This window comes from Prorops nasuta, unplaced genomic scaffold, assembly GCF_024137725.1.
Source record: "Prorops nasuta isolate Cenicafe-Biocafe unplaced genomic scaffold, Cenicafe_Pnas_1.2 PNAS00002, whole genome shotgun sequence".
In the NCBI taxonomy this organism is placed as follows: domain Eukaryota; kingdom Metazoa; phylum Arthropoda; class Insecta; order Hymenoptera; family Bethylidae; genus Prorops; species Prorops nasuta.
The window spans coordinates 13,636,775-13,708,863 of NW_027116799.1; the positions used below are offsets into that span (position 1 = coordinate 13,636,775).

The 72,089-nt window shown below is 39.6% G+C and overlaps 3 protein-coding genes across 3 annotated transcripts; all 3 read right to left on the reverse strand.

Annotated features, from left to right (window-relative positions):
• Positions 1-28,652: 28,652 nt before the first annotated feature.
• Positions 28,653-30,632, reverse strand: LOC136781309 (uncharacterized). Its single transcript, XM_066740161.1, has 3 exons — positions 30,338-30,632; positions 29,798-30,247; positions 28,653-29,743 (listed from the first exon to the last, which is right to left on the reverse strand). Exons 1-3 carry the CDS (start codon positions 30,630-30,632, stop codon positions 28,653-28,655), a joined length of 1,836 nt encoding a protein of 611 aa, XP_066596258.1.
• A 27-nt stretch (positions 30,633-30,659) lies between these two features.
• Positions 30,660-33,674, reverse strand: LOC136781315 (uncharacterized). The gene is made up of 2 exons (XM_066740170.1): positions 31,467-33,674; positions 30,660-31,400 (listed from the first exon to the last, which is right to left on the reverse strand). Exons 1-2 carry the CDS (start codon positions 33,672-33,674, stop codon positions 30,660-30,662), a joined length of 2,949 nt encoding a protein of 982 aa, XP_066596267.1.
• A 4,065-nt stretch (positions 33,675-37,739) lies between these two features.
• LOC136781324 (uncharacterized) lies at positions 37,740-39,521 on the reverse strand. The gene is made up of 2 exons (XM_066740179.1): positions 37,902-39,521; positions 37,740-37,826 (listed from the first exon to the last, which is right to left on the reverse strand). The coding sequence occupies exons 1-2, from the start codon at positions 39,519-39,521 to the stop codon at positions 37,740-37,742; spliced, it is 1,707 nt and encodes a 568-aa protein (XP_066596276.1).
• Positions 39,522-72,089: the final 32,568 nt, after the last annotated feature.

Genomic DNA, 72,089 nt, shown 5'->3' on the forward strand with positions numbered 1-72,089 from the left:
GTGAATGATAGTATGTATAAACATACGTTGGAACAGCAGTTTTGACACAAAACTGTGTATTTTCAGGTATTACAATTATACTTACAGTAAACGCTAATAATGCTGGATCAGTATTCGCAGGATTATTTACTATTTGTCACAACTATTGGAGGGACTAGACTCTCCGATGGTTGTGGATTTCTCGCACTTAATTAATTATGATCAGTTCGTAGTAGGTGTACTTGTCTTCCAGAACGGTACGTGTTAGGCACGACTGAAAGAGGTACACTCGCGACAATTTCTACACGACTTGTTTCGGATTGAATTATACTAGACTTAATTACCAGTACACGGCGACTGGGCAAGAGATTGGTTAGAATACGGTGGAGTACTCTGCTCCCGTGGAACGAACACTAGAGTTACGACCTTGGAACGTGGATGATGCGGCAGCGGCTAAGCTTGCACAGAATAAGACGACTTGAGGGTCGCGGAACTCGCATATATGTAGGAGGCTTAATAGATCATGTGTCGTCAGTAGCGCCATGATCTTTCGACACATGACAACCAAAAAGTCTCCACATCCACGGCCGACGCCCAAGGTTTGACGCATTTCCGGAAAAGAAGTCCGGGTATCAGCAATGTGCAATATTACCGGTATTGCAGACGGACGCGTGCGATCTACTTTGGTTCGGCGAGGTGGCTGACCCCTACGTTACAACTCCCCCCTTAGATGAAACATTATCCTGTGGAGGTCAATATTTCCAGGGCAAGAAGTATGGGGTAGGCCAACTGCCGAAAATTTTTAGAGGAATTTGGTGCTTATTAACTAAAAGGTAGCGAGTCCCGTAGCATTGATATTGGTTCCAGGTAGGGCATACTTTGCGCGTGGCGAATAGGTTGCTGAAATGGCATGCTGACGGTGCGTACAGGAAGCATAGGCATGCTCTCGGCTGCTATCGTTGGAGTGCTTTGAACTCTGATGGAGGTGGTTGACGTCGGGCTGGCACGCGCAGGTGTCGGATTTCGTTTAAACCACAGGGCCGCAGCAATTAATATAATGAATATAAAAAGAGATCCGGATGAAGCATATGAGACGATAGATTCTCTAAGGGTGGTAGAATCTTGACTCTGCAGGTACTTTGCTTCTCGGGGTATGTCCTTGAGGGCTACGCTGTTTTTGGTTAGATTCCAGTCCGCTAATGGTTTAGTTTTAATGGGCTGTATCTTTATCAGTTTCTGTAGAGCTGGTAGGTGACCTTCGGGTAGAAGTTCGGGGAGAGGCATCGGCTCTAGGGCTTCGAAGTGGGTCACATCGGACACCATCAGGGTTTGCAGAGATCGTAGCTGAGTAGATGTAGTGTCCGCGAAGCATCTAGCTTCTAACTGTATCAAGAGACACGGTAGTGTCTCGACGGCAAGTACATAAAAGTAGGTATAGACGTATCTATACCGCCGTCGAGGCACTACCGTATCTTATACAGCAAGTTTTGTCGTCTCAATTATTAAATCGATTTTTCTCCGTGAATGATACACTGTCATGATTCAAGTAAAGCTTTTCTTAAAATAGTTTTGAACAAGCTTTCATTTGAGCCCATGAACATCAAAATCGATTCACGCAATCCAGAGATATCATACTCGGTTAGCTATATATATATCGAAAATTAAGATCCTTCTTCGTCATCTTCTCCAGCCAGAATGTATGTCTCGGGCTGAAGTTGGCCGTTAAGAGGAAAATGACGTCATTTTTTCTCAGCGTTGCCAACCGGTTAAACTCAACGACAAAACCAGTGTTATGAACTATCAAATAAAATCGATGTAATCGATATAATTAATCCGGCGACTACTATTAACTGTCAATTGTAATGTGAGGTTATTTATATTTAATACAGTGAGGTTAATCATTGCTATGTTAGTGAATGTGTTAAATTTTCAAAATAACAAATGAATTCGAATAATAATGACATAAGGTGTCGACAAATATTAGATAAGTATAACATTACATTTTACAATACTAGATGTTAATATACTTTGTGGTACTTTGTGAAATTTCTTTTTCAGATAAATTGAGATAGAACATTTCTATTTTCATTGCTGAGGATAGTAGAGCTGACTGGATGAAATAAGATTAATATTTACTTATTTTCAACACTGAGCCAAGGAGAAGTATACTTTCAAAATTTATATGTATCGGTGATTATCAGGAGCATATTAATTAAATTAAATTTTTAAGATATTTGATAAACATATGCTAAGCATCCAGGTATGGAAATCATTAACAAAATTCATGTTTAACTTTCTCTTTTCTTTAAACTCATATGGATTTCAACTGCCCGATAGGTTATATCATATATATGAGCAATTTTCCAGGAGATAATAAAGTTTCTGTTTACTACAATTAGATAAAAATGAATTTTACAATATAATATGTCATATATTGTTTGATATTTGTGAAATCGCTTATTCAGATTAAATTGAGACAGAACATTTCCATTGCCAATTTCATTGCTGATGATAGAGCTGACCGGATGAAGCAAGATTAATATTTACTTATTATCAACACTCTGCCAAAGAGAAGTATACGTTCAACATTTATGTGCATCGATGATTATCAGGAACATATAAATTAAAAGAAATTGTTAAGATATTTGATAAACATATGCTAAACATCTAGGTATGGAAATCATCAACAAAATTCATGTTTAACTTTTTCTTTTCTTTAAATTCATATGGATTTCAACTGCCTGATAGGTTATATCACATATAAGAATAATTTTCTATGAGACAAGAAGAGTTTCTGCTTATTATATATACAAACAATTTTCCAGGAGATAATAAAACTTTCTTATTACTACGATTAATGAAAAGTAGATGAATATTTTCTAATCGTTATTTAATATTCAATTATAATATAAAAAAGTATTATAACAAAATATTTATCTACGCTTCCCTAATCAGAATAGAAACAAATTACTATTATCTCCAAAATAATTATTCAAATGTAATTTTTTATAAAAATAACATTAAATTTTATAATATAATATAGAATACATTTTTTGGTACTTAGTGAGATTTTATTTCAGATTGAATTACAATAACGTGTTTATTGTGTCTGTGTGCAGGGTTGAGCTGTAATATTTAATAGATGAAGTCAGAAATTATACCAGTTTACCATAGAAAGAGCCATAATGAAAAGTTAATATTGAGAGTTAAACGTAAGGTAAAGGTGGAGAAATTACAAAATTTGGAAACCAATTTTTAATAGTGAATAGCTTGCAGTTGATTCTTGGCATAATAAACTCTTTGGAATATATAAGTTAATTAAATAATAAATATAATGATAACATCATCTAGAAATGAGACCATCACAAGAAGTCATCATTTTAATATTTTCCATGCAATAGAATATACAGTGAAAAATTTTGCGACACTGAAAGCAGTATATCCACAAAAGAGAGGCTTCCATTGCATTAATTCATGTATTTTCTAGTTTATATTACTGAAAAGAAAATACAAATGGCACTATATAGTTTGCTTGAAAAAGAACCCTGATTCATAGTTGATATTGGGAGTAATAGATAAGAAAAAGGTGGATTTAGAGGTAAATTTAGAAGCATATTCTTGAAAGCTAAAGGCTTTAAGGTGATTTTGGGTATAAGATGTTGAAAATATAATTCAACAGTCATTGAATCCTAGGTTAAATGCCTCTAAAAGTGTAATTATGATAAGAGCTCATCATTGTAATATATTGTATTTTATTTAATATATTAATAAATAAATATCTCGAATTGGAGCTTTACATTATGGAACGATGAGAACATTGGAAAATGTTTTGTTAGATTGAATTAGTTAAAATAATTTTTAATTTTAATTCCTATATTCTTACAAAACGTTCTAAGATCCCACAAAAAACAAGCTTCGCTTGTAAAAAAAGGACGGCAAGTACATAAGTCGTAACTAGCATGATTAAAATATAGTAATATAAAATATTTTAATTTAAAAAAAATAGTGAAATCCAAATGTTAGGCAAGTATAAATTTTTACCATGGCGAAAATTGAAATTTGGAAAAAAGTAAATAGTAATACAAAAATTACTTGCCGGGCCCGTTGTATGCAATCGTATTGAATAGCCACATTTTTAACTTACGAGAAGCAGCGCTTATATAGCAAAGATAGTGACTTACACATGGATATTACAGGCCCGGCAAGTAATTTTTTATTACTATTTACTTTTTCCAAAATTCAATTTTCGCCATGGTAAAAATTTATACTTGCCTAACATTTGGATTTCACTATATTTTTTAATTAAAATATTTTATATTACTATATTTTAATCATGCTAGTTACGACTTATGTACTTGCCGTCCTTTTTTACAAGCGAAGATTGTTTTTTGTGGGATGATTCCATCTCCAAGGATGGTTTCAGTCCCTCTTACGTTTCCTTGGCAAATGAGGGTGATTTGTTTAGGTTTTGGTAGAGAGTATAACCAGGTTCGGGGTTGGACTAAGGGTGTCCAGAAGGGACCGCTGAAAGAGGCGACCCTGATGTCGCAACCAGTCCATTGGGTGGTGTCATGGTGCTGGAGGATGGATAACTCGCATTCCTGGTTATACGAGATCTTATGAAGAGGTGCTCCGGGAGCGCAGTAGTATGTTTTCAGGTGATGGAGGCAATGGGAGAGGGATTCGGAAGGAATGGGGGTGTAGAAGCGTTGGGAAGAGGAGACTGCCAGATAGGGATCGGCAAGTTGAATAAAGGTGGCGATAGTTTGGTTATCGGGACGATTATGGTAGGTTGGGTAAGGATAGGTTTTGTACAGATGGTATTCTTCCTTGTTGAGGAGAGGAATTTCGATGACGACCACCAGTTGTCCTTTGTAATGATTAGCATGTAGGTGAGAGAGTTCTTGGATGTCCTCCATCATTAGTTCTTCTTCATCGAAGGTCAGGGAAAATCCGGTCTTGAGGGTGGCTTCCTGCAAAGCCTGTTGTAACTGGGTAGGTGTAAGTATCATGGGTTGCAAAATTCCACGACGAGCGAAGAGAAAAGCATCCACAAGGAATAAAATACTGGTCCTATATTGGTCTGTGTACATTTCCATTTGTCGGTCGTAATCTCGATGTACCCTCGCGTGTTTTTCCTGTTCAAGGGCATCATCGGTGAGAGCAATAGCGCCGGCCAAGGCCTTGGTTTGTTCTTGAAGCTCTTGGGTATGGTTATTTAAGTTAGTGATAGAAAGATGCAAGGCGGAGAATTCCGACTGTACCACATGCGTCTGTTTTTCTAACAAATGAGCGGTGTGTGCTCCTTTCTCATGTAGCTTTAATATTTCGCTGGTGTAGTATTCGCCATCTTCTTCGGTCAAGGTACCAAATAGGGTTTTAGAGAGTCCTCCTACGAATCCTAGTGGAGCGCTTCTACGGTTCCGATTAAGGTCCGTAGGATGTAATCCTCGGCGAAGTATTGAAGCAAAAAATTCAGTGTCAACAATTTTGCGTCCGATCTCTTCGAGTTTACTGTCATTGATGCAGGAGATGTTGCCCTTGCACACATAGAAGAGAGTGTCGTAGAATTTTCCGAGATTAGGGGCTTGACTAGTCAAATTGGCGATGTCAATGGTTTTGGCGACCTTCCATAGCACAGGGTAGTACTGTAGGGTTGCGATTTTTTCAAAGAAGATACAGGGGTTGTTTTTCAGGTGAGTGATATTGTATGCGTGGGTCCAAGAGATCTGCGTGAAGCTTAGAATCATTATAAATAATATATTTATAATGGTAGTCATGGTGATATCGGTTGTGTAGTACAGTGAATTTTGTGCGTTACGAAGTTGGTGTTGCAATCGCGAGCGGAGTGGGAAATTTGGTATAAAAGTGAAGTTTTGGTGAGGATGGGTCACTTAATTGCTTGATTAATAAAGTGACGCTACTGTGAGTGAAACATGAGGGGACCAATATTGTATAGAGGAAGAAAGAACTGGAGGAGTGTGGTGGTGCGATCGCGAGGTGGTAAATGAAATTTAGAGTCTTGTCCAGAGAGAAGTAGAAGAAACTAATGTGGAATTCCTCCCCCCTTATTTTTAGCGTTGCTGTTGGACTTAGGGGAGATGAGGGCGGTCAGGACAGAGAGGAGAGATTTGAGGGAGAACAACAACTGGTGGCTGGACCAGCTAGGCGAGGAGTGGTCGTTTAACGAGGACTTCGACTTCCTGGGGGTCCGGTGGCTGCAGGATTCCAGATGGTTGCGGCCGAATCCTCAGGTGGAAGACAGGTGGTCCAATGATGAGCCGGAGTTAACAGAAGAGGAGGTCCTCGGCATCCACGGGTTTTAGATTTTAAGGATAAATTTATAATGATAGATTTAAGACCAGAGGAGAGGAGAAAAAGGAAAAATGTAACAATATATAGATTTTAGGATTAATTCTGTGTAGTTGAGTTTCCTATCCCATCCATTCTTATAATGTTCCTGTTGGTGGAGGAAAAAAAAGAGAGGGGGGGGGGGGGTCAGGGGTTTTTTTTTTTATTAAGAAACCGAAGGGTAAGGTAGTACATCTGTAGGGAAGCGTGTTCTGCGTATGGGGTTTCTTTGGCCTGGAAGGTTCTTGGTAGATCAGGGAGGAGAACAAATCTTTAATTGGAGGATCCTTGGGTAACGGCGGGCCAGATTCGATGGAGCAGGAAGTGCTTGGGTGACACCGGTTAGCGTAAAATAACGAATAGGTATAGGGCAGGTTATGAGAAATCTAGAAGGTAACAAAATTTCCCTTGAAATGATTGCAAGCGTTTTTCTTTGGGTAACCCAAGATTCCTAAGCCGTTCACTTTCGTTGTTGCTTGGCCGTGCCGTCCTAAAAGGCTTCACTTGGTACGAGTAATTTGGAAGCTAATTATCATGAAGAATTGCTAGTAAATGATAATTATGCTGCAAGAGTTGCTCTATAAAAAGAAAGTCGTACATGCATTAGATTTCGTGGTTAGTAGAGGTGGGTGTAGGGAAGGGGGGTGTGGAAGCAGGTTTTAATTTGTCCAGATGTTTAGTGATGGGAATTCCAGAGTCAGTAAGGAGGATAGCGTTATACCAGTCGTTGATGGAATCAATGACGTATGGTCCTATATACTGGGAGTCTGGTTTATGCTTCCTAGGTTCTCGTAGGACATAGACAAAATCTCCAGGTGAATAGGAGACGACAGCGGCGTCTCGATCGTAGTATTCCTTGGATTTTTCTTTAGCTTGGATTCCGCGTTCTCTTGCTAAAGTGTGAAGCCGGGTTAACTGCTGAGCCAGCTCTTGGGCATATGCGTCGTAGGTTAATAACTCCTCGATCGCATAGGCGGAGACGGGGGACTGTGCTTTGCGTCCATACACTAATTCATATGGCGTAAACCCTGTAGCTTCGTGCACAGAGGTGTTATAGGAGAACATGGCGAAGGGGATGAATAAATCCCAGTCCGAGTAGTGGTTGATGTTATGTTTTAGGTATTCAGTGAGTACCAGATGACTTCCTTCTAGGGATCCATTGATCTGGGGTCGATAACCGGAGGTAGTCAAATGCTTGATTTTAAAAAGAGAGGTTACGCCCTTGAGTAATTTTCCTAAAAAGCTGGTGCCTCGATCCGTGAGAATGGCACGCGGAAGTACGAACTGCGCAACAAATTGTCTTGAAAATGCGTCAGCAATGGTAGAGGCGCGAATATTGGGTATTGCGACAGCAATTCAAAATTTAGTCAAATTACACTGCATGGTTAAAACATGTAAATTTTCGGAGGGTGTAATAGGAAAAGGGCCTACGGTGTCTAAGGCTACCTTATCAAGGGAGGCACAGGGTATGTCCGTTATTAGCATTGGTAGTTTGGGTTTCACACGAACAAGTTTCTGCCGTTGAGAGCTATCGCAGGATCGTACAATGCTCTAAACGTCCTTATGGAGACCGGGCCAATTATAATATTCCCTAATCCTATGATATGTCTTGGTCACTCCCTTATGACCTCCAACTAAGCCTACATGATACTCCAGAATGATGTGTCTTCTTATCTGAACTGGAGGAGTCACAACTTCACCAGTGCAGATATGATTTCAACATCGTCATCGTGGAACGCACGGGAAAAGACGGAGCTCAAATAACGCGCCGTCAGCCGGGTGGCACCGAGTTTATACGGACCGATGCTGAATTTTGTTATATTATTCTCGCGAACAAAATCTTTAAGCTTTTTCAGAGAATTATGAACTTCTTCGTCGCTGGCGGGGATTAATTCGCGGAGATGGGTAATGACCAGGATGATCTTGGTGGTTTTGTAGGGAAAGTCTTGAACGGACCCAAGAGGAAAAGGATGATTTTTTACGGTTTTCAGGTCGATTCTTCCGGTTTCTATTAGCATTTGGCTAATGGGGTCTTGAAAGGAGCAGTCAGATGCGATCAGATGGACGATGTTGCTGGGCCGGTGACACAGAACATAAGCGGAGGTTTCTATGTTACATCTCCTAGGGTTAGGGGAAGAGCTAGAGGGGAATTTCTCTGAGATAGGACTGGGCTCAATACGGCTGAGATCAGGATCTAGGGATGGATCATATGGACGGGGTGGCATGGTTTTGTTTTGGGTGTGGCATCTAATACGGTGATATCCGACTCGGCGTCGGAGCCAGAGAGTTCCTCTTCGGGTTTTTCAAAATCACTGGGTATCCAAGTGGAGCGTCCTATGGGTTTTATTTTAGCAGGCGAGGGGAGAGTAAAGTTCAGGGGTTCAGATGTTGCGGTAGGTGTTAAACACGAGTCCGCATCGGTTTCCTCTTCGGATTCAGTCTCTTCGTCCGATGACTGTTCGTTGTGGAGGGACGTCAAAAGTTTATGGAGTTCTTCTTGGCTAGTGCTCAATTCGGTAAGAATGGAGCATTGTTCAGGGGTCAGTGGGGTACACTCGGCCTCGAATGAATCTCCTAGAACACTGGGTTCCTCAGAGACGTCTTCCAGAGGATTTTCCGAGTTGGTGTCGTCAAGGAGAGTCGTTTCTTCCATAAGAGTGGGTAACATGCTGGTAGGGGGCCTGGAGTCGATATTGGATAAGGTAGTAGTCTGGTAAATCGACCGGTTTTGCATGGTATTTTTCGGGAATTTTTTTGACTACCTAAATGAAATGCAAAAAATCTGAAAATCTTATATGTTGTTAATACTATATTGAATTATACAAAAATTTTTTTTTAATTTTTACGATATTTTATTTAAATTATATGGGGTCAAAGTAGGTGAAAAATAAAAAACATGTGCTGCTAGCCCGTGAGGTATCTCCAGTTTGGGTAATCGGAAACAAAAAAATGCAACGGATTATTGTTCAGTAGGATTGTCATTCTGGCAGGTGCTAGAAAAAATTAATTTGGTTGAAAAATAATAAAATGGTGGAATTCGAAATAAAAAGATACAATTTTTTAGTGTAATTTGGGCTGTAAATTGAAAAGTAATGAATGAAAAACATTGATTCTAGTACCCGTCAGATTTACAGATGTGTAGAACAACCTGTAAAAATTTCAGCCCGATCGGTTTAACAGAAAATCTGTTATGCCTCGGGCCGACCGAGAAAACGTGGTTTTGAGAAAAACGCGTTTAAAGTTTGGCTAACAGAACTTTCATCCTCACACTAATCGTCGATCCCTGGTGCGTGCAACAAGCTTTAGGTCTCTTCATACGTGTCAAACGCGGGTATATCTGGTTATATCCTTTCGTATATCAAAAGGTATACGAAACTTCAAGGAAATATAAAGGTAATGAGTCATAATAGTGAGGAATAACCGTTAGCAGCTGTCGTGCACCTTACAGCGTTCAATTATGCGGCGCTCTCGAATATATGTTATATCTTTGTTCATATTTTGAATATCGGTTTAAAATTTATACACCATATTCTCATGTTGGTATACTATCGAAATATGAAAAAAAAAATTTTTCGAACCAAATAACCAGACTAATACCTTAAGGGTAAATTTCTGTAGAAGCCTCGAGATCGGCGGAAGAGTCCAATTCGGCATAATTAATAGGGGGAGCGGCTTCCTCCCGGCGGCGCTTCTCAGACGGGCACCAATGGACTGTGTGTCCACTGGAAGCTGTTTTTGATGGGGAAGGTAGCTGGGGTCGTCGCGGAACACAGGCAGAGCAATCGGCACAGGGTTCCGTGATAAAGCGTCAGCATTGCAGTTAGTTGCTCCTTTCTTATAGATAATTTCATAATCAAACTCCTCTAAAAAGAGTTTCCATCTTTGGATACGATTGGTAGGGTCGGTTGCCTTGCTGAGCCAAACGAGAGGTTGGTGGTCGGTGACGAGAGTGAATTTTCTTCCATATACGTAATGACGGAACTATTTAATAGCATAAACAGCAGCCAGTCCTTCTTTCTCGGAAGTAGAATATCGAGTTTCAGGGTCGGTAAGCGTACGAGATGCGTATACTATGGGTCGATCGTGTCCAAGTTTTCCTTGACTGAGGATGGCCCCTATGACAAATTCAGAAGCGTTGCAGGTAATGATAAAAGGGATCTGGAAATCTGGATAGGCCAATACCGGAGCTTCGCACAGGCAGGCTCGTAAGTCTTCAAAGCTGGCCTGGGCCTCCTCGTTCCAAGTATAGGTGATACTTTTCTTGAGCAGTTGAGTCAGGGGTTTGGCTCTTTGAGTGAAATTTGGAATAAAACGTCGGTAATAACCGGCTAATCCTAGAAACTGTTTGATGTTTTTGGGGTTGGTAGGTACTGCAAATTTTCGTACAGCCTCCACCTTAGAGGGAAGGGGCTGAACGCCATGCGGGTTGATAAGGTGGCCTAAATAAGTAATTCTTTATCTTAGAAAGGCACACTTCTCCGATTGTAACTTGAGACCGTATTGTCGAATTCTGCTGAATAAGCGCTTGCATTTTTCGATGTGTTCAGAGTGTGGCGGAAAATACGATAATATCGTCAAGATATACAAAAAGTTCCTGTCCTTGGAGTCCTTGTAAGACTCGATCCATAAGGGGCTGGAAGGTGGCGGGGGCATTTTTGAGTCCAAAGATCATCCGAGTATACTCGTAATGTCCGAAGGGCGCAGAGAATTCTGTTTTATGTCGATCCCGGGGATGAAGGTGAATTTGATGGAATCCACTGGCCAAGTCGAAAATAGAAAAATACTTAGATCCGACTAGCTTGTCCAGGATGTCCACGATGATAGGCAAAGGGTAGGAATCTCCTATGTTTTATTCGTTTAGTCGTCGGAAGTCGGTAACTAGGCGCCACCGTTTCTTTCCTTGTGAGTCGGGCGCCTTTGGTACAATCCACAACGGAGAATTGTAGGGAGATGAGGAAGGGACCACTATGCCGTTCTCTAAAATTACATTGACCTGGCTCTGTACCTCGGAATGTAGCATTTCTTCAATTGGGTACTGTCGGATCTTGAAGGCTGCTCCTCCGGGGGTATCGATTTCATGGAAAAGATCAGCCTTGTTCTCGGTGTCAGGTCGATCTCCACTCAAATAAAATAAGTCAGAATACTCGCGAATTAATGAACTAATCACAAGTTGAGCGTCTGGATTTTCCGGTGATGGGTTGAGGAACAGGGCTTCTAAGGCTGTAGTCCTTTCCGGGGGTTTTAAAGGTTCAATTCCGGGTCTAGCATCTTCGTAGGGCAACTCTCGTCTAGGATCTTCGCCTAGGTACGGAAGAGTTGTTGGAGAATCTTCCTCCGGAGGTGATGTTGCAGGAGAGCTTATGGTATCAGTAGGGGACTGAGGAGGGTGCTGAGAGGCGTCGACCTTAGTACACCCTTCTCTTTTACTTAGGAGTTCGTCACTACTTTTGAATGGTAGAGGCCTCACTGGTTTACTAGAGGTAACCAAGTTCCGATGTAACAGGGAGATCTGTGCCTCGGTTTGATTGAGGAAGGGCATCCCCAAGACTCCGGTGTAAGGGAGGTCAAAGACCTCTATGGCTTGGAATCTATGAGGTTCCTCATCGATGTTAAGGGTGACAGATCCTACTACGTCCAGTTGTCCTCTGAGACCTCGTAGGGCCGGGAAATCGGGGTATTCGGGGCCAATTACCTCACGAAGGGCATTATACACTATGATGTTAATGTGTGAGCCTGTATCCACCAAAAATTATCCGTCCAAGTAGCTCAATTGGGGAACTTTTTGGAGTACCAAGGTCGCGTGAGCCGAATACCTCAAAATGGTGGGTACAGGTGGCGGGTCTTTTCCCTTTTTCTGGGGTGCAGTTAGAATTTGATCGGACGCGGTTTCTATGATGGGTTCGTCGACGCGTCGTTCGGGCGAACCTGATCGTAGTTTAAATCACCAGTCTCTTCGACAGCCTCCATTACTGCAGTAGTAGGAACATGAGTATTGGAAGGATATGCAGGAGAAGCTCGACAGCTGGATGCTCTATGCCCATCCCTTCGACACCGTCCATAGGTGAGTTCCGGATCGTAGGGCTTTGACTGTGGAGGTCTAGGGGGTCATGATCGATAGTGTTGATAGGACGGAAGTGGATAACCATTTGGTCCAGGTGCAGGTGGACGTTGAGGATAGCGGGGGAACGGAGGGTAGTGAGAAGGATGAGGGGATGGATATGAGGAATAATACGGGGAAGGTTGATAGGCACTCGGATTCTGGGATTAAGGAGGATAATTGGTATGATCGAAGGCTTCCCTTCTCTCTATACCGAACTCCCGTAAGCGCGCGTAGTCGCAAGCCTCTTGTAGATTTCGGGGATTTCTGGAATACACGGGAGTGTAATATTCTGGAGCTAATCCATCCATGAACACATCCAGAAATTCCCGATCATTGGGCTCCTGTATCAAGTCGAGCGATTCCGACCCGTATTTGTTTTCATAAGCGGCATCAAGGTCAGCTTTCATACGTTCAGCTCGATCTATAAACGAACCCAAGGCTTCGTTAGGGCGCATAGCTAATTTTCCACATTGCGTGACCAAATCTATGAAAGTCCGGGGAGGTTGAAATTTTCGTCGTAAGTGAGTGATCAAGCCCTTGAGGGTAGGGAATCGTTTACCAGTAACGCTCACACGAGCAGAACCGACTAATTTGGCCAATACCAAAGGAACGAATTCCTGACGAGCGGCGTCCGACAAGGTAGAATATATATTCTCTAAATTTTCGATAAAAGGTCCCCGATCGTCGCGGGAGCCAGTATAGGAGGGTAGGGTTTGGAGTTGGATTAATACCTCTCCTCGGGGAGAGCAAATTCCGTTGGAAACATTTAAATAACCGGACACATTTCCACGGTGGCTACCGTTAGCGGGTGGAAGAGGTGGAGGTCCGGGTGGTGATCGTGTAGGGGTAAAAGCCATTTTATATAGGAAGTTAGTAGAAAATTGTGAATAAAACTGTGTCAAAAAAGCTGTTCACACCCTGAGGAAATTCTATGGGAGCAGAATTTCCTGCGAAATCCCATCGCTGTCACCAGATTTGTTACGTACTGGGTAGTCGTGGCCGCCTATCGGTCGAGTTTCGGCTGACTTGACACTACAGTCTGGGTCAGTAGAAACGCCGATTGAGCTTTGCGACTCACAGTACAATATACTAAAGTATTACACTCCGAGCGGTAAGAATGTAATGAGTTGGCAAGATTCGGGGTGAATGATAGTATGTATAAACATACGTTGGAACAGCAAATTTGACACAAAACTATGTATTTTCAGGTATTACAATTATACTTACAGTAAACGCTAATTATTCTGGAGCAGCATTCGCAGGCATATTGACTATTTGTCCAACTATTAGAGAGACTAGACTCTCTTATGGTTGTGGGTTACTCGCACTAGTTAACTATGATCAGTTCGTAGTAGTTTTGTTATCTTTCAGAACGGTACGTGTTAGGCACGACTGCAAGATACACACTCGTGATGATTACTACACGACTTGGTTCGGATTTACTATTACTAGACTTAACTACCAGTACACGGCGACTGGGCAAGAGGTTTGTTAGAATATGGTGGAGTACTCTGCTCCCGTGGAACGATCACTAGAGTTACGACCTTGGAACGCGGATGATGCGGCAGCGGCTAAGCTTGTACAGAGTAAGACTTGACTTGAGGGTCGCGGAAGTCGCATATATGTAGGAGGCTTAATAGGTCATGTGTCGTCAGTAGCGCCATGATCTTTCGACACATGACAACCAAAAAGTCTCCAAATACACGGCCGATGCCCAAGTTTTGAAGCATTTCCGGAATAGAAGACCGGTTGTCAGCAATGTGCAATACTACCGGTATTGCACACGGACGCGTGCGATCTACTTTGGATCGGCGAGGTGGCTGACCCCTACGTTACGGCGGTAAGGAGAGGGGACGGGGCTCGCTGCTAGGCGCTCGCGGCGCGAAGCGCGGAAAGGGGAATCGGGGACTACTCGGCTAGGCGCTCGCAGCGCGAAGCGCGGTAAGGGGAAGGATAGAGCGACGCGCAAACATACGCGGAAGGTACAATGAATTCGAAGGAGAAAGACTTATGTGGATTTAGCACGGGTTAGAGAAGGATAGAGGGACAACAGTTTTCAAGCTCCTGTTGGAGCAGAGGATCCTTATTCTAAGATGCTTATAACTTTAGCATTGGAAACAATATATTTAACTCTAAATAAACGAGAATCTACTAACATTCACTCAATCCTCAATCTTGCTATTTCCTAAAAACATTTACTCACCTCTCGCGGATGGCAATTACAATATCCCTTAAGTGGGTAACTACATTACCATCGCCCGGGAGGTTCATCCATACTTATTCACACACTCGCATGCATACTCAGGGAAAGGGGAGGCACTAAGGGGGAGAGACAAAAGAACTAAAAAATAAGCATAATTCTGTAAAGGGTTTCTACGACGTTACAACTCCTCCCCACATAGTTCGGACCTCGGGGGGGGGGGGGGGGGGATTTACGGATCGGCAGCGAATAGGTGGCCGGGGGGGGGGGGCTATACTATCTTAACATAATATGTACAAAGATCTTACACTCTAAACCATCGCGGGAGATATTTCCTCGGAAATTTTCCAATTTTCTATAAAAAAAAGGGGTTTACTTAGGTTACTAGAGGGTCCTCATACCGAAGGTCACGCAACTTACTACTAACTGTACATAATTATTTCAATTGGTGCATCCCGTACTCCTGAATCTATACAATTGAACTACTAACTAATTTAGGAGCCGCTGCACCGACTTATAAGGCTCTTGCCTACTAACAAAATGATTAATAATTCTCTTCATGGGAGAGCAGGGGAGAAAATTGGGTCGTCGGGCCCTTATGGCTTTTATGGCCCAATCTTTCTCGAATTTCAATTTAGCTACATCCCAGGTAGCGGGGCGAGTTGCGGCAGGGGGACGAGGGTAATTCCGGCGTAACGCGGACGCGAGTCGAGTGCAATATACGCGCAAGATAACCGCTGCAACCATTGCGCAGATCCACACAGCCACACACATCACACATGCCACCACCATGCCAATAAAACTCAAATAAAAGCTTACCTGGGCAGCGTGGTCGGCGATGAGCTCCTGGATGAGGAAAGAGGGGGTTTGACGGGACCAGGGGGGCTTTGCCCCATCAGGGTTATCTTTCCCGAAACTAATTGGCTTGTCCAAAGCCGCTACAGCTCGAAGGGGCATTGGGCCAGTCGCGAACGGAGACTCTATATGGATGAGACGAGCGCTAAACGCGGAAAAGCTTGACAACGCGACTTAGAACGGAACTATAAAGAGCTAAGGAACACAAAAAAACGTTTACGCGAGTCCACTATCTCATAGAGTGCGGGGTAGTTCGCGCAATTAAAGCGGCTGCGGTATTCGGAATAGTGACTGACCGCTCTCATCCACTGAAACTTACACAAAATGTTATGGGGTGATGAAGAATTCTTAACTAATTAAGAGCAACGGACTAAGTAGCGTACTTTTAAAGGCGGCGGTGCATCTGGCTATTCGGCGACTAATTTATGCGGGGTGGGCTGGCGGGCTATGTGGCGGCGGGGGAAGGGTAGAGAGCGACAGGCGGTAGCACAGATAAGGGACTAACACTACACATACACGTAAGAGGGAAGGGGGGGTGGTTAGGACGGACAAAGGATCGGCGTCAGCCGGCCGGTCTCCCTACTCAGGGGGACAATGTAGGCAGGTGGCGTTGGACACCCCTTCCCACCCGCAGCCGAAACAGAACAAAATGCGGTTGGGTTGCGGGCATCCCTGAAGGAATGCCCACTCCCACCGCAGGCCCAGCACCTTTTCGGGTTGGGCCGGTGGATGGGGGTGACCCTTGCTCCCGCGGGAGATGGAACCGGGGACAACTGGCGTCGGGGAATGGGAGCGAGAGAGGAAACAGGAGAGGAGGGGGCGGAATGGGAGGTGAGGGAACAAGGAGCAGGATGAGGAGGGTAGGAGGTGGAGGGGGAGGGAGGTACAGTACGGAGGGAGGAGAGGGTTCATGGGACAGCGGGGAGGGCTAGGACGGGAGAGTTGGGGAGGAGGGGAGATATTGAGGAACATTAGGGGAGGGATGGTGGAAGGGACTAGGACAAAGGAACGGGGGGAGGTTCGGGGAGGCATGGGAGGGCGGATCGGGGCAGCACTGTGGTGAAAGAGGGGGCGGGGAGACATAGTAGCGGCGAGAGGGCGGAGGAAGGAACCAGAGGGGCTGGGGGACGAAAGGGAGCAAATGGGGCGGAAAGGGGTGACAGGCGGGCGAGAGGACGGCTGGCCAGTGACGGGGGGAATGGAGAAGTGAACGTGGCGGGGCGGGCGGAGAGGTTCAGGGGTAGTTGGGCGACGGGAGGACTGGGGAGATGGGGCAGATTGGGGAGCAGGTTGGGGGGAGGGCTCGAGGGACGCGATCGGGGAGTAATATGCGTCGGGGTCGGCGGGATCGCATTCCGGGAAGCGGAATTGGCGTGGAGTCTCTAACTTCTTTAGCGTCTCCCGCATTTCCCGGGCCGCGGCCCGCTCTGCAGCAGCTTCCACTTTCGTGGGGAGCTGCAACGGCCGCGGCTTAGCCCCCTCCCGCCAGGACAAGTGGAGCTTCTTGCGAAGCTTCTCCGTCTTTGGCGGGAGGGACTGGATCCCGCCGGCTCCTTCGCCGGGGGTTATTGGGGGATAATAAATCTCCAGGGCCGAGGGGAAGGGGTCGCGGGTCCCGGAGGTGGGCCCAGGTTCGGTCGGGGATCGGGGCGGGCTCCCTGACGGAGCTCGACCCTCCCGGCCCAACATCCTCCTCGGTCCGGCTTGTTGGTGTGACAGCATCCTGTAAGTGGGTAAAAAATGATTAGTGGGGTAATTTCGGGCCTTAATATTAACAGATTAGCGGGGGGTGGACGTTGGGTTCGGGGCCGAAGTCTAGCAGGAGAGCGAGGGGGTGGACGTCCGTTATTTGGGGTTTTGGGGACGGTAGCCGGGGTCCGGAATCGCTGAAGTGCCGGTGAGGACTCCCTACGGGAGTGTGTTCTTTCCGGTTTGGCGTCACTCGAACTCCGATCCTGCGAGACGGCTTTTTTATGAAATCGGGGAATGGGGCGGTCGCGTGGAGATACGACGGGGTGAGGGTTATCGGTAGGGGTAGCATAATAGGGTTTCAGATCCTTCACGTGCACTCGTTTCACTAGAGTACCGTCTTCGGCCTTTAGGCGGTAAACAGCTGGGGAGAGGACTGTATCGATAGTGTACGGGTCTCTGAATTTAGGGGCGAGTTTCGACGTAAATCCCTGGGTGCCAGACGAGAGTACATAATATTTGCGCAAGACTTGGTGGCACACCTTGAACTCGAAATTCCTTCGTCCTTGGTTATATTGGGCTGCTTGGTGGAGAGTTGCTTCACCTAAATTCTTCCGGACCATTTCTCGCAGATGTCCCAAATTGGTAACTCTGTCGGTCCAGGTTACGGTATCGCTAGGTTCGTATTTGGTAGGGGAGGGTTCTTTTACAAGGGTTCGGATCGGTAAGGGGTGGCGGCCAAAATTGAGAAACGCTGGGGAAAATTGGGTCGAACTTTGGGTGAATGTATTTAACGCGAACTGTAGCGCCTCGAGTTTCCTATCTCATTCGCGGTGGTCTCCCTCAACGTACATCGCGAGCATAGTCTTCAGGGTTCAGTTAACGCGTTCAACGGGGTTGGCCTGGGCGTGGTATGGGGGGGGGGTGGTGATTTGGGTAATTCCGTAGGCTTCGGTCAGGGCTTTAATATTTTTATTGACGAACTCCGTGCCGTTGTCGGTCAAAAAGAACGTCGGACATCCCCATCGATGGACTATTAGGGAAGAAAGGGCTGCCGCGATCGATCTGCCGTCCGCCTTCCGCAAGGCCGTCAACTCTACGTACTTGGTAAAAGTGTCCTGAAAGAGTAACAAATATTTGTTTCGGTTTTTGCTTTGCTGAAGCGGTCCCATGATGTCGGCAGCTACTAAGCTCCATGGCTCCTCGAGGACTCGTTCTCTCATTAGTCCTGGGGGGCCTTGGGTGGGATGTTTGTAGGTCTGACAGGCACGGCAAGTTCGAATATACTTAACTACGGAGTGATAAATTCCTGACCAATAGAAATCTTGGGCGAGGCGGGCGTATGTCTTCTCGATTCCTAGATGGCCCGACTGGGAAGGATCGTGTGCGTGTGTCGCTAAGGGCTCGGTGGCGGCTTTCCGGAGGCAATACTAATTTCCAGGCATTCGTATCTTCCATTGCGGGTTCTATCAGTGGATTAGGGCGATGGTAGTATAGCTTGTCTTCGTGAATTTTCCAATCCGGATATTTCCAGGAAGCTTCTTGTACATTCTTCAAGCGATTAAGATACCAATGATTTTAAGATGAACCTATGATAGCAAGGGCGGTAACAAGGGAGGGATACATACGGGAAAGGGCATCGGGTACTACATTAGCTGAACCTTTTCTATGTTTGATCACCATATCGAACGTTTGTAAGGCCAGCGCCCAACAGGTGAGTCTTCCAATAGGATCGCGTGGTCGCAGCAACCACCGCACACTACTATGGTCGGTAATTACTCGGAATGCCGTACCCTCTATGTAGGGAAGGAACTTCATGGCCCACAATACCGCCAAACACTCCTTCTCGGTTGTAGAGTAGTTTCGTTCTGCGGGGATTAGCACTTGGCTCGCGAACACCACCGGAAGCTCGGTTCCGTGGCTTATCTGGGTAAGGACAGCACCGATCGCCGAATTGCTGGCATCGGTCTGGACGATAAAGGGTTGGAAAAAATCGGGCCGGAGGAGGACAGGGGTGGAGGACAGGGCGGACTTTAAGGATTCAAAGGCCGTTTGTTTAGCTTCTCCCCACTGCCAGGGTGCGTCTTTCTTTAAGAGTTGCTTCAATGGGACCTTGAGCTCGGAGAATTTGTCTATGAAACGGGCATACCAGCCCACCATTGCTAGAAAGCGCTGTAGCTCTTTGATGTTTCGTGGGACGGGGTATTGCACGACGGGGGCGGTCTTCTCGGGATCGGCCTTCAATCCCTCCTTATCGATGATGTAGCCCAAATAACTGACTTGTTGGCAGCAAAGCTCGCTCTTCTCTGGGTAGTAGAGTAGCTAGGATGGTTCTATGACCGAGAGGCGAGGGGGTCGGGGTTCCGCGGGGGTAGGGGAAGTAGGGGAATTGCCCCACTCCTCGGCTGAGACCGATGGGCGAGGGGGTCGGGGTCCCGCGGGTGTAGGGGAAGTAGGGGAATTGCCCCCTCTGCGGTTGTGCGCATTGTGTGTGTGTGTCACCCACGTTAAACTCGTAGGGTACACATGTAACCTCCCCCCCTCTTACGTTAAGCAGTGGACGCCTTAGAGAGAGAGAAAGAGAGAAAGAGAAAGAGAAGGAGAAATAGAATTTTGGGGTTGTGAAATGAACGATAATTGGACTTTTAAATAAAAATTTATAAATATATTTTTAATAATATACACATAATAACACATATAAAAATTGTTATAATTGAATATAATAATTAAATATTAAAAAAATTAATAATATATTTCTCGCTCCTAATTGGGGGCCACCCTTCCTCATCATCAGGGTCTTCGTGTTGGAGGTTGGGTGACCCCCAAACCCCTTCCTGCATCCAACGGATGCCGAAAAAGTCGAAATCTTCTTGGAAATTTACTTTCCTCACAATCTCTTCTTCCCATTCAGCATTCCTCGTTTTAATGCCCTCCCGCATGTATTGCGTGTGCACGTTCTCGATAATTTTTTCGCGTAAAACTGCATGCGAATGATTAAAAAAATAAATATATATATTTATATAATCTGTTTAGTTTGAGGACTCCTTCTATATATAATAATAAATTATATATAAATGTTTAGGCACCTTTCTCGTCGTGTTATATACATGTTTCACGGCTATATATTTATTATTCAGCAAAATATTTACAAAATAAGTTTTCTATATAAACACGTCAGTTTAGAGACAGTGCTATATCTTTCTTTAAGAATTATAAAATTTTTAAATTCTTGTATATAAATATTCTGGATAATGTTTTAGACAAGTATATTACATAACAATGTATATATGTTAATTTTATATATCATAATTTCACTTTTAAAAATTTTCCTTCCGTTTTTATATTCTAATTAGTTCGAGGACGTTTACTTATCAAAGAGTTTAAGGACTTTTAAACGAAATTCTAATTTGTTTGTATTCAGAAATATTACTAAAAAAAATTTATTTTTTCAGATTTTTGTATATGTTATACAAGAAGTTTGCTTAATCACTTATGGCCCGTTGTCTTCTAACGAAAATCACTCCTATGCAAACTAAAAAGTTAATGTTAAAAAAGTGCTATTCGTATCAAGCTGTTTTAAATTTAAGTAATTTAACGAAAGTTAGGACTGATTATTTCAAAATTTATCATTTTAAAATGTTTTTGTTCTTTAACTGGCATAAAATTGCTTTTTTACAATCAATTTTTAAGTTATCAGCAGTGATTATATCTTTATATCTATTGTTCACGAAGCGAAGTAGTATGTACACTTGTCATTCATCGAATCTACTCATGAAGAATGGCCTACTAGATTTATAACTAACTGGACAACGTCAGGCTTGTTCAAAACTGAATCATGTACAGGTATAGTTTCTGCTTCCCTATACTATCTTGTAGCAAAAATGCTTCTAGCAAAATTGATTCATGTCAATCATGTCCAATGACCGGCAGAAATGGCGTCCCTTGATGCGTTTAGGAACCGCATTTTAGGATCCTTCACTGTATACTCTATTCTGCTAGGCGGAGATAGGGGAATGGAACCCGATAACTATAGTAGTTAGTTTATCTCGCTCTAAATGCGTGAGTGCGAGAGAGAGAGCTTTATACGGCATAGCAGGGCAAGCCAGGCGTCCCGAGGCTTATTTCTATCTGTGCCATTGCCTATGGCTATCTCTCTCGCTCGGTAAGAATCATTCGTCCGTCCTTGTTTAGGTCAGTTCTACGCCAATGGATACTCTCTAAAAAAGATTTTCTCAGGCGACACCATTGAAGACTGCGATTACAGCGGGGATTTTAAAATACTGTGCACCTGTCACTGTCAAACGTCAGTATGAAAGATTATTATCGCTTACAGCGTTTGGTGCAATTAACATTATAAGTCTGGATTATTATGTGATATTCTGTAATGCACATATATATATACATATGTTAATTTACTTTTAATTTTTTAAACCAATAAGTTATTGGCATTATAGAAGAAACTCATTTAAATATAAGAATATACTGGTTTCCACTTATGTAACTTTTCTTGTAAATGTAACATAATTTTAATTAATAAAATTCACTCGTTTATTAATCAGACTAAGAAGAGTTATTTCTTTTAAATTTTAACATGTATAGAATAATATCCTAAACGCGCACACTTAACTAATTATTATTAGAGAAATATTTTTATAATCGTTACACATTGATAATAATATATCTCAATATCCTTCAGTTTAAAATATCATTTACATTGAAGAAATCTTAATCAATGGTCATGAAGAGTTCGTGGCTCAATGGCTAGGTCGCTTGCCTCGAAGATTAGTTAAAGCGCTTTTGTCGGTGGTTCGAGTCCCGCGGGAGATATTTTTTTTTTTCGTTTTAAAAGCATTATTATCTTTTCTTTTTGTTAATTATTTGGAAGCATTGCTACTGCCTCCAAACATATTTTTGCAAACCTTAAAATATACAATGTTAAATTTATGCTTTTTTTGTAATCTAATTCATATGAGCAGGAGCTCGCTTCTTCGACATTTGTTTTAATCGGAAGTGCATGTAAACAAACCACTGAATAGCTTGTTTCTTTTTGATAAACTGTTTCATTGCAGTCTAGGTGGTTAGAGCTCGCGCATCGCTATTAGTTTTCGCGTATAATGGCACCGAATATCGAAGTTTGGTTGAGGGGGCGAATTGTAGGCCTTTGGGAGGCTGGAAAATCTAATTTAGAAATTGCAGCGCTTACAGGTGTTTCGGTGAAAACCGTTCGCCGGTGGATTACCGCTTTTCAGCGCGGCGGTGGTAACGCATTGCGTGATCACCGTGCAAATAATCATAGACCTGCTGGTTCACAACCGGTAGAGGACCAACTCCTAGTGGACTACATTTCGCGAGACCCCTTCGGGAACGTAGTTGACGGAATTGTTGAGACGGGATTTCCTTTATCCGAACGATCGGGTAGGCGGCGACTTAACGCGGCCGGCATTAATTGCTATCGTCCAGCCCGCAAGATTACTCTTAATCCTCAGCACCGAGAACAAAGAGTCGCGTTTGCATTAGAAAATTTAGCGACCAGTCGTGAAACGTGGGAAACGGTGATCTGGACCGATGAAAAGGTTTTTGTATCATCCGTTGACCCACGTTTTCTTCACGTCTGGAGGCCCAGCGATTCTCGGATGAACCCCGAATACGTCGTTCAGAGTGATCGCTCTGGACGAATCACGTGTGGCGTTTGGGGGTGGGTGTCAGGAGGCACGATAGGTGAATTGGTTGAGGTTCCTCCTAAGATGTCTTCTGCAGACTACATTACGATCCTTGAAGAGGTGCTTCTTCCAAGTGTTCGTGCTGTGTATTCTGCCGAAGATATGCCAATAATCCGTGTAGTGCAGGATAATTCTGCAGTTCACACTTCACACGCCACTCGTGATTGGTTAGGGGATCATCCGGAAATCCAACTGGTCCAGTGGCCGGCCAAGAGTCCGGATTTAAATATTATAGAAAACGTTTGGGCGAGAATGACCAAAAAATGGGTCGCGCCAAGGGAGAGGACGAAAGCAGCAGTGCTTGAGAATGCAAGAGCTGTGTGGGAAGGCCTACGGCATGAACCACAGTTTCTTGAAAACTTAATTGAATCGATTCCAAATCGACTCAATCAAGTTATTGACCGGCGCGGATATTGGACTGACTACTAGACGAACTGACGTTACGTAGGACATACAATTTTGACAAAATTTAGGAATCTCTAGCCGTGTCTGATTAACTGCCCTTTTCAGGGCAAAATAAACTTTTCAAAATATGTTTGGAAGCAGTAGCAATGCTTCCAAATAATTTACAAAAAAAAAAGATAGTAATGCTTTTAAAACGAAAAAAAAAAAAATATCTCCCGCGGGACTCGAACCACCGACAAAAGCGCTTTAACTAATCTTCGAGGCAAGCGACCTAGCCATTGAGCCACGAACTCTTCATGACCATTGATCAAGATTTCTTCAATGTAAATGATATTTTAAACTGAAGGATATTGAGATATATTATTATCAATGTGTAACGATTATAAAAATATTTCTCTAATAATAATTAGTTAAGTGTGCGCGTTTAGGATATTATTCTATACATGTTAAAATTTAAAAGCAATAACTCTTCTTAGTCTGATTAATAAACGAGTGAATTTTATTAATTAAAATTATGTTATATTTACAAGAAAAGTTACATAAGTGGAAACCAGTATATTCTTATATTTAAATGAGTTTCTTCTATAATGCCATTAACTTATTGGTTTAAAAAATTAAAAGTAAATTAACATATGTATATATATATATGTGCATTACAGAATATCACATAATAATCCAGACTTATAATGTTAATTGCACCAAACGCTGAAAGCGACAATAATCTTTCATACTGACGTTTGACAGTGACAGGTGCACAGTATTTTAAAATCCCCGCTGTAATCGCAGTCTTCAATGGTGTCGCCTGAGAAAATCTTCTTTAGAGAGTATCCATTGGCGTAGAACTGACCTAAACAAGGACGGACGAATGATTCTTACCAAGCGAGAGAGATAGCCATAGGCAATGGCACAGATAGAAATAAGCCTCGGGACGCCTGGCTTGCCCTGCTATGCCGTATAAAGCTCTCTCTCTCTCGCACTCACGCATTTAGAGCGAGATAAACTAACTACTATAGTTATCGCGTTCCATTCCCCTATCTCCGCCTAGCAGAATAGAGTATACAGTGAAGGATCCTAAAATGCGGTTCCTAAACGCATCAAGGGACGCCATTTCTGCCGGTCATTGTCCATCTCAACTCCTCTATACTATCTTATAGCAAAAATTTAAAGACAACAGCAGACGAAACGCGGCATCGACAAATATGAAGATGACGTTTTGGACTTAGTAAAAACATTATCCAAAAAGCATATTATTTATGTTGTAAACGTAGGAATGTTGAAAAATGGAATGGAAAATAATGCAAATATGGTGCATATATATAATATTATTTATCAAGTATAAAAGGGAAGAGATCGGATGTAATTTTCAGCTTATAAAGAGGAAAAAGCATCAGATAAGTATCGGGAGCAGTAAATCGAAAGAAAGATTAAAGAATATTTTGCTTTGTTAAATTAATCTTTCTTCTAACTTACTGCTCCCGATACTTATCTGATGCTTTTTCCTCTTTATAGGCTGAAAATTACATCCGATCTCTTCCCTTTTATACTTAATAAATAATATTATATATATGCACCATATTTGCATTATTTTCCATTCCATTTTTCAATATCCCTACGTTTCCAACATAAATAATATACTTTTTGGATAATACTTTTACTACGTCCAAAACGTCATCTTCATATTTGTCGATGTCTCGTTTCGTCTGCTGTTGTCTTTAAATTTTTGCTATAAGACAGTATAGAGGAGTTGAGGATGTTGGGATGGACATGAATCAATTTTGCGAGAAGCATTTTTGCTACAAGATAGTATAGGGAAGCAGAAACTATACCTGTACATGATTCAGTTTTGAACAGTGTACCATGCAGTGTGGCCAGATCGAGGACGTTTTCTATCCCCACCACGCTGTCCGGAGTGCGCTGAGAGCTGTGCGCACTCCGGACAGCGTGGTGGGGATATAAACCGTCCTCGATCTGGACACACTGGTACCATGTTGACGTCAGGTGACATCACAATAACGTGTAGCCGTCGTGGTGAGGGGAATAAGGAGAATCTGATAAATTGCATATACTTGAACGTAGTGGTTGATCGACTTAAGGTCGGTGAAACGTTCGCAAATGCAATGCTGGAAACCTAAGAATTTGAAACGAAAATAGAAGTGATCATTTTAAATAGAAGACAATTCTGCGTAAAAATGACAAATTACCATTTAACTTATCTAGTTTATCTTCAAAATATCTTTATTTCGAGTTCCCGAACATGAAAACTGCTGTTTTGGTTTCGAATTCTTAGGTTTCCAGCATTACATTTGCGAACGTTTTACCGACCCTTTTACTTTTGTCAAAAGTATATCCATCTTGAGATAAAATGGTATAGTACGAAGTTTCTTCTTTCTCTGTCTATTAGCATAAAAATAAGAGAGAGAGAGACATATGATACCCCATTATACCCATTGATTATACTAGAGCATGTTTTTGGTATTGGGATCTGACACGTGGGCGGAGTCTATATATATAGATAAATAAAAAAACGAATATGGCGCATGAAAGCCCAAATGTCTAAATGTCTATTGAAATTACAGGAGAGTAATGATTTCGATGAAAAATATCTGTACAAACTTTTCTCCCAAACTCAAAAGTTGTAATGTTTTCAATAATAAATGACAATTTATTGAAAAATATCCATAAGAATCAATGTAAAACCTGGGCTTTATCTGCTTTCATTTTTTACCACTTGGAGTGCTTCAACTATGTCGTCAGATTCCAATAGTGATAGAATCGATAATAATAATCATCAAACAACAGATTAATAAAAAGAACAAGTATATTCCAATGAGTGAAGTGTCATGTGAGCAAGAGTTAATAGTGAGTAAATTGTGCAACTTGATCTGTATATTTTATTAAGTTATTTCTAAAACTTATCAGTGATGAACTTTTATTAAAATCATGTTAAGTGTTATAAATTTGTATATGAAACATGTATCTTATGTTAATTTTTTATTGTAACATGGTGTATAAAAATAAATAGAACTATATATTTTAAATTAAATTTATATTACTTGTTGATATTTTTTCATGAATAACACATCATTAATATTTATATTATTAATAAGAATCTATATTCTTGAGTCGTAAAGTCCATTGGAGCTTGCAAGTCAACTAGAGATTCTTAACTTACACTACTAAAGATTCTAAAAATAAAGAAGATGCAATTCACTATTAAAAGAGAAGATGGTTAGCTCAGATACTTTTGCAGAAACATAATATTAATTGACACAAGCTTTCTTACCAATTCCTAACAGATGATGCTGGAACAGAACTTCTCATAGCTACTGACAGTTCAACTGCCACAGGTCCAAGAAACAACTATTAAGCAAATCTCTTCAATCCCATCCAATACAATTTCCAGACGACAGTCTGCTATTATCGGACTGATATCTCTATGTAATATAATTAATTCCTTAATAAGTTTCAAATATACTAAGTACGTAATGAGAAAAAGCCAATAGACTAAAATCCATTTACCTACACCACATCTTAGTACGTATGCATGAGTCAACACTCATGAATGGTGATAGAATAGCCTAGAGTTGCAGAATCACAATGCATTCCTGTGGGCAACGTTGCTGGGTTCTTTCTCTTTCGCAGTATTCGAAAGTACCAACTTTGCAATGATTTTTCAGTTGCAGCCTATATTTCAAGAAAACTTTGAAACTTAAGTTTAAATTGAAGAATATTCAAACGACTAATAGTAATTCCTTACGTATGAAGATAGTTTGCACTATTTCCAACTGTTTGAAAGTTGATTGGGCGATATCCGCAAGGAGGTCTAGGAAGGAAGGCTCTAGGGTGACAAAACAACGCTCAGGAAATCTGGTAAAATCAGTTTATTTGAGTTGAAAAAAAATACAAAAGAATCAAAAAGTGCTCCAAAGGAGGCTGAGCCGCAAATTGATAATCCACCCAAAGTTACAACTACGAAATCCCAACCCTGAGGTCCCCAGGTCCCCGGACAGGATTCCTTCGTACCTGAGACTCCCAGGCAACGAAGATAGAGAGAAAGGAAGACGATTTCTTGGAGCCCAAGAAATCGACGATGGAGCAGAAATGCGTACTAAGAGACTTAGTGGCGTCGCAGGAAGGGAGGAATGGCTAAGCTGCTAATCACACAAAAGTTTGACAGAGTCTAGAGCCTAGACTGACTGAAACGAGCCGCACTTATCACGGAACTCTTGGGTATTGATATGTACAATAGACCCAAATAATAACAGTGAGAGAGAGAGTTCTACGCCGTGGGCCACCTATCGGCCTCTGTTGGAGGTAGGATCAAGAGAGACAGAGTGTGAGCGGGAGCGAGACGGCCTAAGAGTCCCAGACCGCTCGTACCTACACTCCGATCTCCAACAAATCCTCCCCCGCATTGACGTTCCTGCGTCAATTCAGATGAATCTCGCAGATGTTGGAAATAAACTAAACTTATGTTCTAAATTTTGGAATGGTGAAACACCGTAAATAAAGACCATGGTGGAAAAGAAAAAGAAAAAAAACCTTTGAGCGAAGCTCCGAATGTCCACCAATGGTCGCAGACTAACTCATTTCTTAATGATGAGTTTGGCAGTTTTCAGCTCTAACGCTGGAGTCCAACGCAAGAGCAATTTTCCTTGAGGATCCCAAGACTTCCACTGCCGATATTTCAAGACCGCATGCAGTGGTATACGGTGTGTGAGCCCGAACGCCAAGACGGTAACGTATTTTGCTGTACGCTCCAGCTCCTTTGCGGTAGAATCATACAGGATTCCATTCTCCCAACTGCTCGCGTATAAAACAGCTAAATCAATTGCTGGTACTGGTGTACGAGAAGGTCCCGCTATGGGTTCCATGACCACGTCAGCTGATTCTGGTTCAGGTGGACAAGGCGTATCCAAAATGACCTGCATCCTGGAGTCCTCTTCTTCCTTCGTCGACACAAGCAAATCCGGAAGTTCAAGCAGAGAATCAACACAAGGAGCATCGTCCGAAAGACTCAAGTCACTGAAGGAAAGGTCCAGTACATCGGACGCGTTGGCTTCTTCGCCCCAAACTTCACTTAAGAACATTTCGACGTTGCCGACTAAATTAGGCACCTTGTCACTAGCCATGATTAAGGAGTACTGATTTAATAAGTAAAGCGTCAAGGTGATGAGATGTAAGAGTCGGCAGATCAGAAGCCGTTGGGAATGTTTGTCAATATTTGTATTTATGCCGGGAGCCTACACAGCTGGGTTAGGCTGCGTTGAATCTGTTTATTCGCTGTTTGAACCACAGCTACTCTTGCTACTGAGTCTGAACCGATTATTAAACGAATAATTCGGCCTAAGTTCTATTTGCAAGGTGGAGCGTCTGGAGTCTTAATTATAACGATGTCACCCTCGCGAAAATCGTTATTTTTGATTTGCCATTTTGGACGAGATTGTAATGATTGCAGATATTCGCCCGACCATTTTTGCCAAAAGAGCTCGGTAATTCGAGTGATTTTCTGCCATCGATTTAGAGTAGATTCCTTTAAATCTAGAACGGACATTTCGGATGGAGCGAGTAAAGAGCGACCAACCAAGAAATGCCCTGGCGTTAGACATTCTAAACTTTCAATGTCATCGCGTAAGCGAGAAAGAGGTCTGGAGTTTAGACAGGCTTCAATACGACAAATTAGTGTGGTCATTTCCTCGAACGTAGGAAGAAAAGTCCCAAGAACACGCTTTAGATGATGTTTTACGCTTCGTACCCCGCTCCCCCACAGTCCACCCCAATGAGGAGTGGCCACGGGAATAAATTTCCATTCTATTTCGCGTATAGGTTCAAAATCTATAGAGTGCACATGTTTCAGAGAGCCTTGGAATGCAAGTTTCAATTCCTTATTTGCTCCTTGAAAATTTAACCCGTTATCAAAGTAAATCACCGCGGGTTTACCACGACGTGAAGTAAAACGAGCTAGAGCTGCCAAAAATGCATCCGTATCATATTTGGAGACAAGCTCAAGATGGATGGCACGAGTAGCCATGCATACAAAAACAGCTATATAACACTTAACTGATTTCGAGTTTCGGCCTTGATGCAGTTTTACAAGGAAGGGCCCGGCGTAATCAATGCCAGTATGTTCAAACGGATGGCTACGGTTTACTCGAGCAGTAGGCAAAGATCCCATGAATTGTGTTCCTAGCTTGGCACGCTGACGAACGCAAGTGACGCACCTATGTATTATGCTTTTCGCAGCGTTTCGTGCATTGATCAACCAATACTTTTGCCGCAATACTGTTAACGTAAGCTGTAGGCCACCGTGCAAGGTCGTGATATGTATATGTCGAATGAGCAGCTCGGTTAAATAATTAGTTGGCAAAATAATGGGATGCTTTTGGTTGTCTGACAAAAATGAGTGTTGCAGACGCCCACCTACTCGTAGAATTCTTTGCGCATCTAAAAATTGTGCAAGAGAAAGCAATCGAGAACTTCACGGAACTGACTTTTTGCCTTGCAACGTCAATATATCGTTTAAGAAAGCAGCAGCTTGAATTATTTTCACAACACGCAGTGTTGCAGTGCGTAGCTCGAGAGCTGACAAGTGAGCGTGTTGACAAACATTTTTTCTACGCGCTCGATCTATAAATCGCAACACGTAGCTAACAACACGGATTAGTTTTGTCCACGACGAATAGTTATGAAGAAACGACGGTAAATCGCGTGTGACATGATTAGTATATATCGAGGAGGTCTTTATTTCCTCGTTGGTTTCAAACATTAAAGGAGAATTTTCCAATGACGTTTCCCGAATTATAGAGGATCCTTCCCACCAAAGCGTACAATGTATTAATTGGCTTGGATTAATCCCTCGCGAGTTGAGATCTGCAGGATTGGACTTAGTATTGACATAAGACCAATGAGCCTCTGGTAGACTTGACTGTATATATTCGACTCGGTTGGCTACAAAAACTTTCCATTTTAACGAATGTTGTGCAATTCAAGCCAGCACGATTTGTGAATCAGAAAAACAAAAAATGTCATGCACTGAACGTTTAAGTGATGACTTGATATGAAGCATTAGTTTAGTCAAATAAGCAGCGGCGACTAGTTCAAGACGAGCAATGCTATTTGCTTTAAGAGGGGCCACTTTGGCTTTTGCCATTACGAGGCTGACTGAGGTTTGACTATCACTATTGGTGAATTTGGCATACACCACAGCACTATAGGATACATTTGAAGCATTACAGAACCCATAGAGTTCTAATTTATCTGCTGCACTAAGATGACCATTCCAGCGCGGGATATTGATTTTTGTTAGTTCGCACATTTGCGAGTAATAAGACATCCATTTGGATTGGATAGGCTCGGGAACCTAGTCATCCCAATTAAGTTTGAGCAACCATGTGGATTGCATTATTTGCTTTAACACAATGGTGAACGGTGAGATCCAGTCTAAAGGATCGTAAATCTTCGCGTTTTCCGAGAGTAACATGCGCTTTGTTAACTTTGTGATGGAAGAAGGCGAGATTATAAACTGAAATGAATCAGAGCTGGTATTCCAAGATATGCCCAGCACTTTGCTAGTTTCGTTAAAATTTTCGCTATTAAAATTAAGATTATCGTTACTAGAATCATTAGGAATTTCTTGGAGAGCTGTGCTTGCTGAATTGAAGGCCCATTTACTGAGCTCAAATTTACCTTTATCCAACAACTGAACTAATTGAGATTGGATATCGCGTAAATCTGCAAGGTTGTTAGCTCCAAAAAGAATGTCATCGACATAGATAGATTGAAGTAAGATGGACTTCGCGTCTGGGAAGTCATCACCATGTTGATTTGCGAGTTCCTGCACTACCCGTGAAGCTAAAAACGGTGCAGGTCCGGTACCGTATGTGACCGTGTTCAATTGATATGCTTGAGTATTACCAGAATCATCTTTCCAAATTATCGATTGGAATTTTCTGTCTTCCGGACGAATTAGAATTTGGCGGAACATTTTAACAATATCTGTTATACCAACAAAACGAAAATCACGCCAATTCATAAGAATGGCTGTTATATCTTTTTGTAGTTTTGGCCCTACTAAGAGTACGTCGTTGAGTGATAGACCACTCTTAGTTTTAGCGGACGCGTTAAATACGACACGTATTTTCTACTTTCCATTTTCGAGCTTAAATACTGCGTGATGAGGCAGGTAAACTAAGGAGTCTGTGTCAATCGCATTTGTTGTGACCTTCTCCATATGTCCTAGCTGCTCGTATTCTCTAATGAATTTAGCATAGCTTTCGGACTGCTCAGGAGATTTGTTAATACGACAGAGAACTCGCTTTAAAGCTGATTCGGCGATGCTGCGAGAGGCTCCCAGTGCCGATTTGGAGAACTCTGTCTTGAAAGGCAATGCAACCTGATAGCGGCCTGATGGTAATTGAGTAACGTTACTCGCGAAAATGTCCTCGCATAATTGATCTTCAGGGGTCAAACTATAGATGCTAGGAACTTCTTCAATCTCCCAAAAATCTCGAAGTGTTTTATCGAAGTCACAACAATGAAGAACGTTTACTGTTGCAGTATGCATGTGCGACGCAAGTGTACCATACACAATCCAGCCAAATAACGAATCTTGTGCTATCAGTGCATGGTTCGATGAATGAATTATTTGATTCAGTAAAAGCTGAGGGCAATAATCTGCACCAATTAAAATATCAATTGGATTTTTAACAGAAGCATATTCGTCCGCGAGGTCCAGAGAACCTAATTGAGGGAATTCAAGAGGTGAATACGACCGAGGACTATAATTCGTGATTTTTGGTAAAATTAATGCCGTCACCTTGAGTGAGGCTTGATCGTGTTTGACAGACTGTAAGATGAGTTCAGTTTTGCTCGAGACGTTACGTACCGCACCTCCTGTGACTCCGTAAATCGTTGCATTAACTTTGCGGCGTGTAACTCTTAATAACTGGGCTAGATTTTCCGTCATGAACGATGTTTGTGAACCCGGGTCGACTAAGCCTCTAATCATAATTTGACGGCCATTTGGTGCTGTAGCGCGTGCGAGAAAAGTAGCAAGGAGTGTCGTGCGTTCGTCCATGGCACTCACATGAGCAACAACAGAAGTCGAAGACTGATCAATGGTTTGAAGACTCGTGGGTGAAGCAGCTTGAGATGAATTACGTTGAGGCGTCGGATTAGCTTGTTTCTCAAAATGCAAAAGCGTATGATGTGCCTTGGAACATTTTTTACACCGAGAATTACTTCGGCAAGACGATATCGAATGTCCAGGTCTCAAGCAATTGATACAAAGTGAGTTATTTTGCGCTGCTTTATATCTGGCTTGAGGGTTCAAGGCAATAAAGCTGTTGCATTGATAGAGAGGATGATCCGCGTCGCAATAAAAGCATTTTGGTTTATCCACGATTACGTTGAGTGATTTCAACGACTTAGGACGAGAAGTTTTATCAGTAGTTTGTTTACTACCTTTGAATTTATTACTAATAGATTCGAGCATATTAATCTGCTCGGTGATGAACTCTAAAAACTGAGTGAAAGAAGGATATTTCAATACACGTCTTATTTCCTTCTCCCATTCCACAGTGATAACTTGATTTAGCTTGTTTGAGAGGATGTGGACCAATATGGCACTCCAACCATCAACTGGATATCCTAATGTCCTCAGCGAGTCTAGCGCAACTATAGTTGTATCGCGTAGTGTTTTCATGGACATGAGATTGTCAGCGAAGACTTTCGGAATGAGCGTTAGTTTGCTAAGAAGGTTGGACGTAATAATTCGTTCATTTGTATACCTAGTCACTAATGCATTCCATGCTGTTAAGTAACTATCGTTACTGGCGGCTAAGGATCGAATTACTGAGCTAGCTTCTCCTTGAAGACATGCCTTTAAATAATGAAACTTTTGAACACCTGGTAATGCCGAATTATCGTGAATCATTGATTTGAAAGAGTCATAGATGGTTGACCACTCAGAATAGTCACCACTAAACTTGGGTAAATCTAACTTAGGAAGTTTCAACGAGGGAGCATGGGTCCGCCCTGCAGTGACAGGAGCGACTTGCTCACCGCTTAAATTCTCGATTTGCTCTAAAATGTATTCTTCCGCAGTCAAATACGCCGTCATAGCTCGCTCATAAGTATTCTGCGTCGTATAGTTAAACTGTTGCAAATCTTTTTCCGATAAATGATTAGTGATCGTCACATGATTCGTTTGTATTTTCGCGAGAATTTCCTTGGCACTAGCCAGACGACCATTTAAATAAGGGACGGTAAAATTACCTATACCACGCTTTTTGGTGTTGACCAGTAGTCGTTCTAATTCTGAGCAATAAAGACCAACGTGACCTGCGCGCATGAGTATTTCCTCCTGCGTTACCATTTTGCCACCAAAGACACTCCCCCAGTCACCTCGAAGAATCACCAATCAAAATTCAACTCAATTGAATATGTACCGGTTATATCCGGCTCGAAGGACCAGAAATTTGTTTGAAAGTTGATTGGGCGATATCCGCAAGGAGGTCTAGGAAGGAAGGCTCTAGGGTGACAAAACAACGCTCAGGATATCTGGTAAAATCAGTTTATTTGAGTTGAAAAAAAATACAAAAGAATCAAAAAGTGCTCCAAAGGAGGCTGAGCCGCAAATTGATAATCCACCCAAAGTTACAACTACGAAATCCCAACCCTGAGGTCCCCAGGTCCCCGGACAGGATTCCTTCGTACCTGAGACTCCCAGGCAACGAAGATAGAGAGAAAGGAAGACGATTTCTTGGAGCCCAAGAAATCGACGATGGAGCAGAAATGCGTACTAAGAGACTTAGTGGCGTCGCAGGAAGGGAGGAATGGCTAAGCTGCTAATCACACAAAAGTTTGACAGAGTCTAGAGCCTAGACTGACTGAAACGAGCCGCACTTATCACGGAACTCTTGGGTATTGATTTGTACAATAGACCCAAATAATAACAGTGAGAGAGAGAGTTCTACGCCGTGGGCCACCTATCGGATTCTGTTGGAGGTAGGATCAAGAGAGACAGAGTGTGAGCGGGAGCGAGACGGCCTGAGAGTCCCAAACCGCTCGTACCTACACTCCGATCTCCAACACCAACTTCTGCTGACAGTGCGTTTTGTCAATTCCAGTTGTAAATTGTCATTCTCACCACGTAGAGCTTGTTAATCGTGCAGTTTACGCAGCACATTAAAGTGGGCAAACAAATCCTTACGCTGCATTATATTGGTCTCCTCTTTGTTCTCTAACTATTGGAAATTCAAATATTACTATTATCCATGAGTATATTTACCCAGCTGCTAAAAAATATTAGAATGAGAATGTAAATTCACTCTTAAAAGTAAGCATAGTAGATTTCCATACTCAGAAAATTATGCATACCTACTCTATTATTTTATTTGATGTTAGCTGACGCGAAGACATCCATGTGCAATGTGACATATCTTCGTGTCAGCTGACATCAAGTAAAATAATAGAGTAGGTATGTATACCTTTTTGAGTATGGAAATAAACTATGCTTACTTTTAAGAATGAATTTACATTCTTATTCTAATATTTTTTATCAGCTAGGTAAATATACTCGTGGCTAATAGTAATATTTGAATTTCCAATAGTTAGAGATGAAAGAAAAGACCAATATAATGCAGCGTAAGGATTTGTTTGCCCACTTTAAAGTACTGCGTAACCTGCAGGATTAACAAGCTCTACGCGGTGAGAATGACAATTTACAACTGGAATTGACAAAACGCACTGTCAGCAGAAGTTGGAAATAGTGCAAACTATCTTCATATGTAAGGAATTACTATTAGTCGTTTGAATATTCTTCAATTTAAACTTAAGTTTCAAAGTTTTCTTGAAATATAGGCTGCAACTGAAAAATCATTGCAAAGTTGGTACTTTCGAATACTGCGAAAGAGAAAGAACCCAGCAACGTTGCCCACAGGAATGCATTGTGATTCTGCAACTCTAGGCTATTCTATCACCATTCATGAGTGTTGACTCATGCATACGTACTAAGATGTGGTGTAGGTAAATGGATTTTAGTCTATTGGCTTTTTCTCATTACGTACTTAGTATATTTGAAACTTATTAAGGAATTAATTATATTACATAGAGATATCAGTCCGATAATAGCAGACTGTCGTCTGGAAATTGTATTGGATGGGATTGAAGAGATTTGCTTAATAATTGTTTCTTGGACCTGTGGCAGTTGAACTGTCAGTAGCTATGAGAAGTTCTGTTCCAGCATCATCTGTTAGAAATTGGTAAGAAAGCTTGTGTCAATTAATATTATGTTTCTGCAAAAGTATCTGAGCTAACCATCTTCTCTTTTAATAGTGAATTGCATCTTCTTTATTTTTAGAATCTTTAGTAGTGTAAGTTAAGAATCTCTAGTTGACTTGCAAGCTCCAATGGACTTTACGACTCAAGAATATAGCTTCTTATTAATAATATAAATATTAATGATGTGTTATTCATGAAAAAATATCAACAAGTAATATAAATTTAATTTAAAATATATATTTCCATTTATTTTTATACACCATGTTACAATAAGAAATTAACATAAGATACATGTTTCATATACAAATTTATAACACTTAACATGATTTTAATAAAAGTTCTTCACTGATAAGTTTCAGAAATAACCTAATAAAATATACAGATCAAGTTGCACAATTTACTCACTATTTGATTCAAATATTCTACAATATATGTTAAATATTATATCATTTTAAATGTAAAAGTGAAGGCAACAAAAAGTTTGTTCTTTTCCGCTACGTTGCTGCACTATTGCAATAAGTACTATGCTGAATTTCGTCCTAGAATGCTTGCTACATTTGTGAAGACCAATGATGATTCAATAATAATTATATATTACACGAAGTATACACTTTCAATGAAAAGTGTAGAAAGTGCAAGCAACACGAATAAAGCTATCCCATAACGCGATTCCTCAAGCCCTCTGCTACCAATATTACAGAACGAAAAACAAAGGTCAAACGGCTAGCGTTATTTCTCTTATGATTTCAATATTTTTGGGCTTGTTCGAATCGTTAGAACTGGCACCTGGTCATAAAAAGTCCGTTGTTCGATTTGTTTTGCATTCCAAATATTATTAATGCAATTATTTAAACAATTTTATTTTTCCCCCGTTTTTTGAAAAATCTGGCTTTTTTATGACAAGATGCCTGTTCAAACGATTTCAACAAGTCCGAAAACATTAAAATCGTACGATAAATAACGCCGAGCTATTGTTGTTCGTTTTCGTTCTGTAGGGTTGGTAGCAGAGAATTTGAAGGATCCCGTTAAAGCCTACGGCACACTGTGCTGGATTTCGTGCTAGAGTGCTTGCTAGATTTGTGAAGATTATAGGCAAATAACGATTCAGTCCTGAAGCAAATGTAAAAATCTCATTGGTCCTAGCAAATATAGTAAACAATCGGCATAAAATCTATTAGCCCCGTACGGCATAGGCTTTATAAAGTGAAGGAAAAAACTGATTTCACACTAAGAGAATTTTACGTATAAACAGGTACATTATGGCTACGTTTCTTGGGTGTTGAGTGTTCAGGCCGTACCACAAGAAATATATACATAAGCGTTTAAAAGCTTTTACATGGGCAAAGTGCCTTGCATGCAGAGTACTTAGGGTGAGTCTGACCATAACCTGCAAGGTAAAATTCTACCATGTAGGATTGCCAATTTGCTGTGAATTAGCCAATCAGCATACGTATTTTCGAAAAATTGGCAATCCTGTATGGTAAAATTTTACCTTACAAGTTTGGTGGGACTCAACCTTAGGCTTAGTGCACATAAGATCACTTGACGTCTTAAATTACTTTACGTGAAATTTTACGTTGAGTTATACGCAAGAGCGACGTAAGGCAAGACACAGGTTTGTGTTACGTTACGCGGAATTATAAATTTAACGTAACGCAATCTTATGCGCCTTGCCTTAGGTCGCTTTTGCGTGTAACTCAACGTAAAATTTTACGTAAAGTAACGTAAGACGTTAAGGGATTTTATGTGCGCTAGGCTTCTCTTCGAGATCTATCAAATCGATTTATATCAGAGGTGTCTCCCTATAGAGGATATCTGGTACATAGTAGCACAAATAGTGCTAACGTACCTGCAGTGCCATCATTGTGGTGTAAAATGCGTGTAACAATTTTATACAAATCACTTGTACATTTATTTTTTAAGACAATATAGTGTTATAATGATTGCTAATTACAATAACAATGCTTATATCTGTGTTAAAAAACTAAAATGGTCCTTAAATGTTTCCAATATATTTGGCCTGAATATCTAATTCGAACTTTCATTACAAACGAAAAAGAAAAATGGTCCAATTTAATAACAAAAAAAAATATTTAAATGTAGTTGCTAAAATCACGCTATAAGAAAAATGAGTTTGTAAATAACGGAAAAGCGCCTATTATAATCGATTGCCCTTGTACAATGTCAAAGTTTTATCCACCTGTCTAGATTGGACATTCATGGCCATGTATGAAGCTTGTGTCCGCTAGGTGATCGTGAATTTACAATTAATAAAATTCATAGTTAAACAGTCCCTAGAAGAAAACAAGTCACAAATAACGAGTGGATCAATAGGCCTCGTTTTTCTTTTTCCAAGCTTGTTAATCACAGTAATCTCTTTGATTATTGTTGTCACAAGACTACGCAATGTGGTGTTAATATTATAAAAGTAATTAATTTTTATCGTAGAAATATACTTAAAATTGCTGAATTTTAATACAAGATTGCTTAATCTATTCAAGTCTAATCCTAAAATATTTATATTATGAAGATTCGGTAATTTGGGAAGCAATTCTTGAATATGTTCTACAAAAAAATCATTGTTCTCTAGGTTTAATTCTTTTAACTTATCCGAAACATTAAAAGTTTGTAAATCACTAACTTGTGTACGGAAAATCTTCAATTCAGAATATCTGAAATTAAATACTTCGAGAACATTATTACCAGAAAAGGCAGCTACGGCCAATTCAGCTGTGTGTGAAAACTTGCTTTGGCTATTAACAAAAATTAATTCCCTTAATCTTTGGTTCGAAGCTATAAAGTCAGAGAGTATGTCAATAGGGAGCTCGTTAGAACAGTTTATCTCTAGTGAAACGAGATGCGCAGCAAAACATTCCTTCTTTAAAAAATTTAGGGAAAGATGATTATTGTTTAGTAGAATTAGCGAGTATAAATTCTGTATTTCAAGCAGCTCGTCGCATTTACCCGTTGTATTCCCGAGTATAAGTTTACGTACGGTGAATGATTTAGAGATAATTTTAATTGTCTGTTCCGATGATTCGATCCCTGAAAGATCAACTAAGCGTAATCCTATCTTGGAAAGTTTAATCGATGCACGTTTAACACAATGTAACAAAAATTTATTGACAAAAGGTGTTTCGAACGTTTTGGAGCTCGGACCAAATACTATGCTATTGAATGAAAAATTTTGGGCATCTCGCAATAACAAATTAAGACCATTTGAGCCACTGTATCTATCGCAAGATGCGTCGAAGGGAACTACTAAATGATGAAATCTACAGTCATCGCCGCACGCAGAATAAAAACTAAAAAAATCATTGGAACCTTGATATTTTAGGAGATTAAAGACCGGTTCACTGTTATTTAGAAATAAAGTTATGTGTCTTGGGAGAATGTTCGCCCTCTGCTTATTCGATTGAGATGGAAGCAACGGATCTTGAGTAATAAATTGGTCAGGTCTAACCTTTATAAAAGATATTTTACCTTTCGGATCAGTATACGTCAGCTCTTTTTTACACGATTTACATTGAATTTCGCATACAGAAGCAATTGAACTGCAATTTAACGTCGCTACTGATCCTGATTTCATTGTTTTTACGCTTATCACCTCAAAGGCTGAGCATCCCTGATCGCAAAGGCACTTGTGTATGATTGTTTTGTTAATTCTATAAGCTATATTCCGCAAAAATAGTCTGCGTATTGGAATTCCATTAACAAAAAGTTGCGGCAATTGAATCTCTTGCAATACTGGAATACTGGAGGAATTACGACTCCTAACCACTTGCAAGTGTATTTCCCTGTGATTCAATTTATGTCGCAGAAAAATTTGCAACGATTCTAGTTCCAAATCCGCCAGAAAACAATCAGCTCGGATTTTCTCATTCCTTGATGCTGCTTTATATTCTAGTAATTGCTCTCTGATTTGGGCTAACTTCTCCATTCCTAGTAAAAATATGAATTTGTATTAATATAGGAGCTTAATTTTAGCCTAATAACATCTTACCGCAAATGAAACGTATTTGATTGCTTGACTGCCTACAAATTGAATAGCTTTTGTACAGTCGCTACATTCCCAGATTACTCAATGTGTTTGGACGTCATTGTTTGTTATAGAAGGTTGGATTGAATAGGAAACTTAACAATAGGCTATGAAAAATGCAGTCAGAAGACCGTTAATTAATACCTGTGTTTACCAAAATCGCTTTTGCAATAAGGTTATGGTGTGCTGATAAATGAATACACTGGTCTACTAACAATACCAAATTCATAGGTATTACATTGATAGCAGGATTATAGAACACCTCTCACACAAAAAATACTCTGAAGAATTAGGTTAAAATTGTTTTTTTTTTCTGTTTTATCGAACTATAACTCAGAATAACATTTTGATCCTCATTATTAGCCTTTGTAGGAGATTGTGTAAGTGTAAGCTTCCGGCGACCCTGATGAGAAAAGTTTTTGGGTTTGATCTTTTTCGCAGCATTTTCGAATTAGTGCAGTTAGTTGAAATAAGGCAACATATGTGTTCTCTCACTCTAAAGCCGAAATCAAACGATGCTTTTTCTCGTGCTGGATTGCTTGCTGAATTGAAATATTGTTTGCTGATTGGTTATAATAATGCAAATATCCAATCAGCAGTCATCATTCTAAATTTAGCAAGCAATCCAGCACGAGAAAAAGCATCGTCTGATTTCGGCTTAAAGCCTACGGCACACTATGCTGGATTTAGTGCTAGAATGCTTGCTAGATTTGTGAAGACCAATGAGATATAAATTTGTAATGAAAAGTATAGAAAGTACAAGCAACATGAATAAACCTATTCTGAACGCAACTAATAGTCCTTAAGAAAATTTGAAATTGTTTGATTATTGAAAATGGACACCAGTGCCACCTACAGGTAGTGTCAATCTCCTACATGAGCTAACCTTCTAGAAGGAATCGGCCTCTTTCGTTGGCGAGCTGCTGAAGCGACTGGTTGAGGAGAAAAGTCGTCCTCTATGACGAATTGATCATGTTTTCTTTATTGTAGGAGGAAACAGGTAATTACAAAAGATTATTAAAGGTTTGTTTGCGAAATAAATATTGAGTGAAAATAGAGGTTATTGTAATATTTTAAAAAAGCAATATACCCTGGGTTAAGTAGAATATTTGCCTCTTCTCTTTCCCTAACTGGATAGTAACGAGAAGGGAATGGGTTAAATTCCATAATTGGTTTCAACAATAAATCTATCAGGGATTAAATAGATTGGTTTAACCTACAGCCTAGAAAGAAAAAACCAGAGTAGATAGTCATATCGGTTCGTCCCTACTGGTTGGAAACATTTATTCGTGCCTGAATGTGAACAACGAAAACGCAAAAATAGGAGTCGACTTTAATACTTCAAATTTTAAATAATAGAAATATTGTAGCTCCTTTAATTCGAGTACGATTCAAATATATAACCTTCAACGTTTATCTATTAAAAAAGAGTTAAATTATCTGAAATTCGATTAAATGGAATATTTTCCTCTTTCCTTGCCCTAACTGGTTAGTAACAAGAAGGGAGTGGATTAAATTCCATAAATCAGTCAGCTGCTATCAAATATAAACCTACCAGGACAAATAGGCTGGTTAAGCCTACAGTCTAGGGAGAAAGAGCCAGAGTAGAGCCACTTCGTTCCTATTTATTGCAAGAGTTTATTCATACCTAACTGTAGGCAGCGAAGAAGTAATTAATAAATTGCAGTCAGATTTAGTATTACAATTTGTAAAGAACCCAAATATAGTTGCTTCTTTAATTCGATTAACATTCAACTATTTATTACCTTTGATGGTTATGTATTAAATAGAAGTGTTACAGTTGTTTAAATTCATTAAAATGAGTTCATCCAGCAACACTAAAATGAATCCAATGGTTATGTTATATGATATACAAAAATTTCCATCGGAGAGAAGAAAATATACTTAAGGTAAAGTACACATTGGGATTATTGGTTCTGACATAATTTTCTATTTTAATAAGATAATATCAATTTTATCTTTTTGAAGTGGTATATATAAGCGATAACATTTTCATAAAAATTAATTGAGAATTCAATTACATAAGCGAAGACCATCTAACAGATTTTGTTATAACAATTGATTTGATTTACCATTAAATTGGAATCATGCAATTTTTGTATGTTAAACACACTGCGTCAAAATATTTTTATTATGGGCATAGACTTTCATTATATATTGTAACGTCGTATTTCGCGGCCTGGCCAATTTTGTGCTTTCACTCAGGTTATTACCTAAAAACGAGAGAGTAACACTTAAGGGCCTTGGTTTGCCAGGGGATAGGCAGAGACCAGAACCGACGCACAAGGCACACGGAGGGAGTTATTGGCCGGGTACTCAAATAAGTAAATGCTCAGCTTCTGAAAATACAGCTTACTTTAATTTTTGCGGATCAGCAAACGTTCTCATAATTACAATAGGGTATTCCCTACGTTGTATTACAATGGTAATAGCTGATTGTATAAATTTGCTAATTATATTAACTTCTTCAGAAGGAAAAGGAGAATAATTATAATCCGTCCTTTTCGAGGAGTTGGGCGCCAGCTTGCTAGATCCGATACTGTGACCCTCCGCGGCTGACCGGCTTGAGATTGTCTCTGGGTGTGGACCAAGACGCTTCATACACTAATCTGAAAATAATATGGGGGCGGCTAGGGCAGTGCGATTCGCATAGGCACGCGTCGGGAGGACTTCGAGGGAGCTCTATACCGCTTTCCTCCGACGAGGGACTACACCTCGTCTTGATGTGTATTCTCGAAATACAGGGGGCTCCCTACGCGATTCGCGGCCCATAACACGGACTTGCTACTTTCTAAGCCGTTCCCGGAAGAATTACATAATAATACTTAACAAAAAGGATTAATGTTCGGACTAATATGTCCCTCCCGATTTGAGGGATTGTCACGCAGTCGAACACGGAACGGCTACCCGCGCCGGACGAAACTCGAGAGAAGAGATAAAACAAAAACAAAGACAAATAATAGGTCCTGATTTCTCTGACGGAGAAATCAGGTTTACCTGGGATCTAGTACTACTTAGGCGATAGTAACAGGATAGGAGGTGTTGCACGCTCCAGTGCGTGTCCTCCACCACCAAGTTGACAGTTGCACCTCCTGCGATGCTCCTAAAGCCTGGTCTACCATTTGATGCACTAATATAACACTACCACCTCTAGGGCAATAACTACAGGGCAATGCCCTTACCGAAAGACTGGGTCTCGAAATCAAAATCATAAGGGGGGGCACGTCCGGGCGCAATGATTCCCAATTTACGAGTAACTCGGGGGAACAGCGACACGCGGGATTATTACAATTGCGCGTGCGCGGATCGACCCCCTATCGACCCGCGATCGAACCTATTACGCGTAATGATCGCGGGGACACACAGGTGGGGCCTGCCCCTCCATTTACAAGAGCAAGGAGAAGGCAGAGCATAGCGACAATTACTTGACGAACAGATACTTCGTCACAACATATATATATATACCAACTGAACGTAAGAAATTTTTTGCTTTCTAACAAAGTCCAAACAAGCTTGATACGCGGTTGAATGAATATTTAACTGTTGTGCTATAATACTATTGTAGTGTTGTTTCCATATAATAAGTACTATAATGAATAAAAGAGAAACTAATTTGATAAATATTTATAATTCAGGTTTCAGTATTTAACACTAGATATGTGTATATACAGGGTGTAACGAAACGACTGCATTTTCTCGTAACTGGAGGTTCGGGGTGACAAACTGAGTGCACGTGTAAAATTTCGTTCGAATCGTTCAAGAGGTTTAAAAGTTATTTACATTTAAAAATCACCCTTTTTCGGTCCTTTTCGAACGACTTTGATTGCACAATGGAAAGTGAAAAAACAATTGATGAACACCCCAATTATAATGTAAAAGTTATCGATCGCACGCGATAATACTTTTGCTATTTATTCCATTAATCTGGCTATCAGATTAATTTTAAAAATAGCAAAATCCTTTTTTTCACATTTCCAATTCAATTCAGTACAATTATCATTGACTGAATTTATGGAAAGAGCGAAAAGACGCAATGAAAAGGAAAGTATCAAAAACTAAGATGTCGCGCGAACGCACTGATAATTTAATAGGAAACGCATGAGGGCATTCTCTTTCTACTAACGAAGCTAAAGAGAATGATTCAAAATCAATACATTGATGATAGAGAAATCTAAACTTACCCATTTAATGTTCTCCAAGTTCTTTTACATCGAAGTTTTCGAAAAAGTTTCAAACTGGCTCTTCGATGATTTCCAGAAAGCACACTATCACTGTTTTTGCATTTAAGCATTCGTGAATTTAAACAAATTAGGTATTAACCTACGTTTCTTCAAAACACTGGTTAATTTGACACTTTTGAACTGTTTGAAGTAGGCTGATTATGAGTAGTCGAAACGAATTACTTATTATTTCTCCTCTCTGTGTCTCTCTCTCTCTCTTTCTCATCAGCATACTTCAAACATTTCAAAAGTGTCAAATTAACCGGTGTTTTGAAGAAACGTAGGTTAATACCTAAATTGCTTAAATTCGCGAGCTTTTAAATGCAAAATCAGTGATATTGTGCTTTCTGGAAATCATCGAGGAGCCAGTTTAAAGATTTCTTAAAAACTTTGATGTAAAAGAACTTGGAGAACATTAAATGGGTAAGTTTAGTTTTCTCTATCATCAATGTATTGATTTTGTATCATTCTCTTTAGCTTTGTTAGTAGAAAAAGAATGCCCTCATGCGTTTCCTATTAAATTATCAGTGCGTTCGCGCGACATCTTAGTTTTTGATACTTTCCTTTTCATTGCGTCTTCTCGCTCTTTCCATAAATTCAGTCAATGATAATTGTACTGAATTGAATTGGAAATGTAAAAAAAAGGATTTTGCTATTTTTAAAATTAATCTGATAGCCAGATTAATGGAATAAATAGCAAAAGTATTATCGCGTGCGATCGATAACTTTTACATTCTAATTGGGGTGTTCATCAATTGTTTTTTCACTTTCCATTGTGCAATCAAAGTCGTTCGAAAAGGACCGAAAAAGGGTGATTTTTAAATGTAAATAACTTTTAAACCCCTTGAACGATTCGAAAGAAATTTTACACGTGCACTCAGTTTGTCACCTCGAACCTCCAGTTACGAGAAAATGCGGTCGTTTCGTTACACCCTGTATATGGTAGTTAATTCTGGTAAGGTTGAATATGGGTTGATGAATCTATATAGTCTGCAATAAGTAAATATGACTGTTATAGGAGTTTTGTTTGCATTAGTAATAGTAATGGACTTTGTACCATCTTATGTTACATGGATACACAGTGGGAAATTGAATCGTGTGTGCTTTTAACTATAGTGTAGTATATCATTTTCCATGTTAAATTACAGAGTGAAACTAGCCGAACCACACACGATTCAATTTCCCACTGTGTACTAATAACTGGATAATCAAGTCATTCTAGTATATTTCTTTGAAAATGAGATTTATTTAATCTGTTACATAACAACTTTTTAGTTTAGAAGACCAAAATATTAGGATTAAAAATATTATATATACTACCTTTATATTTATACTGTTTAAAGATTTTTACATATTTGATAATAAGACAGTATATTGATTTCCTTATCGTAATGTTCTTGTATTCTCAATGTTTAAAAAACTGATGCGATTTATAAATACTGAATATTGTCATACAGCATAATAATAAAAGTTGGTGTAGCCATTTGATACTAAAAGTGTCAAGAAAATAAAATGAAAGTGTTAATGCGAATAGTTATAACTTTAGTATTTATAATATTGTTAAAATTTATAATAGAACTACCTGATTTTTAGTTTTAAGCACTAATTCTGTATATAAAAAAAGGGTATTACTTATATTTTAGATAAACATTTGGATAATATAAGTACTGAGAATGATTTGTCAGTCAAAAGCCTAAAATACTTATATTCAATAAGAAATGATTCTTTGGATAATATAACGACTTGTGAAATGTAACGTTTGGTGATAATGGATATCGAATAGGGAAACAATGTATTAGATGATGTCAATGCTAATTTTATACTATAAAATAATTTACGACATACTAATTTTTTTGGGGTATTAGCAGATATAAAATATTTATCAACCAAACCTTTGGTCCCATGTAAGTATTAAAATTAATGTAGACATTATTTCATTAAATAAAATAAAGTAATCGAACCTTTAGTTAAAAGAACCATTGGAAGATATGGTTTCTGAGATTATGAATATGAGATTCTTAGTTAATGAAGTAAAAACTATTTGAATAGAAACCTGTAGTATAATCCGATCTCTACATGAGGGTTATTAAAAAGTGAAATGAAACTTACGAACTACCCATTATTATTTTCTTATATTAAATACTTTGAAATGATAGTCAATTTATAGCTGAGTGCTTCTTAAGTTTAACTATATAATTAAAATCTCGTATGCAATCTTTTTTATAAAATTACTTGGCTGAGATCTTAACTATCCTGCATAGTCATATCAAGAGACACGGTAGTGTCTCGACGGCAAGTACAGAAAAAAGTAGATAATGACATGTATATACGGCCGTCGAGGCACTACTCTCTTATACAGCAAGTTTGGCTGTCCTAATTTTCAAACCGATTTTTCTTTGTGAATAATCCACTATCATGATTTAAGCAAAGCTTTTCTTAAAATGGTTTTGAACGAGCTTTCATTTGAGCCCATAAACATTAAAATCGGTTCACGCAATTCAGAGATCTCATACTCTGTTAGCTATATATATGCCGAAGTTGAAATTCTTCTCCTTCCTTTCTGTATATCTCGGGCTGATCTGTATGTCTCGGGCTGAAGTTGACCGCTTGTGTATGTCTCGGGCTGAAGTTGGCCGCTAAGGAAAGTGACGTCATTTTCACATCGCTTCCAACAAACTATACTCAACGACGAAACTATAGTTGTGAACTTGCAAATAAATCGATGTAGTCGATATAACTAATCCGGCGACTTGTTAACTGTCAATAGTAATATAAGGTTATGTATATTTAATGCAGTGAGAATGTTCGTTATTATGTTAGTGAATGAGTTTAATTTTTAAAATGACAAATATATTCGAACAATAATGACATAAGGAGTTGATAATTATTAGATAAGTATAACATTGTATTTTATAATACAGGATGTTAGTATACTTTGTGGTACTTTGTGAAATTTCTTTTTCAGATAAATTAAGATAGAATATTTCTATTTGAATTGTTGAGGATAGAGCTGACTGGATGAAGTAAAATTAATATTTACATATTTTCAACACTGTGCGAAGAAGATGTATACTTTCATCATTTATGTGCATCAGTGATTATCAGGAGCATATTAATTGCAAGAAACTGTTAAGGTATTTGAAAATCATATGCTAAACTTCCAGGGTTTGAAATCATTAACAAAATGCATGTTTAACTGTTTTTTCTTTAAACTGATGTGGAATTTAACTGTCCGATAAGTTATATCATACATACAAACAATTATCCAGGAGACAATAAAACTTTCTTATTACTACGATTAAAGAAAAGTAGATGAATATTTGCTAATCGTTACTTAATTTTCAATTATAATATAAAAAAAGTATTAAAACCATATATTTATCTACGCTTTCCTAATCAGAGTAGAAAGAAATTATTATTATCTGCAAAAAAATTATTTAATTTCTTGTAAGTATAACATTGAGTTTTATAATATAATATGTAATATATTTTTTGGAACTTAGTGAGATTTTATTTCAGATTGAATTATAATAACGTGTTTATTGTGTCATTGTGCAGGCTTGAGTTATAATATTAAATAGAAGAAATCAGAAATTATATCAGTTTGCCATAGTAAGAGCCATAATGCAAAGTTAATGGTGAGAGTTAAATCGAAGGAAAAGGTGGAGAAATTCACAAATTTGGAGGCCAATTCTTGATAGTGAAAGGCTTGCAGGTGATTTTGGGCATAAACTTTTTGAAATATATAAGTCAATTAAATAATAATTATAATGAAAACATCATCTATATAGAAGTGAAACAATAAAATGAAGTCATCATTTTAATATTTTCCATGCGATAGATAATACAGTGAATAAATTTGGGAAAATGAAAGCAGTATATCTAAAATAGAGGCTTCCATTGCATTAATTTGTGTATTTTCTAGTTTATATTGATGAAAAGAAAATACAAATGGCACTAGTTTTCTTGAAAAAGAGCCCTGATTCATAGTTGATATTGGGAGTAACAGTTAAGAAAAAGGGATGAATTTCTAAGCAAATCGTTAAAAGTGAAGGGCTTGTAGATGATTTTGGGTATACAATTTTGGAATTAAAAATCACATAGTTAATGAAAATTATAACAAAATTATGTGGATCTGTAAATATGAAAAGAATTCATGATTGCAATATTTTACATGTGATGGGGCATACAGTGAATAAATTTAGGAAGCTGAAAACTATATATCTAAAGAAGAGAGGCATCCATTGTAGGAGTTGGTGTATTTCCCAGTTTATATTAATGAAAGGAAAATATAAATGGCACTAATGTGCTGGAGAAAGTGCCATAATGCAAAGTTGATATTGAGTGACAGCTAAGAAAAAGGTGGAAAAATGAGTCAATTCATAAGAAAATCCTTGAGAGGGAAGGATTTGCAGGTGATTTTGGGCACACAATTTTGGATTTAGAACTCATATAGTTGATGAAAATGATAATAAAATCATGTAGATGTGTATATGAAAGGAATTCATTATTTCAATATTTCACATGTAATAAAGCATACAGTGTGTAACTTCAGGAAACTGAAAGCAGTACACTTAAAAAACATAGGCTTCCATTGTATTAACTGGTATATATTTTACAGTTTATATTAATCAAAAGAATAATTAAATGGTACTAGTTTACCAGAGAAAGAACCATAATGCAAAGTTGATAGTGAGAGTAACACCTAAGAAAAAGGTGGATTTACAGGTAAATTTAGAATCATATTCTTGAAAGCGAAAGGCTTTAATCTGATTTTGGGTATAAGATTTTGAAAATATAACTCAAACAGTCATTGAATCCTATGTTAAATACCTCTAAAAGTGTAATTATGAAAGAACTTATATCATTGTAATAGTTTGTACTTTATTTAGTAGAATAACAAATTAATATTTTGATTTGAAACTTTACATTATGGAATGATGAGAACATTGGAAAATGTTTTGTTAGATTGAATTATTTAAAATAATTGATTAGTTTGAACTTCTATATTCTTACAAAACGTTATAAGATCCCACAAAAAACAAGCTTCGCTTGTAAAGAAAGGACGGCAAGTACATAAATCGTCCATCGTAAACAATATAGTGAAATAAAATATTCCAATTGAAAAAATTAGTGAAATCCAAATGCTAGGCAAGTATTTATTTTTACTGTGGGAAAAATTAAAATTTCGAAAAAGAAATAGTAACATAAACAAGTTACTTGCCGGGGGCCCTTTCTGTGCAATGACATTAAGTAGCTACATTTTGGAATTAGGAGAAGCAACGCTTTTATTGTATGATAGTGACTTACGTATGAAAATTACGGGCCCCCGGCAAGTAACTTGTTTATGTTACTATTTCTTTTTCGAAATTTTAATTTTTCCCACAGTAAAAATAAATACTTGCCTAGCATTTGGATTTCACTAATTTTTTCAATTGGAATATTTTATTTCACTATATTGTTTACGATGGACGATTTATGTACTTGCCGTCCTTTCTTTACAAGCGAAGCTTGTTTTTTGTGGGATATATAGACACATTGAAACGAAAATATTAATAAGAAATTTGTTTCTCGCATAAATTAAAAATTAATAGTAGTATGTTAAAAACTGTAAAACTTAAACTATTTTGACGTTAATCGCATGTTTCTTAGTATTAAACATTTAATTTACTGTGCCTAATAATATTTAAGAATTCTTCAATTATTATCCTATGATTGTTTGTCTCTTTTTTTAAAACATGAATATTATGTGTATTTGAAAAATAATTATATCTGATTTTTATCTAAAAATGAAGATGGCGAAATCACTGACAATAAATCGTTAAGAGACAACTGAAAATTGCCAAAATACCCATTCTCAATAAGTGATGAATATCTAACGTAATTAGTATCATTCTGTGATCTAAAGTAAGTGGTAAAAGATCTAAAATCTAGAAATACTTTATCACATAATAGTAAAAGATTTGAGTGTTAGCCATATGTATTTTCCTTAAGCGATAATAAAACTCAACCAAAAGAGGATCCTATTTACTAAATAAAAAAAAAAGATAAGAATAGCATACGTATACTCTTTGCATCTACACCAAACAACTTAAAAAAAAAAACAAATTCATCAATTTAGAGGAAAGTGAAATACGTTTACTAAAAAAAAATAACATTCCGATGGATTTTGTATGCTTTTCGGTTATGTGGCATGACTATACTTATTAGACTATTAGCATTAATTTAACATTTGCGTTGTCCATATTTTTTAATTAAACCGTATACTTTTACCTATTTATGGCTTTCTTTATATGCGTTTTTACGAATTCTATTGTTTTAATGAAACAAATTATACCTGATTTATTATAAAAGGAAGAATTATATGTCTTCAACATTTCCTATCTTCTCTTCTCCAGTTTTAGGATTTGCATGCAAATAAATTCAGGTGCAATTGCAAGTAAGCAGAACAACCAACTATGCTTAAATACTTTAAGTGAATATATTATTTGAAAATAATGTGTTATGAGGACCTTTTTTATATATAGTGTTTACTGTGAGGACATTGCAAACATATTTTCTATAAGACTAGAAATAAATGAGGGCGCATTCATTTTATAATTAATCGGAAATGCTTGATGGAAAAATTAATTGTTTTACTCATTTCTTTAATGGGTCACAATGAGGACAGGATAGAGGAACCTATATCCACCTTTTGCAATGTTCCTAGCTAATTTCTATTACCCAGTAAGATTGTTTATTTTACTTGTTTAGTGATATTACCTGGAATGTAGTTTGAGAACAGAATAAGAACTTTTTCCATCATTAAGATACAAGCAATTTTATAAATACATAAATATGCTGTAAACAATTATAGCTGAATCAGGGATTTAAATCAATTCCTAATATACATGTGTGTGTATGTTTCACAGAATATTCGTAAATAATTTATATCTTAGCAGAATTTGGTAATTGCTCACTGAATACTTGTATATACTGTGACGAAGTATAATGTTCGTCACTTATATGTATTTCGTCTTTTCAGTTAGTCCGGAAAAAGGGAGGGGGAACATCACCTGCCGGGTTTAGCGACAATCATGCGTATTAATCTTAATCGCGGTCGATGAGAAAACAGATCCGCGCATGCGCAGAATACATTGTCTTGCGTGCCATAATTGCCGGACGACACTCGCATTTTTGGGCCCTACGTAGCCGGTTGTGTGCCATAGTTGTGTCTTGTTGAGTCGTTAAGGGTACCCCCCTGTTTAGTATTTTCTATTTCTTCTCTACTTGTAATAGTGCGCCATAGCGATTTCACTGAAAGGATTCCCTGGTTATTAAGGAAAAAAGGTGTAGCATGGTAAATGGACCCGATACAGGAAGCATGGAAGGAAAGCAGAACTTGGGAAGAACCATCTAGCACGTGGTAGTCCTTACAAAGGCCCCTGCATGGATCCCCATTTTGTCTGCATATATAGTTGATTCCAGGTAAAGCTGACTTCGAACTTGCGAAGTCAGGTTTCCTTAATCTTATACTCCTCTTTCCTTGAGTTTCGTCCGGCATTATTACTCGTATGATTCTTCTTATATTTGTATTGAGCGTATATCAGGTATTTTCTAATTAATTAATTTGGATATTGCTCCTTTTTATTAATTGTTACGTTTTCGGGAGCGGTTTAAGAGCAGTGGGCTAATGGACGGGTCGCGAATCGCGTAGGGATTCCCTGTATTCTAGGAATACGTTGTAGGACGGGGTGTAGTCCCTCGTCGCAGAAAGGCGATCCAGAGCCTTCTCGAAGTTTTCCCGACGCGAGCCCGTTCGAATATCCTTGCCCTAGCCGTTAGTAGAGTAGCTAGGATGGTTCTATGACCGGGTGACGAGGGGGTCGGGGTCCCGCGGGGGCAAGGGAAGTAGGGGAATTGCCCCCTCTCCTCGAGCGGTTGTGCGCATGCGCATCCTCCTCCCCCGACGTTAAACTCGTAGGGTATACACGTGACCCCCCCTCTTACGTTAAGCAGTGGACGTAGAGAAAGAGAGAAAGAGAGAGAGAGAGAGAGAGATTCCATCGATGATTGTCGGTATCGCTAACTACCGATAGTTGTCGCGTGTATCCCCCCTCTGACTCCTTTGGTGGGGGGGGGGGGGGGGTACAAATGTGGCCTCCCCCTTTTACCTTAAATTCCTTAAAGAGCGGTGCCCAAGCGAATCTTGACGCTCCTGGGATGAGAGTTGGGGGGGGTGCCCAACCGAGTCTTTACGCTCCTGGGTGCCCGCGCGACCGACTTCTTTTAAGGCGAATAGTGTAGACGCTTTGGAGAAAGAGAGAGAGAGAGAGAATACTCGTAGAGAGCGATCCAGTGATCGCTCCCCCATATTTTTTTTTTTTTTTTTTCGTAAGTTAGAAAAAAGGGAATCTTTTTTTTTTTTTAATTATAATTTATTGAAGTATTAAAAAGGTTTTATTTACAATGCTTTTTTTAGAAATTTTTTTTACATTCAATTGCATGATGTATATATTTATGACAAATGCTACACCACTCTGGTAGTGAACAATTGATGCGTAGGTGACCATATTTTGTACAATTTGTACACCAGTAATGTGGTGTGAGATCTATCTGAGGCTCCATTTGCGTAGCCTCAGTTCTTGTAGCAATGGACTCCGTTTGTGTGGCCATATTTTTCACCTGGGACATATTTGAAAAACATTTTTTTTTTTTTTTTTTTTTGATATTGTAATAACTATTTTAACAAAGCAAATATACTTACAAAAATCACAAAAAGATTTTTAGGCTTTCGCTGCTTCTCCTTCGTTTTCCTCCTCCTCCTCCTCCTCCTCCTCCTCCTCCTCATGCTCTTCTTCTTCTTCTTCTTCCTCTTATTCCACCTGCTCTTGCTCCGCTTGCTGTAGCCCTTCTTGTATTCGATTTCTGAGCTCCACTAGTTTTTCAACTAGTACTATCAAATCAGGATCGTCACCCAACAAATCTTCGTCCTCTTGCACTTCTTCCTCCATTTTACCCATTATTTCCACAAGTTCTTTAACCAAGGCGCTAAATTCAGGATTATCCTCCGGATTCCTCAACAAATCTTCGTCCTCTTCCTCTATTTGTTCCTCTATTTCACTTATTATCCCCACAAGGTCTTCAATCAAGGCATCAAAATCAGGATTATTCTCAAAAATGTCTCGTTTTTTAGGTGTATCACAGAACATTGTCACTGTCGTTGCTAGCGTTAAAATGATCTCAAGATTTTTCGTCACTAGTCGCTCAGATGCAAAACGATCTTCCAATGAAATATGAACTTACTGATTAGACACGTATTTTGTAGTTAATCTGATACCTTTCTTTCTTCTTTATCAATACATACATATTAGTCTACTCTTTATCAAAACGTATTAGCCTCCTATCCGAGAAGCGGAACGCAGTCAAAGAGAAGGAGAAGGAGAAATAGAATTTTGAGGTTGTGAAATGAACGATATTTTTTTTTTGTTTTTTTAATTAAAATTTATAAATATATTTTTAATAACACACATAAAAAAAAAAGTTATAATTGAATTTAATAATAAAATATTATAAAAATGAAGTGGTAGTGAGAGTAGCAGTAGGAGCGGTATCATCTACGAGAAAAAATATTTATTATACTACTTATCCAAGCACTTGATAAAATTTTTTTTTTTTTTTTTTTTTTTTCATTGATTCTTACCGATTGTTGATGGTTTCCAGTAGCTGGAGAACGTCATTATCCTCATCGAACCGTAATATATTTTCTGGAGAAATTTCTTGCTCCATATCAATACCCTCCCACTCCATTTCACTACTAAAATCTGATAGATGAACCTCATCATCATCATCATCATCATCATCATCATCATCGTCATTATCCCCATCAGACTGGATATTTGATGTGGATTGTTGCCGCTGAAGCTTCTTCCTCAACATTCTCACAATCGCGGTCAACGCGTTGTTATTCACGTCTTCTATTTCACCCCAATCTCCTTCCAAATCTACTTCTTCTTCTTCTTCCTCCACTAATTCATCCATATTTAGAATGTTTTCAATATTTTGTTCAGTAGATAATCTGTACAATTTAATTACACCCATTTTTTTTTTGTAGAAACTATCACGTCAAGCAAATTCGGTAGACTGAGAATGGTAGAGATGTAAGCTCAATACGAAATGTATAATTATTATTATTTTCTCTATCAATACGTATTAGATTTCTCCACTTCACAATAGCTATTAACAGGTTATTATCCTCCTCTTCTACTACCTCGTCCATACTTTGGATGATATCGTTTTATCATTTTTCACGTGAATTCAAGGTTGAGGAGCAGGGGTTTGCTAGTTGAACAATCGTTGTAGTTTTTAATATATATTTTTAATAATAATATTATATACACACAATAACAATAATAGTAATGATAATATTGGTCTTAAACTGGAGCAGCAGCAGCAGCAGCAGCAGAATCTGCGATTAAAAAATTGAAAATGATTTATTATTATTATTAGTCTTAAATTTTAATTTCATGAAGTACTTAATGTTAGAAGAGTTAAAACTGTTCTTACCGAGTGGTGGCTAAAGACGTGGTATAGGTTGATTATTGACATTATCAGAATCACCAGCACCAGCAGCAGCAGCAGCAGCAGCATTAGGCTGAAGCGGTGCAGGTCTTCGAAGTGGTTGATGCTGCTGCTGCAGAAGCCTCCATGTATTTCGTCCTACTACTAACCGCGGTGTTGGCTTTACTATAGCTACAGGCTTTCCTGTTTGTTGATAATCCAACAATGTCATTTTTTTGTCTGGTAAACTGATTTTTTTTTGGTTCGAATTCATTTTGTCTACTGTCAGAAACACTACTGAAGTCGACATTGCTCTCCAGTACGAATAATCCTTATCTATCTCTACTCTAGATTGAGTTACATCTCTTAATCAAAACGTATTAGATTTCTTTCCGTTTACCCCTGATGAAATAGGAAGGGGAATATTTACAATAATATTTCTACAATAATTTTTAAACTATTCTATAAAAATTTAATAATAAAAGAAAAAGAAATGTGGTGATTCATCTTCCTTCTTCATCTCCTTTGGCTCAATATCTTCCCCGGTCTGTTTCTCTTCGTCTTTCTTCACTTTAATTTAAAAATACAAATAGGTAATAATTATGAGAAGGTAAAAAAATAAAGTAAATACTTACATTCTTCCTCCTCTATTTTCTCCTCCTCCTCCTCCTCCTTCTCCTCTATTTTTTTTCCTCTTTATCTTCTTCCTTCTTCGTCTCCTTTGACTCAATATCTTTTTCCTCTGTCTCTTCGTCTTTCTTCACTTTATTTTTTTGAAGAAAAAAATTTTACAAACAAATAATAATTATGGAAATGTAAAAATATTATAAAATAAATACTTACAGTTTTTATGCAAATAATGATGCAGTTTCCGTTCATACTCTTCGAAGTAACGATTGAAGAAATCGTTAATTCGATTCACGTATTCCTCTGTCAATTCTCTGGGAGGAGTGGGTGAAAGAGGAACAATATCCTCTTGAATCATGATTAATTTACACTTTTCGCAGCTCATTTTTTCTTACTGTCACCGACGATGTTGTAACATTGAATGAGGCTGCGAGGACTTGTTTTCCCCTCTTTATTTCTCTATGATTTTTAAAGAATCACATTTTTGCTTTTATCCATTTGGCAAAAACTGATACCTCCTCGTACGGACAGTGGATACGTTCATTGTTCAAGTTCTTCTCTCGAACGTGTAAATTGCACGGTGTTTTTTCAAAATCATATAATTCAATTAAATCCTTAAACTTAGGGCAACCATACACTTCTAAATTAATATTATCCACATTCATCCTATTCAATAGATTTTTTTCAATGTTCCCTCCCTTGTAGGCTACTACGGGATTCTCGCACGTTAGGCAACCTCTAATAAAATCTTCCACATCCTCCTGCTCGTATTTCTCGAATCCCGTATCACTGTATTTTATACCATGCACCATATTTAGCAAAAACCACACAGTTTTTTTTGTCTTTTTCACTAAGGTTTTTCATACTGTCACGCAAACGAAAAGATGCGTAAGAAATTTGGTTACTTTTTAAATCAATTATAGCTATATCTTTATATTTAAGTTCTTTTTTATAAACTAAGAAACCTTCTATATCCATTATGTGAGTTATTCTATGCATTGTTGCGCTATTCTCGACGAAGATAAAAACTGAAATGAAGCATCTCCGAAGAAATATCTCCGTAGAGAGAGAAAGATTTTTTAAAAATATAAAGTTACATTCGATAAGGAGTCCATTCTTTCTTAATCTCTGGAAGATATTTTTTTTCCGAAGAAACTAACAATGGGAAAAAATTCTTAGAAAATATCCCCTCCTAAAAAAAAACATTAAATTTTAATATTTTCTTAAATGCAACAAAAAAAAGATCGTTCAGTATTGCATCGAGCGACTGACGACGACGATAATGACACCGACATTCGTTGATTTTCAAGGTTTTGTATTGACCGACAAGAGTTTTATAGTTAAAGAATTTGCGGTGTTGCGTGATAATGAAGTGTATCACAATGTATTTTCACCACCATTTCAAGAAGCTTGGTTGAGCGATCTCGAGAGAGAACAGAATGAGTAAGTATTTTTTTTTTTAAAATGTAATGTTTTATATATAATTTTTTCTTTTTTAAAGTTGGCTTTATTTTAATCGACATGGATTCAATTGGACCGACGGTCATTCACCTTATTACAAGCATAAAGATGTAATAAGAAAGTATGTAACGTTGTACGAGGGAGAGGATTGGATTTTCGTGAAAGGACGGGAGAAATATGATTGGTTGAGAAAAATTTGCAACTTAGAAAATATATACAATGCGAAGGAGTGTGAGTGGGGTAAATTTAGTCTTGGATGGAGTAAAAATTTCGAACCACCGTTACCCAAGTGTATGAATCATTATGGTATATGTTCACTGCAAAATGTTTACTTTATGAAATCTGTATATGATCAATATATAAAGGAATAAAAGACTTCTGAAAAAAAAAAAAAAAACAATGTATATCAATGTCAGTATGCATCTCGGACGAAACAATGGGATGTGTAGATACCCCTACTTCCATTCTCTATTCGATATATATATAAGCGTTACTCTTCGCGAGAGACGCATTCGCAATTATTAATTTATTGTTGTTGTTGTTCACCGTATGACAGAGTCATTTCTTTAAGAAACACACAAAATGTCGACTGAATTGCGAAGAAAATTTTTTACAATTAATAGTGCGAATGAGTACGATGCGTGAGTACTGGAATGTCGCGAGCATATTCGACGATTGAGCAACGCGGATCGAGCTTTACCCGTTGGAACGCGTCAGAAGAATTTTGCCGAAATCGCGTGTATAAAGTGTCTGTTGCTACGAGCGCAGAGGGAATTGAATTATATTAAATCAGGGGCTGGTTGTAGCAATGACGTACAAGGACTTACCTGGGAGGAGCTTGATTCGGCGTTTCGAAGTCGAATATGCAGCGGCATGGTAGTTAATAGTAATTATATAGAGCCTAAGGATTTTTTAGTAGACGCGGAAGTATTAGTGCGTACGCGTATAGATAAGGTATTTGTTAGTGCAAATAGTGTTAAGGTTAATTGTGTATTTAACGGACAATTCATCTCTAAGGACCAGAGTGATGATAAAAACATTAGTACGACTAATGCTACATTGTATAAGACTGATAATTTTAGTGATTGGTATAGGAAAAACATTTTAGACGTTATAATGAAAAAATTAAGTGAATTTCAAGAGCGTGATAGTGGATGGGCTTTGCACAAAATTCATTATTTAATAGTTAACATTAATCATTTTAACCCGTTCCACGCGGGTTGTAAAATTAATCTGCCATCCGCTATCACGAGTAGGAAAGCTCTGATAAATTTAGAAACCAGTGATAATGCATGTTTCGCGTGGTCCGTGACGGCGGCACTCTATCCGGCAAAACCTACGGCTAATCCAAAGCGCACGTCCTCTTATCCACATTTTCGGACGGTTTTAGACGTCGGTAGCCTAACCTTTCCGACTACGCTAAAACAGATTCCGAAATTCGAGGTGGATAACGACGTGTCGGTGAACATCTTCACCTTGGAGAATGAAGAGCAAAATAGCGACGCAAAAAGCAGAATTGTGCCTCTTCAGGTGACGAAGAAGAAGAGATCGAGGCATGCTAATCTTCTTCTCGTCAACGATGAACAGGGAGCTGCACATTTTATGTGCATAAGGAATCTCTCGAGACTGGTGCGAAGCCAATTCACCAAGAGAGAAAATGCTCATTATGTATGCGATCGGTATGTATTAATAATAATAATAATAATAATACTGAAAAAATACAAATATAACTGCATATGTTTTATATTAAATTTTTTAGATGTCTCCACTACTTTCGCACAGTGGAGAGGCTGGAGTCGCACGAGCAGGATTGCGCGCAGCTCAACGATAATCTCCGATTGATGTTACCGAGAGAGTCCGAGGATCGCTGGGTTTCCTTCAAGAACATCAAAAATGGGGAACGAGTGCCATTCGTCGTATACGCGGATCTGGAGTGCATATTATCAAAAGTTGAACAATCGAACAGTAGTGATATTTATCAGAAGCATGAACCTATGAGTGTAGGCTATTATTTAAAAAGTGCTCGCGATGCGTCACTCTCGAAATACGATGCTCATCGGGGTGCCGACTGCATCGAATGGTTCGTACGCGAGCTCGAGGTCATTGCGCGCATCGCGAGCGAGAAACTGGACTCTATCGTACCCATGCGTGATCTTAGTCTTACCGAACGATCGCGTCACTATAATGACCCCAATTGTCATATATGCAAAAAGCCGTTTCTTCCGAATCAACTACGAATTCGCGATCACGATCATCTGACCGGCAGATACAGAGGACCGGCTCACAATAATTGTAATTTAAATTTCAAAGATTCGCATGTCATTCCAGTCATTTTCCACAATTTTTCCGGCTATGATTCACATTTCATTTTCGAGACGATCGCTAATTTGTACGAGGGATCGGTACATCTGCTGCCTGTACATAAGGAAAAATACATTTCATTTACCAAATATTTGCGAAAATATAATATACAGTTGAGATTTATCGATTCGTTCAAATTTATGGCCTCCAGTTTGGACAAATTGAGCTCGTACTTGGCGGAATCTCAGCTGACAAATTTGAGGTCACAATTTTCGGAATTGAGCGTCGAGCAGTTCGACTTGCTTACGAGGAAAGGTATTTTTCCTTACGACTATATAGATAGCGCGGCTAGATTGGAAGAGACGGCTTTACCACCGCGACAGTCGTTTCGCAACAGACTGACCGACAGCGATATCAGCGAGGAAGCATACAATCATGCCGTAGAGGTATGGACCAAATTCCACATGCGCACACTTGGGGAGTACAGTGACCTGTACCTGAAGACCGATGTCCTATTGTTGACCGATGTTTTCGAAAGTTTTCGCGATAGTTGCATGCTAAATTATGAGTTGGATCCAGCCCATTATTATACGCTACGGGGCTTCACCTGGGACGCGATGTTGAAGCATACGGGAATCAGGCTGGAGCTTTTCACGGACGTGGATATGTTGCTGTTCGTGGAGCGCGGTATGCGCGGTGGTTTGAGTCAGTGCTCCCATCGTTACGAGAGGGCCAACAATCGGTACATGCGGGACTACGATCCGGCGGAACCGTCGAAATATCTCATGTATTACGACGTAAACAATCTGTATGGGTGGGCAATGTGTCAGCCGCTGCCCACCCATGGATTCCAATGGCTCGAGGACGCTGCCAATCTCGATGTCTCCGCTATACCCACGGATCATCCCGAGGGTTATATTTTGGAGGTCGATTTGGAGTATCCGCGCGAGCTTCACGACAAACACGCGGACCTACCGTTCTGCATGGTGCGCGAGAAGCCGCCGGGCGTGAGCCAGGAGAAGCTGCTGGCCACTTTAAACGATAAGACCCGTTACGTAATACATTATCGCGCTCTGCAACAATGTATGCGTAATGGACTCGTACTGAAGCGTATACATCGCGGTTTAAAGTTTCAGCAGTCCACCTGGCTACGCGATTACATCGAGCTGAACACGCGTTTGCGCACCGCGTCCACCAACGAATTTGAGAGGAATCTCTTCAAGTTGATGAACAACGCGGTTTTCGGTAAAACAATGGAGAACGTGAGGAATAGAGTTGACGTGAGGCTCGCAACCAAGTGGGAGGGAAGATACGGGGCGGAAAGCCTGATTTCCAAACCGAATTTTCACAGTCTCGCGATTTTCAACGAGAATTTGGTCGCGATTCAATTGTCGAAATTGTCCGCGAAATTTGATAAACCCATTTACGTGGGAATGAGTATTTTAGATATTTCAAAAATTTGCTTGTATGAATTCCACTATGACTATATGCTTCCTACATTCGGCGGTAAATGTAGAGCGATGTATACCGACACGGACAGTCTGATATACAGTGTCGAGTGCGACGACGTTTACTCGGTCATGAAACGCGATCTCGCGCGATTCGACACCAGCGATTATCCTGACGATAATCGGTATGACTTGCCACGCGTCAACAAAAAGATACCCGGTCTGATGAAGGACGAGAACAATGGTCGTGTCATGACCGAGTTCGTAGGACTGAGGGCAAAAATGTATACTTTCAAGGTGCAGGACTGTGCGAGAATTACCAAAAAAGCCAAAGGTGTCAAAGGTTACGTTATCGATAGAAATATAACATTTGACGACTACAAGGATTGCTTGGATAATTTCACCGTACAGTCTCGCAATCAAAATTTGATTCGATCGAGGCTGCACCAGGTTTTCTCCATCAGTCAGAGAAAGGTCGCCCTCAGTCCGTACGACGACAAGCGTTTCGTTACACCCGGCACCGCGGCGACTCTACCCTGGGGACATTATAGTCTAAAATAATTTGTTTATTTATTTATTTATTTATTTATTTATTCTATATTTTGATACATCTTAATAAAAGTTATTATAAAACATTGCTCTTATTTATCCAGGAATTGTGCGTCCTGTCGAATCCCAGCCACTTAACGAACACTTTATCGCCCTTTCTACGCAATACTCTCTCCACCAGATACACATCGGGATTGATGGTTTTCGAAAGCTCGTATTCGTAAAATCCACCCAACAGTTCCGTACCCCTGGAATCCTTGAGGAGATACGTAGCGGGATTGGTCCTCTGCACTTTCGCCACCTCGAATATTTCGGTAGTCCAATTAGGCGTGTAGCCTTTGGCGAACATCTGCTTGTATTTACTGATTCGTACGAAATCACCGACTTTGAACTTGGCACGACCTGCGACCTTGATGTGGCTGTATACTGTCTTGAGTAGCTTATCTGCATGCTCGGGTTTCACATCCACGGGACGCATTCCCGTGGTACGATGCTTTCGCGCATTGTACGCGTCCACCAACTCTTGCAGCATAGCGCGCCACTTGTAATTACCGTTCAACGTAAATCGTTTCCACATTTCCGTCTTCAACGTACGATTCCAGCGCTCGACTATCGACGCTTTCATCACGCTGTAGGTCGAGTAGTGATTTATCCCGCGTTTCTTCATCAACGCCCGAAAGTCACTGTTGTAAAACTCCTTGCCGTTGTCGGTCTGTAAATTTTTCGGACATCTGCCGTTCTTCAGTAGGATTCTCGTCATTGCCGTCGTCACTTCTCCGCCGCTCTTGGTCTTCAATGCCACCGCCCAAGCGTATTTCGAGAGGGTATCGATTACAGTGAGAATGTACTGGTGACCCGCATCGACGTAATTGCGCATATCAACAAGATCGGCCTGCCAGAGATCGTCGAAGCCGCGCACGATGACTCTTCTGCGTGGAAAATTTATCCTCGCCGGTGCGTGGAGCTCCTCCACCAACTGTATCTTTTCTTTGCTCATTTTTTCAAAAATAGACAGATTCTTCGAAATTCCTAATGAAAAGTGTTGCTAAGTATTGCTCTTTCCAGATCTCTTTTACTCACTTTATCATCCAATTTTTCACAAATTGTTTGAAAAATTTGGTCCATCTTTTTCTCAAATTGTTCATTATGTTTATTCAATGCCATTGTCAGATATTGCTTGAATTCAAGCAGTAAATGCTCTAAATTTGGTTCGTGTTTCCTACTCTCACCATCCAGTCCAATTCCAAATTTATTTATCGACATTTCAAAAATCAGTCTCCTGTTCCTCGTTATTATTATTCCTCTTTTTGATGGCTCGTAATGTCGAGAGTATACAGTCTACGATGTATGTTAAACAAATGCAAATTTCACAGCAGCAGGAGTCAGACATTTATTTTTTTTTTTTACCTCGTACTACCGAAAGACGTTGATATTACACTGAGGTAAGAGTGTAACGTGCAACTTTCTTTATACGATGAGATCCTCGTCGCGCAACTCCTCGATTATCGACTGTATCTCGTTGTGATGACTCGTATTACCGGCAGCCACCGACGCGATCAAAAGTCTCAAACGTTCGATCAATTCATTCGGATCGTTCCAATGTACGTAGTTGATTGGTCCCTCGGTGACACGCATAAGACCTTTACCCTTTTTTTTCGATGATGCTGATGACGGTTTACTTGCGCTCGACGGTTTACTTGCGCCCGACGGTTTACTTGCGCCCGACGGTTTACTTGCGCCCGATGTTGACGCGTCAGAAGTTGACGATTTTCTTGCGCGTGATGTTGATGGTAACCGATAAGGCGGTAAAATAGGTTTTCCCAATAGCAATGGTTTCATAATTTCTGTATATTTTGCACCTCTATTACCTTTGATTTGTTTTAGACTATCGTTTAACAGTTTATGCGCTTTAGTTTGATTGAGAATACTCTTGTATTGTTCCAAATCGTCGGGTTTTATAATGGCTCGATTGGGTTCTCTCATGAAAATTAGTTCATAAGTACCCATTGTACCGGTGTATAACGTCTTATCGAGAATAATATCTCCCTCATGACTTATTTCAAATTTACATTTACCAAGCGTCAGTTGATCATCTTCATAACGAGGTCCAAAAGCACGATCACTCAAGTTATCCCTATCAGTCAGAAGTAATTTAATATACTTGCCAGGGATCGGATGTAATTGAATATGTTGAAAGACATGTTGAAACAAGCCTGGTTCCTGTTTTTCATCAACATTTAATTTTTCTAGCAAACTTTTTTTTGAATCGGACGACGGTTGATCGGTTATAGAAGACTCGTCGTCGTCGTCGGTCATGAAATCCAATGGATTCGTAATAGTTTCACTAATATTACTACTACTAAGATTCTTTGCTCGTTTATGCGGTGTCGATGTGAAGTAGGCTCCCCTCTTCAATTTATCGTTCTATTTGACAAACGAACTATTATTATTATTATTTGTGTTATCCTCCGTTTGCGAAACGAGTTTCTTCAATGGTTCGACTATCGGCTTGAATGTCTCGTTCAAACTGCTCTCCATTATCGCCTTCTCCGATTTCAAGGCACGATGCTTGTCGCGAATGACCTCGCTCGTCTTGGCGATCCTCTTCAGAAGCGATTTTTCATCCATCGCGATGCTGTATAAAACAGCTTTCCCCCGAATTGAACGGTTTTTAACCGACCTGTTGCGATGCTGTATTCTCCCCGAACCGACACGGGTTTTAACCGACCTGACACGGTGATCCGAACAGCCTGCGCTCCAGTATCAAACTGACACTCAAGGCCGTGATCGTGAAACCTTACCGGCATGATTATCGACATTCACAAGGCCGAAACCTTACCGGCAAGGTCGAAACCTTACCGGCCTGACAAGACCGTTCACTCGATCGTGGCGTACTCGTTGAAACCTTTGCGATAACGACCGTTCCTCAGAGAGCTATCCTTGTCTATTACTAGGAAACCGTAATCGCGACTCCAACAGGTCGAACACAATGTGAGAAATTTCTCATACGACATATCACTGTTGACGTGATCGTTGAAAATATGCTTCAGATTAGTTCCATCCTGCTTAAATATTATTAGCAAGTTTGCGTTATCTCGTATCAGATGCTTCGGTATTTTCGCATAAGTCTGACAGAGGTAGAAACAATCGATGTTGGAATGTCTACCCATGCAAAAGTAGTCCCTTATATTGTCCTGCTTGTCGTTGGCCACATCGTCGAATATGAAAATGGAATTCGGCTTTGCATCCGCGACGTTCACAACCTCGCAATTGTTGGAAAATTGAAAGTAACCAATTTCCTCCGTTTCCTGCAGAAGCTGCTCCAGATATCGATACTTCGGTTGCTGCAGCGATTTCGAATAGACGTACAGGTTCTCGAATCTCACACCGTGCGGACTCTCTATGAGGCTCAGCAGCACGTTTGTCTTACCGCAATTCGACGGACCGCAAACTATGCAGCGTATCGTAGATGGTAATAGCGATCCGTGACGTTTTTTTTTTATTTGCGCGGTAGCATTGTGAGCATCCAAATTTGTCACGCGAATAGTCGGCACGTGCTTCACGAAATGCATCCTCGCTATTAACCTTCGGGAACAGCCGTATCGTTCATTTATATTTCGCGAATTACGGAACTATTCGGTCAGTTGCCATTACGATGGCGTTCATGCTAGTCGTCGTCGATTCTCTGCATAACTTGACGAATCATCAGCTCGAACACATACCGAAGATCGTATTGCTCGAGTACTTTCCAGACAGTATCGCGATTGTGTGGGAAAGATTACCTCGGCACATTCGCGCGGACTCGGATGTGCAGCAATATCAATATTGTTTGCAACACTACAATCTACCTGATACCACTCACCACGACGGACCACCGAGACGGATAAAAGACTGTTACGTTTGTCAGCAAGAGAAGCAGTTGCTCTAAATGTCTGGATCGTTCTTCAATAAAGTCTTGAAAAAATTGCCATTTGAGCTGCACGTGCCCGGTTACAATTATTGCGGACCCGGCACTCGACTTCGCGAAAGATTGGAGCGCGGCGATCGTGGTATAAATCCGCTGGACGAGGCCTGCCTCGATCACGACTTAGCATATTGGCACAACGAGGATCTACCGGAGCGTCATCAGGCCGATAAAGTGCTAGCGAGGAGAGCGCGTGAACGTATTAACGCAAGAGACGCGACCTTGGGTGAACGCGCGGTCGCCGCAGCCGTATGGGCATCGATGAATGCTAAGCGTAAACTTGGCTTGGGATTACATAATAATAATATTGTTGCGATGAAGAAAGCAGTAGCGGCTAAAAAAAAGAACAACAACAAGAAAAAAATTGGTATCACGAGGAAGAGAAGAATTCGAATGCCGAGGAAACGGGGTGGTATAATACCTATACTTCCACTACTAGGTGCAGTCGGAGCATTGGCAGGTGGAGCATCGGGTATAGCGAGTGCTGTAAACCGTGCAAAAGCTGAGAGAGAACGATTGCGGGAAATGCAACGTCACAATCGCGCGATGGAAGCGTCGCGCGAGAGAGGCCGAGGTCTTTATCTGAAACCGTACAAGCGAGTCGTCGGAGCGGGTATCCGTGGAAAAAAAAAACAAAAAAAAAACAAAAAAAAAACAAAAAAAAAACAAAAAAAAATAACAAAAAAACGGTCGAGGAAGAAAATGAATGAGGGAAAATTTCGTCGTCGTCGTCGCGATGCTCTCCCGGATTCAGGTCCTACTAGTAACGTACAATTGGCACTCATCTGCCGACGCATACCATACTTCCGTGGAGTCTTTATGCGCACATCTCTGCCGCTAGACGGGCCGCGGTGCAACGAGTGCGCGATCGTGAATCTCGACGATCAATGCGGTCCTGGTACCCACTGGGTAGCCTACGTCAAGCGTAACGACATCGTCCTATACTTTGATTCCTTCGGAAATTTGAAACCGCCGAAAGAATGTGTGCGTTACTTTGGCCCTAACGTTACAATCTACTACAATCATGATCGATATCAATCGTACGATAAAAGCAATTGCGGTCAGTTGTGCGTGAAATTCCTGCGAGAACAGATACTTTGAAACAAAAATGTCTTTCACCGTGACATTATCGGATCGTAAATCAGTATTAAATTCAGATTTCTTTCCCCCCATCAATCTGCAAGACGATCGCTACGAGATCGGTCTCGTGGACATGCAAACGTTCAACTCGATAGCCAATGTGGACGAGACGAATAATAAGTTTTACTACGATAACGATAAGGTACTGACGATACCCAGAGGCTGTTACGAGTTGAGTGCCATAAATGAATTTTTCCAGTCTGAAATTTCTGCGAGACACGAAATCCAAGACGACATTGACAGCGTCATTCTTCTAAGAGCGAATAACAATACACTGAAGAGTGAAATATTCTGTAAATATTCGATTGACTTTGGAAAACCGAATAACATTGGCTCGCTACTGGGCTTCTCGTCGAATCGCGTGATCGAGCCGAACGTCCAGGCTGAATCCGACGATACCGTGGACATTGTGAAAACAAATATTCTACGCATCGAGTGCAACATTGCGGGTGGTGCGTACACCAATGGTAGACCACGACACATTATTCACGAGTTCTTTCCCAGCGTACCACCGGGCTATAAAATCTCGGAGGCACCGAAAACCGTCATTTATCTACCGGTCATCGTCAGAGTAATCGACCGTCTCACGTTACGTATCCTCGATCAGGACGATCGTCTCGTAGACTTTGGACGTGAAGAAATTACCATAAGATTACACATTAAGAAATGTTAATTTACAAAAGTAGTAGCGAGGATTATAAAGCGGTGAAACTGGATGAAACGTTCGCTAGTCGTTCGTCCTACGTGGAGTCGAATACACCGGCTCGGAGTGAAAATCGCGACAAGAGGAGCTTCCTGCTAACGAGAAGAAATATCGAATTTTTACAATCATTGGGATTCACCGTGAAGAGATTGGGCGAAGGTAGTACATAGTGGAACAATGGCAGATCCCTTGAACGTCACCGCACCGCTGACCTACGACAATCGCATCACGAAAATGGAGATGCATGCCTACAATCCGTATGCGAACGCCTCGTTGGCGAACAGCGACGAGATTCGCATTCCCATACAGCAGCAAGATTTGATACTCCTGCCGTGCGAGAGTTATCTCTACGTCGAGGGCCAGCTGGTGGAGGGTACGCGTGACGCGAGCGCCACCAACGATGATACAGTTACGCTCGACTGCAATTCCGCGGCTTTCCTCTTCGACGAGATTCGTTATGAATTGAACGGTATCGAGATCGACCGATGCAGAAACGTCGGTATTACCAGCACTCTGAAGAATCTCGTTTCCCTGAGCACCGAGGAGAGCGCCAGTCTACGTCATTCCGGATGGTTCGTCGCCACGGCCAGAGACCGGCTCAAAAAGGAGGCGGCTGTTAAGAATTTCAGCTTTTGCGTGCCCCTGAAAATGCTGCTGGGATTCTGCGAGGATTATCGGCGAGTCGTCGTTAACGCGCGTCACGAGCTCGTTCTCATTCGCGCGCGCGATGATTACAAACGCCATTTACTCGGCGGTGAAAATCACCGATTCGTCGATCAAGCTGCTACGAGTGCAATGGAGAATACCCCATGTGACTCTGAACGAAATTACGAAACTCCAATTTCTCGGTATCGTCGAGCAGGACAAGAGTCTGTCACTCGCTTTTCGCGCCTGGGAACTTTACGAGTATCCCCTTCTGCCCAAGTCGCAGCGACACACGTGGTCCGTGAAAGCGTCCACGCAATTGGAGAAGCCGCGATACGTCATTCTGGCGTTCAGAACGAACAAGAAGAGTAATCAGCACGAGGATGTGCTGAGATTTAATCATTGCAAAGTCCTCGATGTCAAACTCTATCTGAATTCCGAATCCTATCCGTACGATCGTCTCGACACTGATTTCACGAAATTCCGCTACTCCGTCCTCTACGACATGTATGTAAAGTTTTTCACCTCCTATTACGCTGGTGAGAAACTCGGGAGACCCATGCTCGACTATACGGACTTTTTGACGTACGGGCCGCTCTTCGTCATCGACTGCTCGCATCAGAACGAGTCCATAAAAACCGGCACGGTCGACGTTAAACTCGAGATCGAGTGTATGGAAATCATTCCGGATAATACTACAGCCTATTGTTTAATCATACACGATAAAATTGTACAATATAATCCTCTTACGAATATTGTTAGAAATGTAAGTTAAAAAATTATTGTTAGAAATATAAGTTTATAAAAAAAAAAAAAAAAAAATAAAATACTTTCTTAAAGTTCTTAATGTTTTATTCCTAAATTCTACATTATGGGAGATTAAACGTAGGGAATAAATAAATATTAATAATTATAAGCATCAATTAATTTTTTATTTTTAATACAAAATATCTATCAAACTTTACACTTAAATTCCACGTTGTGGTATTTTCCTCCTTTGTATAGCATTATTAAATTTTTGGCTGTTGCAGCCTTTTGCAGCTGCTGCAACTGCTCCGTATCCTCCGCCAATTTTGCCATTCTCCCTGGCAGGAATACCCAATCGGCTGTTGGCAGCTTTACAATAATTTTTATGCCATATTTTGTCTTAATTATTTCAACTTCAGATATTTCGTATTCGTCATTTTCCGTTAAGCTATCTAATTTAACGAATTTTTTTGGAATCACACTTCCCAATTCATTGATCTTATTGAAGTTCATTTTTATCTCTATGAAAAAATTAGTCTCATTAGAGTAAAAAAAAAATCAATTAAATAATGCATTTACTAATCGAATGAAAAAGAAAATCCTTACCTTTTTTTTATTTATGTAAGAATCAAGTTTATTTTTAATGCGTTCAAACACACACACAAACTTATTTTTTCTGAATAGTTCAAGCACGCGTGGTACGACTATGCAGCTCTCGTTTAACAGACTGACTTTTTATATGAACGATATTATCATATATTAAGCGTATGCAATGTTTGGAAGGGGTAATTTTTGTTTTTTTTTCTTTCTTACTTGCGATGAATTTCCATTGTGATTGACCTATAGGTTTATCACAGTATAACACAATAGGAAAAAATATCTATGGATATCACTATACGGGGATTATTCAGAGGGTATAGTGTATCCTTCTTAATTAAGAAAGAAATAATGGAAGGGTTAATTTTTTTTTTTTTTTCTTACTTGCGATAAATTTCCATTGTGATTGACCTGTAGGTTTATCACAGTATAACACAATAGGGAAAAATATCTATGGATATCTCTATATACGGGGAGGGTATAGTGTATCCTTTAAGAAAGAAAGAATGGACTTCTAATGTAATTTCATATTGAAAACAAACGATAAAGACTCTCTCTCTCTCTCCCTCTCTCTCTCGACGAGATTTCTTCAGAGGATTCATTCAGTCCTCGAACCTACAGCAGTACACGTTGAAAGAGCAAAATATTAAAAATGGAAAGTGAAAAGTGTTCTGTGACGATAAATCGTGCAGAAGAGGAGGAAACTGCAGCAGAATCTATGCAGGATTATATTAGGAGAATTAACGATTCTCATGAACGCTATTTTCGAGAATATGAAGCGATGCTTCAGCGAAATATGCATTGTAAGTACTTATTTTATTAATTTTTAAAAGAAGAAAACCCACCCATACATAGAATCATGAAATAATCTTACAACACACATACGAAAAAAAAAAAAAAAAAATTTTAATTTTTTTTCCTTTTATTTTTTAGCAGCTATTGATTTAGAGAAGGAGGAGGAGGAGGAGGAGGAGGTGATTTTTGTAAGTATACTTGATTTGTAAAGTAGTTATTACAATATTAAAAAAAGTTTTCAAATATGTCCTAGGTGAAAAATAGTAGCACGCAGACGGAACCTATTTTCGCAAAAACAGAGGCTACACAAATGGAACCTGAAATGGATTTAACACCACATTATTGGTGTACTAATTGTGAAAAGTATGGTCACCTAAAAATGAATTGTACACTTCCAGAGTGGTGTTCCATTTGTAAACAATACATTCATCATACTATCGAATGTATGAAAAACTTTTAAAAATTGTAAATAAAACCAATAAATATATTTTTACTTAAATTTGTGTTTCTTCAATACCTTTCCATCCATCCACTTTACAAAATAATATTCTGCGTTCCACTTCTCGGAAACTACTCATAATTATTCCACTACGTGTTATGTTTACAGCAGGTCATCAAGCACTGGCGGTAGTATAAGTTTCTTCAGGGCATAATTTATATCGTCTTCTCTATTCTTCTCATTTTCAAAATCTTTTTTTTGCGAGCTGATTAGAGAAATATTCTACAACAATTTTCAATCCAGCAATCATATCATTTCGTAATTCCTTGTCTTTCCGATCCAATTTATAATCATTATGATCGACTTTATCAATCAATTTATCGATTCTTATACCAATTTCATCAATTTCATCGATTTTTTTCATTAGAGTTGTAAATTTTTCCTCAAGAATGTCACATTTTAGGTAATAGTGAGTTAGCTTCTCACTGTATTCAACTACACTATTCGCCTTAAAAGAAGTCGGTCGCGCGGGCACCCAGGAGCGTAAAGACTCGGTTGGGCACCCCCCCCCCCAACTCTCATCCCAGGAGCGTTAAGATTCGCTTGGGCACCGCTCTTTAAGGAATTTAAGGTAAAAGGGGGAGACCACATTTGTACCCCCCCACCAAAGGAGTCAGAGGGGGGATACACGCGACAACTATCGGTAGTTAGCGATACCGACAATCATCGATGGAATCTCTCTCTCTCTCTCTCTCTTTCTCTCTTTCTCTACGTCCACTGCTTAACGTAAGAGGGGGGGTCACGTGTATACCCTACGAGTTTAACGTCGGGGGAGGAGGATGCGCATGCGCACAACCGCTCGAGGAGAGGGGGCAATTCCCCTACTTCCCTTGCCCCCGCGGGACCCCGACCCCCTCGTCACCCGGTCATAGAACCATCCTAGCTACTCTACTGCCGTTTCCCCGTTATTTTAAGTAAAATTTACAAAGCGTCTTGGTTCCCGCATGAGACGAGTCTCAAGCCGGTCAGCCGCGGAGGGTCATATTAACGGATTTAGCAAGCTGGCGCCCAACACCTTGTAAACGGTTTATTGTACTTGATCTCCTTTTCATTATAAATAACAAGTTTATAAAATTAACTATTGTCATTTTAATACAACGTAGGGAATACCCTATTGTATCTATGAGAACGTTTGCTGATCGGTAATAATTAAAGTAAAGCTGTATTTTTAGAAACTAATCATTTGCTTATTTGATTACCCGGCCAATAACTCCCTCCGTGTGCCTTGTGCGTCGGTTCTGGTCACTGCCTATCCCCTGGCAAACCAAGGCCCATAAGTGATACTTTTCGTTTTTAGGTAATAACCTTAGTGAAAGCACTTATGTGGCCAGGCCGCGAAATACGACGTTACAATACATAAACCTTTTTTTCTTAATGATATTAAGAGTCTCTGTAATGTAGAGATATAATTGTATTCCAGGTGATATCACTGGAGAGGTAAATTAACCCATTAACGTCCAAAATGTCAAAATTTCTTGCACGTTTTCAAAGTGATTTTTTCCTATGTAATTGGCGTTGAAAAAATTCTTGAACCACATATTCTGATGTAAAATTGCATGCTCTTTCAGAATCCGTTGCCAGAATCATGATAAAACTCACAGGAAAAGAGATATGCTCGAATGAAACATAAAAAACACCTAAATTTTGGAAAATAAAATTTTTTAGGATTTTTTTTCGAAGTGTTACGGTGAAGATATCACCTTGCGACCGTGATCAAAGGTGATCATGGGAGTTGAAGTTTAACAGGGAATTTTTTTGTTGACCTTGAACCATCGCTTCTTTACAAAATGGCGGAAAAAACGAATTTTTTTTTTTCAATCTTCATCAACTTTTTTCTCGAAATCTATGGTCTTTAGAAAAAAATTCATAAAAACAAAAATGCCTTAGAATCGCTCGACGAACATTCTCAAATTTTTTCAGAATTTTTTGAGACAATTTTTGATTTTCCGGGAAACTTGTGAAATGGAATTTTCAAAAATTGTCTCAAAAAATTCTGAAAAAATTTTAGGATGTTCCTCGAGCGATTCTAAGGCATTTTTGTTTTTATGAATTTTTTTCTAAAGACCATAGATTTCGAGAAAAAAGTTGATGAAGATTGAAAAAAAAATCGTTTTTTCCGCCATTTTGTAAAGAAGCGATGGTTCAAGGTCAACAAAAAAATTCCCTGTTAAACTTCAACTCCCATGATCACCTTTGATCACGGTCGCAAGGTG

Bases quoted from the DNA above. Each gene is read 5' to 3' on its own strand.
- LOC136781309 (XM_066740161.1), bottom strand. From the start codon at position 30,632: ATGTCTTATTACTCGCAAATGTGCGAACTAACAAAAATCAATATCCCG. The intron at 30,248-30,337 runs GTTCAGTGCATG...AAGTTTTTGTAG, and splicing joins TATCAAGTCATCACTTAAAC to CCAACCGAGTCGAATATATA. The intron at 29,744-29,797 runs GCAAAAAGTCAG...CACAATTTTTAG, and splicing joins CGATATATTGACGTTGCAAG to ATGCGCAAAGAATTCTACGA.
- LOC136781315 (XM_066740170.1), bottom strand. From the start codon at position 33,674: ATGGTAACGCAGGAGGAAATACTCATGCGCGCAGGTCACGTTGGTCTT. The intron at 31,401-31,466 runs GTATTTAAGCTC...GCTAAAACTAAG, and splicing joins TTTACCTGCCTCATCACGCA to AGTGGTCTATCACTCAACGA.
- LOC136781324 (XM_066740179.1), bottom strand. From the start codon at position 39,521: ATGGAGAAGTTAGCCCAAATCAGAGAGCAATTACTAGAATATAAAGCA. The intron at 37,827-37,901 runs GTTATTTGTGAC...ACGATCACCTAG, and splicing joins CGAGGCCTATTGATCCACTC to CGGACACAAGCTTCATACAT.